General features: G+C 43.6%; 3 protein-coding genes across 6 annotated transcripts in view; 1 reads left to right on the top strand and 2 right to left on the bottom strand.

Annotated features, from left to right (window-relative positions):
• Nucleotides 1-37,622: 37,622 nt before the first annotated feature.
• On the bottom strand, nt 37,623-41,732 carry LOC306709213 (serine/threonine-protein kinase pim-3-like; the record flags this gene model as incomplete). Its single annotated transcript, XM_079177275.1, has 8 exons — nt 37,623-37,720; nt 37,838-38,011; nt 38,229-38,301; nt 38,729-38,947; nt 39,072-39,116; nt 39,229-39,323; nt 39,586-39,720; nt 41,720-41,732. 8 exons carry the CDS (start codon nt 41,730-41,732, stop codon nt 37,623-37,625), a joined length of 852 nt encoding a protein of 283 aa, XP_079033401.1.
• A 10,447-nt stretch (nt 41,733-52,179) lies between these two features.
• On the top strand, nt 52,180-59,566 carry csf2rb (colony stimulating factor 2 receptor subunit beta). Of its 4 annotated transcripts, XR_013767485.1 has the most exons (16): nt 52,180-52,303; nt 53,117-53,234; nt 53,349-53,530; nt 53,657-53,820; nt 54,685-54,826; nt 55,116-55,248; nt 55,342-55,496; nt 55,995-56,131; nt 56,212-56,386; nt 56,594-56,690; nt 56,895-56,961; nt 57,063-57,142; nt 57,292-57,463; nt 58,026-58,381; nt 58,579-58,699; nt 59,023-59,566. XR_013767485.1 is itself a non-coding variant. In XM_079178014.1 (15 exons), the coding sequence occupies exons 1-15, from the start codon at nt 52,198-52,200 to the stop codon at nt 58,592-58,594; spliced, it is 2,100 nt and encodes a 699-aa protein (XP_079034140.1). In that variant the 5' UTR covers nt 52,180-52,197; the 3' UTR covers nt 58,595-59,566. The 4 variants fall into 4 exon arrangements, 2 of the variants coding, with proteins under 2 accessions (XP_079034140.1, XP_079034139.1); XR_013767486.1 differs by having other exon boundaries at nt 58,026-58,699; XM_079178014.1 differs by having other exon boundaries at nt 58,579-59,566.
• A 4,712-nt stretch (nt 59,567-64,278) lies between these two features.
• Nucleotides 64,279-72,089, bottom strand: part of pdgfbb (platelet-derived growth factor beta polypeptide b) — a 10,973-nt gene continuing 3,162 nt past the window's right edge. Inside the window, exons 2-8 of the mRNA XM_079178085.1 lie at nt 70,275-70,371; nt 69,154-69,210; nt 67,515-67,708; nt 67,214-67,396; nt 66,013-66,862; nt 65,635-65,785; nt 64,279-65,493 (exon numbers count right to left, since the gene is read on the bottom strand). Coding sequence (XP_079034211.1) covers nt 65,652-65,785; nt 66,013-66,862; nt 67,214-67,396; nt 67,515-67,708; nt 69,154-69,210; nt 70,275-70,371 — 1,515 coding nt within the window. The 3' untranslated portion in view covers nt 64,279-65,493; nt 65,635-65,651. The remainder of the gene's footprint in view (nt 65,494-65,634; nt 65,786-66,012; nt 66,863-67,213; nt 67,397-67,514; nt 67,709-69,153; nt 69,211-70,274; nt 70,372-72,089) is intronic.

The following is a 72,089-nucleotide window of genomic DNA, read 5'->3' as shown; positions in this document are numbered from 1 at the left end:
TGAATAGGTTAAAGACAGAGCAACAGATGTGATGAGGCCTTAAAATGCAGTAATAATTGATAGTTCTCATTAAGGCTTGAGATTTCCACATTTGAAACCCTTCATTCTTGTGTTTGGAAAAGTTGTCCTTTACACATATTGTGGCAACCCGGGGGACGTGGAGGCAAGATTGAGAGCTAAAACAGGTGACTCAGAGACAGTAACCATTTAACAAAAAGTGTCCTTTAATAAACAGGCAGGGGTAAAGGGATATAGGGTCAAACTCAACAAAAAGGTTCCTCCCGGTCGGGGTCTTTGGCCTTTCGTCTACACCCCGTGGGAGACGATTCCTCCGGCCTGTTTGGGCAGAGCAGAGGAGAGAGGTGAGTCCGCTGAGTTTACCTCTTGTCTGCTGCAGCTCCTCTCCAGAGGTTCCTTCTTCTGCCCAGTCTGTTCTCTCCCGCTGCTGCTCAGCCCTGTGAACATATACTCCCTCTAATCAGCTCATGCGCTGCAGGTGTGACCACTGCCACGTGCCTAGTGGCTGCAGCACCTGCACTGGGTAGTACACTCCCTCGATCACCTCCCCCAACCTGAGGTTGGGGATCCGCCTCCTGGGCTGTGTCTGCTCAGCTTTTCCCCCTGGTTTGCCACACACCCCCTCTACCAGCTCCAGGTGGGGGCTAGGAGCGTCGACCAACCAGCACTCCTCTCTCCTGGACAGGGCATCCGCATTTCCATGGGCCTTTCCAGGCCTGTGCTCAACAGAAAAAGTAAAGTTTTGCAATTCCAAGAACCACCGTGTAACTCGTGCATTAGTGTCCTTGGCTGTTGACATCCATCTTAATGGTGCATGATCCGTTACCAGTGTGAATTTCCTGCCCAGGAGGTAATATCGTAGCTTGGTTAGCGCTCATTTAATTGCCAGACATTCTTTCTCTACAGTTGAATAGTTTCTTTCATGTTTCAGCAACTTACGGCTAATATAGGTCACTGGGTGTTCTTCCCCTCTCCTCACCTGGGACAGCACCGCTCCAACCCCCGATCCTGAGGCATCTGCATGGACGACGAACGTGTCCTCAAAGTTCGGGGTACTCAAGACCGGCTCGGTGCACAAGGCCTTCTGAAGGGTTGCAAATGCCTCTTCCGCTTCGGCACTCCAGAGGACATGGTGTGGGTGGCTGTTTTTTGTCATCTCGTGTAAGGGGGCTGCAATGGTCGCAAAGTGAGGGATAAAACACTGATAATAGCCCACCAGTCCCAGGAATGTTTTTACCTGCCGTTTCGTTGCTGGTTTAGGCCAGGTGGTGATGGCCTCCACTTTCCTAAGTTGGGGTCTCACACTGCCCCTCCCAATAGTGTAGCCGAGGTACTCCGCCTCTTCCAGACCCAGGTGACACTTTTTTGGATTGGCAGTCAGGCCAGCCTGCCGTAGGCTTCCCAGGACAGCTTTCAGATGGCCCATATGGGAGGTCCAGTCAGGACTGTGGATGATCACATCATCTATGTAGGCCGCTGCATACCCCCGATGAGGTCGGAGCACCTGGTCCATCATCCTTTGGAAGGTGGCTGGCGCTCCATGGACTCCGAAGGGCAGGACTTTATAGTGATATAGGCCCTCCGGGGTCGCAAAGGCCGTCTTTTCCTTGGCCTCTTCTGTAAGGGGAACCTGCCAGTAACCCTTGGTGAGGTCGAGAGTGGACACAAACCGGGCCGGGCCTAATCGCTCGATTAGCTCGTCAACTCTCGGCATGGGGTAGGCATCAAATTTTGAGATTTCATTCAATTTCCTAAAATCATTGCAGAACCTATCAGTGCCATCCGGTTTGGGAGTCAGAACAATTGGGCTGGACCAGGCACTATGTGACTCCTCAATAACCCCCATTTCCAACATCTTTCTCACCTCTTCCTTGATGGCCTTCCTCTTTGCCTCCGGGATGCGATAGGACCAGAGCCTCACCTTCTTTCCTGGCTCGGTGATTATATCATGTTGAATCACATCGGTGCGTCCAGGCAGGTCAGAAAACACATCCCTGAACTGACTGGTCAGTTCCACCACGTCTTGCCGGTGGGCCGGGCCCAACTGGGGGCCTAGAGGTACCTGTGACGGGACAGGGTCTGGGATTCCAACGGTTAATGTTTCCATTGGAACACCGTCTGGGGCATGCCATTTCTTTAAAAGATTGATGTGATAAACTTGACAGGCCTTCCTTCTCCCCGGTTGTCTCACCTTGTAGTTAACCTCGCTCACCCTCTCGATTACTTCATAGGGCCCATGCCACTTGGCCAGGAACTTACATTCAGCCGTTGGAACCAGGACCAGGACAAACTCACCGGGCTGGAACTCTCGCACTTGAGCCTTTCGGTTGTAAATTCGGGCTTGAGCGTGTTGGGCTTGCTGCATATGTTCTCGCACTAGGGGCCATATCTTACCCATCCGCCCTTGCATCTGGTCCACATACTCTATTACGGAGCGATGGGGTGATGGCTGTTGCTCCCATGCTTCTTTAGCCAGATCCAGCATGCCCCTGGGTCTCCGTCCATACAGCAACTCGAACGGCGAAAACCCTGTGGAAGCCTGGGGAACTTCTCGGATTGAAAACAAGACAAAGGGGATTAGTTGATCCCAATTTTTCCCATCCACATCAATAGTCTTTCTCAGCATTTGTTTTAGGGTCTTATTAAACCGTTCTACGAGGCCATCTGTCTGTGGGTGGTACACGGAGGTTCTTATTTGGCTCACCTTCAACAACTTGCACATCTCCTTCATGACCCGAGACATGAAGCAGCTTCCCTGGTCGGTTAGGACTTCTTTTACAATGCCGACTCGACTAAAGAGCAGGAATAATTCCCTGGCAACTGCCTTCGCATTTGCGGTGCGTAATGGGACTGCCTCTGGGTAGCGGGTGGCATAATCCATGATGACCAGGATGTACCGATGCCCCCTACTGGACTTCGGCAGGGGTCCCACTATATCCATGGCCACTCTCTGGAAGGGGACATCAATTAAGGGTAACGGGATCAAGGGATTCTGATAGTGTACCTTTGGAGCGGTCTTCTGGCACTCCTGGCAGCTTTTGCAATAATCCTGGACCGCCCTCTTCACCCCAGGCCAGTAGAAGCGACCCAGGACTCTGTCGTAGGTCTTCTCTACTCCCAGATGAGCTCCCAGCAGGTGTGAATGGGCTAGGTACAGCACTTTTGGAACATAGCATTTAGGGACTAATAACTGTTCAACAACAAGTTCCCCCAGCTTAGCTACCCTATACAAGAGGCCATTTTTCACCGAAAAATGTGGAAACGTGGTAACACTCACCCCTTCTACCGGTTTCCCCTCGACCACCCCCAGGTTCCGTCTGGCTTGTTCCAGGTTGGGGTCTTCCAACTGGGCGGTCCCAAACCGGCCTGGACGGACAGCATTTTCTTCTTCTGCCAGGGGGAACTCAGAAAAAACTTCGGCTGACGAAGCCTCGTCCGGCAGTGAATCCTCCCTCGCCAGGACCTCCCCTGGGGCCAGGGCATCCTCATCTGTCTCCACTTCAGATGAAACGGTTGGGCTAGATGGTGCTGCACAGGCATGTACCACCTTGGCTTTCCGGTTGCCCTGGGGCTTCTTGTTTGAACAGTTTCTCCTGTGGCCTGCCGTCCTGTGGGTCCACAACCTCCAAAATATGGGGCAGTCTCGCCCAATCAGCACTGGTACCGGCAAATTTTCTACCACCCCCGCCATGACTTCAAAAGTGCCCCTTGTGGTTTGAACCTTAATATGGGTGGTGGGGTAATTCCGTGAATCTCCATGGACACAGGAGACTGGGATGGGGGGCCCTCTGGACCCAGTTGTGAGTCCTGGCCGTAGGAGAGTGACAGCACTCCCAGAGTCCAGTAGGGCTTCTGCATCCTGGGCCCCTATTCTGACGGGAAGCTTTGGGGCCCTTGTTCCCTCATGGGCCCAGCAAGTGGTAAGATAGCTGCCGGCCTTCTGTTGTGCATCTGCTGAGCCCGCCGTAGGCATCGTTACATCACCCACCGGACAATTCCACGCTAAATGGCCCTCTTGGCCACAGGTGAAGCACCTCCGGCGGTCCTGGTTCACAAGAGGTCGACGGGGGAGGGGTGGCCTGGGCTGGCCCACCTGGGGGATCTGGCCGTGGGGTGGTGTCTCCAGGTCACCCTTCCTCAGCCTTGGCTTGTCTTCCCTGGGGTCAGAGCGGCTGGGTCGTAAGGCCTCTTGCCGACTGCTCCGCATCAGTTCCACTGTGACCTGGTGGTTTTCCAATAGCGCCACTAGGTCATCCACTGTCTCTGGGCTACTTTGGGAGGCATGTCGTTTGGCATCCCCTGGTAGGGCTCTAACACAACGGTCCATTACAACTCTGTCCATGGCTGAGGGTCCATCCCCCGTGGTTAACCAACTACGTGTCAGGCGCACAAGGGTTGCAACCTGCGGACGCACTGGGGCCGTGGCGTCGTAGGTCCAGGAGTGGAACTGTTGGGCCCTTGTCTGGAGGTTGTGACCGTAATGGGCTAAAATGGCTGCCTTCAATGCCTCATAATTATCCACTTCTCTAGGGGAGAGGTCCCGACAGGCTTTTTGCGCTTCACCCGTTAAAAAAGGGGCTAGGATCCCCGCCCACTCTGCTTTAGGCCACCGCTCCCTCCCAGCAGTTCTCTCGAAAACCTCTAGGTGGGCCTCAATGTCATCTTCACCAGTCTGTTTGGTGAGCACTTTACTGGGTTCCGTGGGCCTCTCAGGTTTCATCAGATGCTGGCCCAGAGTAGTCATTGTGTCCTGTAATGCGCAAAGACTCTGGGCCTGCTGGGTTTGGGTGTGTATGAGCTGTGCTAGTGCGTTCTCCATAGCACGGCGTGTCTCTCTCTCTGAGTACCTATTTTATTCTCAGTCTTTAGCGACGGATCGCGATGCCCACATTCTCCACCAAATGTGGCAACCCGGGGGACGTGGAGGCAAGATTGAGAGCTAAAACAGGTGACTCAGAGACAGTAACCATTTAACAAAAAGTGTCCTTTAATAAACAGGCAGGGGTAAAGGGATATAGTGTCAAACTCAACAAAAAGGTTCCTCCCGGTCGGGGTCTTTGGCCTTTCGTCTACACCCCGTGGGAGACGATTCCTCCGGCCTGTTTGGGCAGAGCAGAGGAGAGAGGTGAGTCCGCTGAGTTTACCTCTTGTCTGCTGCAGCTCCTCTCCAGAGGTTCCTTCTTCTGCCCAGTCTGTTCTCTCCCGCTGCTGCTCAGCCCTGTGAACATATACTCCCTCTAATCAGCTCATGCGCTGCAGGTGTGACCACTGCCACGTGCCTAGTGGCTGCAGCACCTGCACTGGGTAGTACACTCCCTCGATCACCTCCCCCAACCTGAGGTTGGGGATCCGCCTCCTGGGCTGTGTCTGCTCAGCTTTTCCCCCTGGTTTGCCACAACATATATATAGAAATCGTGTCTGCAGTACAAAGTCTGTCCATCAGAGAGCATCCAGTTGGTTTGTACACTGCAAAATGTCCCGCTCACTACGTACACCCAACACAACGCTCCAATAAACTCATTTACAGGATTATTGAAAAAAATATGCATTTTGTTCAGAAGATATTAGCGGAATTTTCGAATAAGATTTGTAACTTTTCAAATGTCGGTACCTGCCTCAAAAATTCAGTGATGGGTCGAGCTCTACTGGGTCCAAATAATGTCTAATCGGGTCAGACTGGGTCCAGTTGTGTTACTGCAGGTCTCAGGTCTGTGAGTCAGCGTGTCTAATATCCACATGGATCCATTCTGCTTTATCATTCTTACTAAATGTGAAGGACATGAACAGTGGCATCTATTGAATGCTCTTTTTCGTTTCTTTTTTTTGCATGTTTATTCTGAATCAGGCCTAATTATTTAGTCCATAACAACGGGTGTCTTTCAAAATGAGTCTATGCATGTTAGGTTAGGGTAGTTTTCTATGTGAAGACCTCTACTACGTAGACTCTCATACTCTATGTAGGTATGCAGATGCAAATGACAATGTCCAACATATGCAAAATAACATTGGCACGGTTGTGCATACTCAACCAGAGGTGTCGTATATCGGAGAAGGTGAATTCTTGTATCTGTCTGAGTTCTGATAGAAGAGGACCGCTTTAATCTGTTGGGTCTTCATTCCACCACTAGAAACCGATCGAACACCACGTGTGAAGTCGTAGCTCAAGGCTTCTGTGTTAGCTTATTTGTAGAGTACGTTTTGGGTTTTATGTCGTTTCCTTTTCGATATGACCAATCTTACAAGAACTCCTTAGTGCAAGAAGGATGTGGGTATTATTTGGGGGCTCTTATCTGTTTCCCCGTGGTGAGGAGGTACATACAGACGTGGTCAAATATTGCAGCACATCTATATCGTCATTAGAAGGAGCACATCAGTACTCCACCCGGGACATGACCGAGTGAGACGCCAGCATTCTGTCTTCCACGACAGTATGACAGGAGCACAGCACAGTGCTCCGTTACAAATTCTCATTGATTCTCATGGTTTTTAATCAGTTTAAACTGTATACGAATAAGTCTCTCATAATACAGAAAACATTTGTTTCATGTCCAGAATCCAGCGTCCCATCGTGAGCGATTTTTAGTTTACAAATGATGAAGGTTTTTGATTTCGGCGCCCCTTCCACGTGGTCGTGTAAAGAAGAGTTTTTAGAAGACGGATGTAAATAGCACATTTAGTTTGCATGGGGTTTCTTTTCTACAGAGCGACTAACATCTTTGTGTCTTTATCCTGTAGATTGTTTAGTTCAAGTGTAAATGGTTTATTAATGTGTGGTTTATATAATCTGGCTTACTATCGCATTGAAATAATGACTTTGATCCTGTTAAAGGAAGGAGGGTGGAGCTTTGTTTTGGGGGATATTTATGATTTTTGTGTACATGTGGAAGTATCAAGACTTTTGTGCTGTTTAATAAACCCTCTCCTAATTACTGACATGAGTCATGTGTAATTACTGATCCAGTGTTCTGTAGCTCTGAAGGTGGAGCGGGTCGACCACTCATCACAAGGTTGGAGCTTCAATCCCTGGCTCCTCCTGTCTGCATGTCGACGTGTCCTTGAGCAAGGCACTGAACCCCAGGTTGGCCCTGATGGGCAGGCCTGCGTCTGGCATGGCAGCTCTGTTACCATCAGTGTGTGTGAATGAGGAACAAACTGTGACGTGCTTTGTCCACTAAGCTAGAAAAGGGACATAAATGTCCATCTAACAGCATTCCAACAATAATATTGGTTTAAAGAATATTGGTTTAAAATATAATGATGTTTTAATCATGATTATTGTGTAAAGCTCCTTGTACCTTTGCTTTGAAAGATCTTTTTTTAGGCTTTTTTTTGCCTTTATTTGACCGTACAGCTGAAACACTTTTAATCAGGCCTAAAATGTTCAATGAAAAGTAAACAACACTCCTTTATCTACAAATCCTGATTCAATTAGAATTTATTTTTTCAAAATCATTGCTGCCAATATTATTCATTTATTATTATTTAAAACTCAAATTGTCATTATTATTATTATTATGTAATTGTCATTGTTCAGTTAAATATCACATTATGAACTGAATAATGTGGCCCAGCCCGAGCTCTCTAAGAAAACGAGGAAAAACTCCCCCAAATCCTGATGCCAGGAAAAATGGGAAGAAACCTCGGGAAAGGCAATTCAGAGAGAGATCCCCTCTCCTCGGACGGCTGGGTGTGATACAAGTACCTGCAGAATGACGATGAAGTTCCTCACGTTCTCCTTCCTGTCAAAGAGGCAGAGCAGCGTTAGTATGTGAATGACACTTATGCATGACATTAGATAATATTAATATAATAATTCCAATTACTAACTGGCTGTTCCTTTGCAACACAACCTCATCCTGCAGAATGACGATGAAGTTCCTCACGTTCTCCTTCCTGTCAAAGAGGCAGAGCAGCGTTAGTATGTGAATGACACTTATGCATGACATGAGATAATATTAAAATAATAATTCCAATTACTAACAGGCTGTTCCTTTGCAACACAACCTCATCCTGCAGAATGACGAAGGAGTTCCTCACGTTCTCCTTCCTGTCAAAGAGGCAGAGCAGCGTTAGTATGTGAATGACACTTATGTATGACATGAGATAATATTAAAATAATAATTCCAATTACTAACAGGCTGTTCCTTTGCAACACAACCTCGTCCTGCAGAATGACGATGAAGGAGTTCCTCACGTTCTCCTTCCTGTCAAAGAGGCAGAGCAGCGTTAGTATGTGAATGACACTTATGCATGACATGAGATAATATTAATATAATAATTCCAATTACTAACAGGCTGTTCCTTTGCAACACAACTTCATCCTGCAGAATGACGAAGGAGTTCCTCACGTTCTCCTTCCTGTCAAAGAGGCAGAGCAGCGTTAGTATGTGAATGACACTTATGCATGACATGAGATAATATTAATATAATAATTCCAATAACTGTGTGTGTGCCCGCTTGTAGTGTTAGTCCTCTGCGAGCCATGGGTGAACACTGAGCTGCTCCAGGGTAGGACGCTGTATGGGGTCGATGGTAAAACATCTTCTCAAGAAATCCTGGCAATCTGGAGAGAAAGAAGGAGAAGAAAGGTGAGGGCGACGGCTACAGTGATCCATCAGAATGTCAACTGAAATCAACAGATATGTTTCTGCTGACATGTTCGTGAGTATGTTTTTCTTACCTTTGGACAGCGTCTTGCCGATTCCCACAAGGTTTCTCAAGAACATCCTGGTGTCAAACTGTTCACCACTGTGGAGTGTTTGAAAGAGGACCGCTCCAATCTGCCACACTGTGGTGGGTCCGGCGCTGTAGCTATGACATGTCCACCACTCTGGGGGGAAGTATTCAGGGGTACCTAGAAGATACAGACATAATAAGGTGATGAGGATGAGGAGCTGTGTCTAATTGTAAAAGTCACAGATGGGTAAGTTAGTGAAGAGCAGGAGTAAAGCCAGACATCTTACCGCGGAAGATGCTATAAGACGATTTTCCCTTCATGAAGCAGCTCAGACCAAAGTCAATGAGGCGAACTCGCGGGACGTCCGAGCCGGTCTCAATCAAGATGTTTTCACACTTAATGTCCCGGTGGAAAATATCTTCCTTCTCAAGGTCAATCGCTGCATCTACCAGCTGTTTTATTATGATCTGACAGACAAAAAGAGAGAGAGATGAGGGATCACAGAGGAGGATGGTTTGACATGTTTTCATGGCTGTGACTCTGAGCTGACTACAACTACAAAACACAACGTTTCTAAAACCATCTTTAAGCCATAGAAACTGAAATGCACAAGAGATTTTCAGTAGATTGCGTAAAAACCACATCTGTTTATTTTTCTCCTCCAAATAAGTTTAGTTGACCTGGAGCTTTGTCTACCATCTGTTTGACTGCCTCCACTACTGTTTCTTAATCCATCAGAACAATTACTTTGGTGAGTACAATGTTACCATGATCAACAGACACAATGACCTAAAAACTAGGAAAATAAACCTTAAATTGCAAAGAAAATCCTTTAGGTAGTCTCCAAGTTCCTGTAAAAAGTTAAAGACACACAAGGATCCTCCAGCAGCTTACCTTGGCCTCCTGCTGTGGTAAGCAGCCTTCGTTTTCGTCGATGTAGTTAAATAGGTCCTCAGCGGGGATCGGTCTCTCCATTACCAGGATCAGGTCCCTGTTCAGATCGTACCAGTCCAATAGAGACACAGGTGCTGACATCCCCACTGATCCACTTGTTTTGTCCGCCAGTTTCAACATGATGGCAACCTCCACGGGCAGCCACTTCCCAGTTTCATCCTGAAACATCACAACAGAGAGAGGATGAGGATGAGAGAACCATGATTCATCCATAATACATTCAGAAACAGAGTGCAGTGTTGAATACAGAAGATTTTAACAGCAGCAGGTGTTGCTCACTCACCACGTGGTAGAGAATGTCCTTCTTGCGCAAGTGTTTGATGGCAACCTACGAGATACAAAAAAGACTTGTGTTAGCACTCCCTGACCATATCGTGTGTGTGTGTGTGTGTGTGTGTGTGTGTGTGTGTGTGTGTGTGTGTGTGTGTGTAACACTTACAGGTAGATTATCTGCTATGCGATAGCCAGCAAACACAGTTCCATATCCTCCTTTACCAAGCAGACCCTGCTTTTTGTATTTGGCCCTAAATTTAGCTGAACAGAACAACACATATTATGTCTTAATACAGTTGTACCACCAAATATATGCTACCTAAGCTCTAATATGAAACCTTCCTGTATTATACTTAATATAGATCCTAATTTTACACTAAGATGAGGTCAAACCTTACATTTACTACTAATAATAATAATAATAATAGCGTTGTTTATATAGGACCTTTAAAAAAAGAGTTTACAAAGTGCTTTGACAGACAAAGCAGCAAAAGCAAGGCAATAGTAACAACACTATACTGACCTTTTATGGCATCTATACAACGTTTGGTCTTCAGTTTTCTCCTCCTCTTCTTTTTGGTCTTCTTTGGTTCTTCCTCATCGGCGACGGCCTTCCTCTTATCGACTCCCACATCCTCCACAGATGTAGTGCAGCTTCCTACAGAGGATAAAAACAGCCAGAGGATCATCAACTGTATGGTATAGTTGTGTTAGCTTTTTGTAAAGACTTACACTGATATGTTAACACATGTGAGGCACATGCAAACCCACAGTTACACACCCAAATATTCTTTTAAGTGTGTTTATCCTGGATGTCATAGAGCTTTCCAGAACATTGTGTTTCTAAAGTTTTTATTTTGTTTGTTTTACAGTCACTCGTCATCAGAGATTGAGGATACCAGCCAGACTCTGCAGTCAAGTCCTCTTTCAAGGTGTTCTCTCTCCTTATTGTTTTCATTCATGTGTGAGTTCATGCAGTTCAAATTAACTATAAATGTGTATACGACTTGTTATCAAGCTAGACTGTGAAGCAGTTCAATTACACTGTTCTTGATACTACTTTAATTCAATGTTACACTGTTGATGCTAATAAGTTCAGTTAGGTCAGATGAGGTCAAACCTTACATTTAATAATAATAATAATGTTATTTATATAGCACCTTTCATAAAAGAGTTTACAAAGTGCTTTGACAGACAAAGCAGCAAAAGCAAGGCAATAGTAACACTATACTGACCTCTTAAGGCATCTACAGACTGTCTGGTCTTCAGTTCTGTCCTCTTCTTTTTTCTCTTTGGCCCTTCCTGATCATCATCGGCGGCGGCCTTCCTCTTACCGACACTCACATCCTCCACAGATGTACTGCAGCTTTCTACAAAGGAGAAAAACACCCAGAGGAACATCAACTGTATGGTAATGTTGTGTTAGCTTTTTGTAAAGAAATATCATTTCTGTTGATGCTAATGAGTTCAGTTAAGCTGGTCATTAATGATTTTATTGGTTTATTAGTTTTCTTCTAAACATGCAGTACATTGTGAGTTTTGTGATGTAATACAAATGTCCCTTTATTATTTGAGAACAAGTAATGAACTGCAACATTTGTGTATTGAATGTCTATTGTGATTATTTTATTTGTTGGGAATTAAATGCTAAAGTAGCCGGTTGTATTACCCTTTATAAATAAACGGTAACATTCTGGCACCGTAATATCACGGTAAAACCTAGTTATCCTTCTATCACCTACCGTAATCCAGTAAATTACCGTTAATTTACTAAGATGAGGTCAAACCTTACATTTAATAATAATAATAATAATGTTATTTATATAGCACCTTTCATAAAAGAGTTTACAAAGTGCTTTGACAGACAAAGCAGCAAAAGCAAGGCAATAGTAACACTATACTGACCTCTTAAGGCATCTACAGTCTGTCTGGTCTTCTTCAGTTCTGTCCTCTTCTTTTTTCTCTTTGGTCCTTCCTGATCATCATCGGCGGCGGCCTTCCTCTTACCGACTCTCACATCCTCCACAGATGTACTGCAGCTTTCTACAAAGGAGAAAAACACCCAGAGGAACATCAACTGTATGGTAATGTTGTGTTAGCTTTTTGTAAAGAAATATCATTTCTGTTGATGCTAATGAGTTCAGTTAAACTGGTCTGGGAGAAATTATCCAAACTATCTGCATAAATAGATACCATTAGACGGAAGGGATCATTTGTTTTCCTTGTAATTTAAGTGAAATGAAGTCTATTTAGATCAATCTACCAACACCCCAGTTGATGTACATTTCTGTAAGAGATCTGAGTACATCTTCCACCACTGTCTGAACCCCGTGTTTAGTAAACTGATGATTGGATACACTCCCAACAGCAGATTCACATGATCAGCTTACCTTTCTCAGAGTCCTTTGAGGAGGATGCCGACTCCTTGCCAAACAGGTTGAGGTCAAGTCTTCCCTCTTTCTCCTTCTTCTTCATTGGTGTTCCCTCTCCATCTTCTGTGGCTTTCCTCTTCACTCCTCTCGCACTGAAGCATTCCTTGGAGGTGGATGGGTAGTCACTTTCTGAAAGCCTTTTCCTTTTGTTTGGGGTTAAACTATCCGGACGGGTCTTTCTTTTAACCCCCCTAGTCGTGTCATCGTTTCCGTGAGCTGAACTTGTTGACGACATGCTGATATAGTTGTGAACTAATTATATGTAGAGATATATATATACGATAACTTCAGAGCAACCAGTGTGTCGAACCAATGCTTGAATCTAACTGAAAGAATGTGCCAATGTGTGTGTTCTTAATCCATGGTGAATAGAATGTGGAACATGATGAGTTGTTCTAGCATGAAGAAAGTCAAAGTTCTATATGCAAATGAGTGTTTCGTGCTTTTATTTGAATTGTGTGTATATTCTTATCCACTGAAACAATGCATACAATGCATAAAATACACAAGCGTACAATGCTTGATATTGACTCCCTCTCAGTCAACTGGATGACTTTACCTATTGAAATGCCCTTAGGTTGTTTTTATGAACCATTCATATTGATCTAAAGTCAAACATTTTAAGGAATAAATGCAAAACTATTCTTTGCTTTCTGGTTGGCAATGTTGTTCAGTCTGTCAAGCCACCATTTTGGTCCAGACTGAAATATCTCAACAACTGTTGGATGGATTGAACTTTGGTTCTATCTATCCTACTGACTTTAGGTGATCACCTCATTTTTATCGAGCAACGCCAAGCGGTTGACATCTGTGGTTTTTGCATGTGAAGAAATACATTCCTGCCAATGTTATAACATTGATCTCTGATCATTAGATAACATTAATATGCCAAAACAATTATAAAGCTGCACTTTATATGTGCCAGCAAAAGGCAGGGAACAACGCAGCTAGCAAGTGAAAATAAATAAAATTTAACAATGCATTTAAAAAAATATATATATAAAAGGGACATTTTTGTCCAGAGTGAGCTCTTGTCTGTAACTATTGCCAACTAGCTGGCCTTACTGTTTGCCCAAAACAACAAAGAAACATGAAATGCATCATTTCTGTGTGCCAAAAGGAAACATTTGAAATGAACACCAAAATGGAAAGTTTTCATTAAGTTTTTATTCATCTTTTTTCTTTTACATGAACTCAGCAACAGAGTGCATTTAAAATAAACGTTTGTTCCCCTAGTGGGGTCTGAGGATGGTCGTGTTAGCTGGTTGGTCAGTTTCTTTTTTAGCATATTCCTTATGGACATCAATTATCGTTGCAATAAAAACATTAAGCTAACAAAACGGACATTCAGACACACACACACTTTTGTCCTGTATCTACATTGGCGTTTGGGAACAACATGTACTCAGTACCAGCAGAGCGTGAATGTGTTCTCCGTCCTGCCCAGTCACAGATCATGCTGGTTGTCTGGGAGGAAAACAAAGCTTGAGACCCAAGATGAAGGCAGAGAAGGAGGCTCCTTCAAAAGCTAAAATAATTTCCAAGATGTTGATGCTCATGTGTCTCGGTTCCTTCAATTCAGGTCGGTCACATTTTCTGTTTCAGGATTTGCTAAAGGTTTGCCTGACAATGGTCACTTGCAGGTTTATGTAATTGGAAAAGCTTTAACTTTGTAAACGTTTACATTGTAGTAAATAAGGAACAGCATGAAGTCTGCTTTTTGTTTGTTGGTTTCAGAATGAGGGAATAAAAAAATGACAAGCTGCAGATATGTTAGTTATGCAATGTGAATAAACACCAACTTGCTGGATGAAACAATCCGAGGGTCCTTCCAGTAGCATATGCAACTAAACACTCACTCAGAGAACATGCTGTCAGCTTTTGTGGATGCATAAACCCAAAATATGTGTTGTTGTTGATGTGCAAATGAGTATATTTAATTAAGTGTGATCTTTGCTTTTCTTTTAAAATGTTTCCATGAGAGAAAACACCAAGAACGTGCCACTGCATTGCCTTAATATTGTATCCCCTGAAGTCTTTCAATTCTAGTATTTATTTGTGTTTCTTTCTAGGTCTTCTTGGTGCAGTTTGGGCATGGCTTGTTGCTTTATTTGACAAGATGATTTATGCTTTTGTGTTATTAATTTTTCTTGAATAGGTTAAAGACAGAGCAACAGATGTGATGAGGCCTTAAAATGCAGTAATAATTGATTGTTCTCATTAAGGCTTGAGATTTCCACATTTGAAACCCTTCGTTCTTGTGTTTGGAAAAGTTGTCATTTACACATATTGTGGCAACCCGGGGGACGTGGAGGCAAGATTGAGAGCTAAAACAGGTGACTCAGAGACAGTAACCATTTAACAAAAAGTGTCCTTTAATAAACAGGCAGGGGTAAAGGGATATAGGGTCAAACTCAACAAAAAGGTTCCTCCCGGTCGGGGTCTTTGGCCTTTCGTTTACACCCCGTGGGAGACGATTCCTCCGGCCTGTTTGGGCAGAGCAGAGGAGAGAGGTGAGTCCGCTGAGTTTACCTCTTGTCTGCTGCAGCTCCTCTCCAGAGGTTCCTTCTTCTGCCCAGTCTTTTCTCTCCCGCTGCTGCTCAGCCCTGTGAACATATACTCCCTCTAATCAGCTCATGCGCTGCAGGTGTGACCACTGCCACGTGCCTAGTGGCTGCAGCACCTGCACTGGGTAGTACACTCCCTCGATCACCTCCCCCAACCTGAGGTTGGGGATCCGCCTCCTGGGCTGTGTCTGCTCAGCTTTTCCCCCTGGTTTGCCACACACCCCCTCCACCAGCTCCAGGTGGGGGCTAGGAGCGTCGACCAACCAGCATTCTTCTCTCCTGGACAGGGCATCCGCATTTCCATGGGCCTTTCCAGGCCTGTGCTCAACAGAAAAAGTAAAGTTTTGCAATTCCAAGAACCACCGTGTAACTCGTGCATTAGTGTCCTTGGCTGTTGACATCCATCTTAATGGTGCATGATCCGTTACCAGTGTGAATTTCCTGCCCAGGAGGTAATATCGTAGCTTGGTTAGCGCCCATTTAATTGCCAGACATTCTTTCTCTACAGTTGAATAGTTTCTTTCATGTTTCAGCAACTTACGGCTAATATAGGTCACTGGGTGTTCTTCCCCTCTCCTCACCTGGGACAGCACCGCTCCCACCCCCGATCCTGAGGCATCTGCATGGACGACTAACGTGTCCTCAAAGTTCGGGGTACTCAAGACCGGCTCGGTGCACAAGGCCTTCTGAAGGGTTGCAAATGCCTCTTCCGCTTCGGCACTCCAGAGGACATGGTGTGGGTGGCTGTTTTTTGTCATCTCGTGTAAGGGGGCTGCAATGGTCGCAAAGTGAGGGATAAAACACTGATAATAGCCCACCAGTCCCAGGAATGTTTTTACCTGCCGTTTCGTTGCTGGTTTAGGCCAGGTGGTGATGGCCTCCACTTTCCTAAGTTGGGGTCTCACACTGCCCCTCCCAATAGTGTAGCCGAGGTACTCCGCCTCTTCCAGACCCAGGTGACACTTTTTTGGATTGGCAGTCAGGCCAGCCTGCCGTAGGCTTCCCAGGACAGCTTTCAGATGGCCCATATGGGAGGTCCAGTCAGGACTGTGGATGATCACATCATCTATGTAGGCCGCTGCATACCCCCGATGAGGTCGGAGCACCTGGTCCATCATCCTTTGGAAGGTGGCTGGCGCTCCATGGACTCCGAAGGGCAGGACTTTATAGTGATATAGGCCCTCCGGGGTCGCAAAGGCCGTCTTTTCCTTGGCCTCTTCTGTAAGGGGAACCTGCCAGGAACCCTTGGTGAGGTCGAGAGTGGACACAAACCGGGCCGGGCCTAATCGCTCGATTAGCTCGTCAACTCTCGGCATGGGGTAGGCATCAAATTTTGAGATTTCATTCAGTTTCCTAAAATCATTGCAGAACCTATCAGTGCCATCCGGTTTGGGAGTCAGAACAATTGGGCTGGACCAGGCACTATGTGACTCCTCAATAACCCCCATTTCCAACATCTTTCTCACCTCTTCCTTGATGGCCTTCCTCTTTGCCTCCGGGATGCGATAGGGCCGGAGCCTCACCTTCTTTCCTGGCTCGGTGATTATATCATGTTGAATCACATCGGTGCGTCCAGGCAGGTCAGAAAACACATCCCTGAACTGACTGGTCAGTTCCACCACGTCTTGCCGGTGGGCCTGGCCCAACTGGGGGCCTAGAGGTACCTGTGACGGGACAGGGTCTGGGATTTCAACGGTTAATGTTTCCATTGGAACACCGTCTGGGGCATGCCATTTCTTTAAAAGATTGATGTGATAAACTTGACAGGCCTTCCTTCTCCCCGGTTGTCTCACCTTGTAGTTAACCTCGCTCACCCTCTCGATTACTTCATAGGGCCCATGCCACTTGGCCAGGAACTTACATTCAGCCGTTGGAACCAGGACCAGGACAAACTCACCGGGCTGGAACTCTCGCACTTGAGCCTTTCGGTTGTAAATTCGGGCTTGAGCGTGTTGGGCTTGCTGCATATGTTCTCGCACTAGGGGCCATATCTTACCCATCCGCCCTTGCATCTGGTCCACATACTCTATTACGGAGCGATGGGGTGATGGCTGTTGCTCCCATGCTTCTTTAGCCAGATCCAGCATGCCCCTGGGTCTCCGTCCATACAGCAACTCGAACGGCGAAAACCCTGTGGAAGCCTGGGGAACTTCTCGGATTGAAAACAAGACAAAGGGGATTAGTTGATCCCAATTTTTCCCATCCACATCAATAGTCTTTCTCAGCATTTGTTTTAGGGTCTTATTAAACCGTTCTACGAGGCCATCTGTCTGTGGGTGGTACACGGAGGTTCTTATTTGGCTCACCTTCAACAACTTGCACATCTCCTTCATGACCCGAGACATGAAGCAGCTTCCCTGGTCGGTTAGGACTTCTTTTACAATGCCGACTCGACTAAAGAGCAGGAATAATTCCCTGGCAACTGCCTTCGCATTTGCGGTGCGTAATGGGACTGCCTCTGGGTAGCGGGTGGCATAATCCATGATGACCAGGATGTACCGATGCCCCCTACTGGACTTCGGCAGGGGTCCCACTATATCCATGGCCACTCTCTGGAAGGGGACATCAATTAAGGGTAACGGGATCAAGGGATTCTGATGGTGTACCTTTGGAGCGGTCTTCTGGCACTCCTGGCAGCTTTTGCAATAATCCTGGACCGCCCTCTTCACCCCAGGCCAGTAGAAGCGACCCAGGACTCTGTCGTAGGTCTTCTCTACTCCCAGATGAGCTCCCAGCAGGTGTGAATGGGCTAGGTACAGCACTTTTGGAACATAGCATTTAGGGACTAATAACTGTTCAACAACAAGTTCCCCCAGCTTAGCTACCCTATACAAGAGGCCATTTTTCACCGAAAAATGTGGAAACGTGGTAACACTCACCCCTTCTACCGGTTTCCCCTCGACCACCCCCAGGTTCCGTCTGGCTTGTTCCAGGTTGGGGTCTTCCAACTGGGCGGTCCCAAACCGGCCTGGACGGACAGCATTTTCCTCTTCTGCCAGGGGGAACTCAGAAAAAACTTCGGCTGACGAAGCCTCGTCCGGCAGTGAATCCTCCCTCGCCAGGACCTCCCCTGGGGCCAGGGCATCCTCATCTGTCTCCACTTCAGATGAAACGGTTGGGCTAGATGGTGCTGCACAGGCATGTACCACCTTGGCTTTCCGGTTGCCCTGGGGCTTCTTGTTTGAACAGTTTCTCCTGTGGCCTGCCGTCCTGTGGGTCCACAACCTCCAAAATATGGGGCAGTCTCGCCCAATCAGCACTGGTACCGGCACATTTTCTACCACCCCCGCCATGACTTCAAAAGTGCCCCTTGTGGTTTGAACCTTAATATGGGTGGTGGGGTAATTCCGTGAATCTCCATGGACACAGGAGACTGGGATGGGGGGCCCTCTGGACCCAGTTGTGAGTCCTGGCCGTAGGAGAGTGACAGCACTCCCAGAGTCCAGTAGGGCTTCTGCATCCTGGGCCCCTATTCTGACGGGAAGCTTTGGGGCCCTTGTTCCCTCATGGGCCCAGCAAGTGGTAAGATAGCTGCCGGCCTTCTGTTGTGCATCTGCTGAGCCCGCCGTAGGCATCGTTACATCACCCACCGGACAATTCCACGCTAAATGGCCCTCTTGGCCACAGGTGAAGCACCTCCGGCGGTCCTGGTTCACAAGAGGTCGACGGGGGAGGGGTGGCCTGGGCTGGCCCACCTGGGGGATCTGGCCGTGGGGTGGTGTCTCCAGGTCACCCTTCCTCAGCCTTGGCTTGTCTTCCCTGGGGTCAGAGCGGCTGGGTCGTAAGGCCTCTTGCCGACTGCTCCGCATCAGTTCCACTGTGACCTGGTGGTTTTCCAATAGCGCCACTAGGTCATCCACTGTCTCTGGGCTACTTTGGGAGGCATGTCGTTTGGCATCCCCTGGTAGGGCTCTAACACAACGGTCCATTACAACTCTGTCCATGGCTGAGGGTCCATCCCCCGTGGTTAACCAACTACGTGTCAGGCGCACAAGGGTTGCAACCTGCGGACGCACTGGGGCCGTGGCGTCGTAGGTCCAGGAGTGGAACTGTTGGGCCCTTGTCTGGAGGTTGTGACCGTAATGGGCTAAAATGGCTGCCTTCAATGCCTCATAATTATCCACTTCTCTAGGGGAGAGGTCCCGACAGGCTTTTTGCGCTTCACCCGTTAAAAAAGGGGCTAGGATCCCCGCCCACTCTGCTTTAGGCCACCGCTCCCTCCCAGCAGTTCTCTCGAAAACCTCTAGGTGGGCCTCAATGTCATCTTCACCAGTCTGTTTGGTGAGCACTTTACTGGGTTCCGTGGGCCTCTCAGGTTTCATCAGATGCTGGCCCAGAGTAGTCATTGCGTCCTGTAATGCGCAAAGACTCTGGGCCTGCTGGGTTTGGGTGTGTATGAGCTGTGCTAGTGCGTTCTCCATAGCACGGCGTGTCTCTCTCTCTGAGTACCTATTTTATTCTCAATCTTTAGCGACGGATCGCGATGCCCGCATTCTCCACCAAATGTGGCAACCCGGGGGACGTGGAGGCAGGTGACTCAGAGACAGTAACCATTTAACAAAAAGTGTCCTTTAATAAACAGGCAGGGGTAAAGGGATATAGTGTCAAACTCAACAAAAAGGTTCCTCCCGGTCGGGGTCTTTGGCCTTTCGTCTACACCCCGTGGGAGACGATTCCTCCGGCCTATTTGGGCAGAGCAGAGGAGAGAGGTGAGTCCGCTGAGTTTACCTCTTGTCTGCTGCAGCTCCTCTCCAGAGGTTCCTTCTTCTGCCCAGTCTGTTCTCTCCCGCTGCTGCTCAGCCCTGTGAACATATACTCCCTCTAATCAGCTCATGCGCTGCAGGTGTGACCACTGCCACGTGCCTAGTGGCTGCAGCACCTGCACTGGGTAGTACACTCCCTCGATCACCTCCCCCAACCTGAGGTTGGGGATCCGCCTCCTGGGCTGTGTCTGCTCAGCTTTTCCCCCTGGTTTGCCACAACATATATATAGAAATCGTGTCTGCAGTACAAAGTCTGTCCATCAGAGAGCATCCAGTTGGTTTGTACACTGCAAAATGTCCCGCTCACTACGTACACCCAACACAACGCTCCAATAAACTCATTTACAGGATTATTGAAAAAAATATGCATTTTGTTCAGAAGATATTAGCGGAATTTTCGAATAAGATTTGTAACTTTTCAAATGTCGGTACCTGCCTCAAAAATTCAGTGATGGGTCGAGCTCTACTGGGTCCAAATAATGTCTAATCGGGTCAGACTGGGTCCAGTTGTGTTACTGCAGGTCTCAGGTCTGTGAGTCAGCGTGTCTAATATCCACATGGATCCATTCTGCTTTATCATTCTTACTAAATGTGAAGGACATGAACAGTGGCATCTATTGAATGCTCTTTTTCGTTTCTTTTTTTTGCATGTTTATTCTGAATCAGGCCTAATTATTTAGTCCATAACAACGGGTGTCTTTCAAAATGAGTCTATGCATGTTAGGTTAGGGTAGTTTTCTATGTGAAGACCTCTACTACGTAGACTCTCATACCCTATGTAGGTATGCAGATGCAAATGACAATGTCCAACATATGCAAAATAACATTGGCACGGTTGTGCATACTCAACCAGAGGTGTCGTATATCGGAGAAGGTGAATTCTTGTATCTGTCTGAGTTCTGATAGAAGAGGACCGCTTTAATCTGTTGGGTCTTCATTCCACCACTAGAAACCGATCAAACACCACGTGTGAAGTCGTAGCTCAAGGCTTCTGTGTTAGCTTATTTGTAGAGTACGTTTTGGGTTTTATGTCGTTTCCTTTTCGATATGACCAATCTTACAACAACTCCTTAGTGCAAGAAGGATGTGGGTATTATTTGGGGGCTCTTATCTGTTCCCCGTGGTGAGGAGGTACATACAGACGTGGTCAAATATTGCAGCACATCTATATCGTCATTAGAAGGAGCACATCAGTACTCCACCCGGGACATGACCGAGTGAGACGCCAGCATTCTGTCTTCCACTACAGTATGACAGGAACACAGCACAGCACAGTGCTCCGTTACAAATTCTCATTGATTCTCATGGTTTTTAATCAGTTTAAACTGTATACGAATAAGTCTCTCATAATACAGAAAACATTTGTTTCATGTCCAGAATCCAGCGTCCCATCGTGAGAGATTTTTAGTTTACAAATGATGAAGGTTTTTTATTTCGGCGCCCCTTCCACGTGGTCGTGTAAAGAAGAGTTTTTAGTAGACGGATGTAAATAGCACATTTAGTTTGCATGGGGTTTCTTTTCTACAGAGCGACTAATATCTTTGTGTCTTTATCCTGTAGATTGTTTAGTTCAAGTGTAAATGGTTTATTAATGTGTGGTTTATATAATCTGGCTTACTATCGCATTGAAATAATGACTTTGATCCTGTTAAAGGAAGGAGGGTGGAGCTTTGTTTTGGGGGATATTTATGATTTTTGTGTACATGTGGAAGTATCAAGACTTTTGTGCTGTTTAATAAACCCTCTCCTAATTACTGACATGAGTCATCTGTAATTACTGATCCAGTGTTCTGTAGCTCTGAAGGTGGAGCGGGTCGACCACTCATCACAAGGTTGGAGCTTCAATCCCTGGCTCCTCCTGTCTGCATGTCGACGTGTCCTTGAGCAAGGCACTGAACCCCAGGTTGGCCCTGATGGGCAGGCCTGCGTCTGGCATGGCAGCTCTGTTACCATCAGTGTGTGTGAATGAGGAGCAAACTGTGACGTGCTTTGTCCACTAAGCTAGAAAAGGGACATAAATGTCCATCTAACAGCATTCCAACAATAATATTGGTTTAAAGAATATTGGTTTAAAATATAATGATGTTTTAATCATGATTATTGTGTAAAGCTCCTTGTACCTTTGCTTTGAAAGATCTTTTTTTAGGCTTTTTTTGCCTTTATTTGACCGTACAGCTGAAACACTTTTAATCAGGCCTAAAATGTTCAATGAAAAGTAAACAACACTCCTTTATCTACAAATCCTGATTCAATTAGAATTTATTTTTTCAAAATCATTGCTGCCAATATTATTCATTTATTATTATTTAAAACTCAAATTGTCATTATTATTATTATTATGTTATTGTCATTGTTCAGTTAAATATCACATTATGAACTGAATAATGTGGCCCAGCCCGAGCTCTCTAAGAAAACGAGGAAAAACTCCCCCAAATCCTGATGCCAGGAAAAATGGGAAGAAACCTCGGGAAAGGCAATTCAGAGAGAGATCCCCTCTCCTCGGACGGCTGGGTGTGATACAAGTACCTGCAGAATGACGATGAAGTTCCTCACGTTCTCCTTCCTGTCAAAGAGGCAGAGCAGCGTTAGTATGTGAATGACACTTATGCATGACATTAGATAATATTAATATAATAATTCCAATTACTAACTGGCTGTTCCTTTGCAACACAACCTCATCCTGCAGAATGACGATGAAGTTCCTCACGTTCTCCTTCCTGTCAAAGAGGCAGAGCAGCGTTAGTATGTGAATGACACTTATGCATGACATGAGATAATATTAATATAATAATTCCAATTACTAACAGGCTGTTCCTTTGCAACACAACCTCATCCTGCAGAATGACGAAGGAGTTCCTCACGTTCTCCTTCCTGTCAAAGAGGCAGAGCAGCGTTAGTATGTGAATGACACTTATGTATGACATGAGATAATATTAATATAATAATTCCAATTACTAACAGGCTGTTCCTTTGCAACACAACCTCGTCCTGCAGAATGACGATGAAGGAGTTCCTCACGTTCTCCTTCCTGTCAAAGAGGCAGAGCAGCGTTAGTATGTGAATGACACTTATGCATGACATGAGATAATATTAAAATAATAATTCCAATTACTAACAGGCTGTTCCTTTGCAACACAACCTCATCCTGCAGAATGACGAAGGAGTTCCTCACGTTCTCCTTCCTGTCAAAGAGGCAGAGCAGCGTTAGTATGTGAATGACACTTATGCATGACATGAGATAATATTAATATAATAATTCCAATTACTGTGTGTGTGCCCGCTTGTAGTGTTAGTCCTCTGCGAGCCATGGGTGAACACTGAGCTGCTCCAGGGTAGGACGCTGTATGGGGTCGATGGTAAAACATCTTCTCAAGAAATCCTGGCAATCTGGAGAGAAAGAAGGAGAAGAAAGGTGAGGGCGACGGCTACAGTGATCCATCAGAATGTCAACTGAAATCAACAGATATGTTTCTGCTGACATGTTCGTGAGTATGTTTTTCTTACCTTTGGACAGCGTCTTGCCGATTCCCACAAGGTTTCTCAAGAACATCCTGGTGTCAAACTGTTCACCACTGTGGAGTGTTTGAAAGAGGACCGCTCCAATCTGCCACACTGTGGTGGGTCCGGCGCTGTAGCTATGACATGTCCACCACTCTGGGGGGAAGTATTCAGGGGTACCTAGAAGATACAGACATAATAAGGTGATGAGGATGAGGAGCTGTGTCTAATTGTAAAAGTCACAGATGGGTAAGTTAGTGAAGAGCAGGAGTAAAGCCAGACATCTTACCGCGGAAGGTGCTATAAGAGGATTTTCCCTTCATGAAGCAGCTCAGACCAAAGTCAATGAGGCGAACTCGCGGGACGTCCGAGCCGGTCTCAATCAAGATGTTTTCACACTTAATGTCCCGGTGGAAAATATCTTCCTTCTCAATGTCAATCGCTGCATCTACCAGCTGTTTTATTATGATCTGACAGACAAAAAGAGAGAGAGATGAGGGATCACAGAGGAGGATGGTTTGACATGTTTTCATGGCTGTGACTCTGAGCTGACTACAACTACAAAACACAACGTTTCTAAAACCATCTTTAAGCCATAGAAACTGAAATGCACAAGAGATTTTCAGTAGATTGCGTAAAAACCACATCTGTTTATTTTTCTCCTCCAAATAAGTTTAGTTGACCTGGAGCTTTGTCTACCATCTGTTTGACTGCCTCCACTACTGTTTCTTAATCCATCAGAACAATTACTTTGGTGAGTACAATGTTACCATGATCAACAGACACAATGACCTAAAAACTAGGAAAATAAACCTTAAATTGCAAAGAAAATCCTTTAGGTAGTCTCCAAGTTCCTGTAAAAAGTTAAAGACACACAAGGATCCTCCAGCAGCTTACCTTGGCCTCCTGCTGTGGTAAGCAGCCTTCGTTTTCGTCGATGTAGTTAAATAGGTCCTCAGCGGGGATCGGTCTCTCCATTACCAGGATCAGGTCCCTGTTCAGATCGTACCAGTCCAATAGAGACACAGGTGCTGACATCCCCACTGATCCACTTGTTTTGTCCGCCAGTTTCAACATGATGGCAACCTCCACGGGCAGCCACTTCCCAGTTTCATCCTGAAACATCACAACAGAGAGAGGATGAGGATGAGAGAACCATGATTCATCCATAATACATTCAGAAACAGAGTGCAGTGTTGAATACAGAAGATTTTAACAGCAGCAGGTGTTGCTCACTCACCACGTGGTAGAGAATGTCCTTCTTGCGCAAGTGTTTGATGGCAACCTACGAGATACAAAAAAGACTTGTGTTAGCACTCCCTGACCATATCGTGTGTGTGTGTGTGTGTGTGTGTGTGTGTGTGTGTGTGTAACACTTACAGGTAGATTATCTGCTATGCGATAGCCAGCAAACACAGTTCCATATCCTCCTTTACCAAGCAGACCCTGCTTTTTGTATTTGGCCCTAAATTTAGCTGAACAGAACAACACATATTATGTCTTAATACAGTTGTAACACCAAATATATGCTACCTAAGCTCTAATATGAAACCTTCCTGTATTATACTTAATATAGATCCTAATTTTACACTAAGATGAGGTCAAACCTTACATTTACTACTAATAATAATAATAATAATAGCGTTGTTTATATAGGACCTTTAAAAAAAGAGTTTACAAAGTGCTTTGACAGACAAAGCAGCAAAAGCAAGGCAATAGTAACAACACTATACTGACCTTTTATGGCATCTATACAACGTTTGGTCTTCAGTTTTCTCCTCCTCTTCTTTTTGGTCTTCTTTGGTTCTTCCTCATCGGCGACGGCCTTCCTCTTATCGACTCCCACATCCTCCACAGATGTAGTGCAGCTTCCTACAGAGGATAAAAACAGCCAGAGGATCATCAACTGTATGGTATAGTTGTGTTAGCTTTTTGTAAAGACTTACACTGATATGTTAACACATGTGAGGCACATGCAAACCCACAGTTACACACCCAAATATTCTTTTAAGTGTGTTTATCCTGGATGTCATAGAGCTTTCCAGAACATTGTGTTTCTAAAGTTTTTATTTTGTTTGTTTTACAGTCACTCATCATCAGAGATTGAGGATACCAGCCAGACTCTGCAGTCAAGTCCTCTTTCAAGGTGTTCTCTCTCCTTATTGTTTTCATTCATGTGTGAGTTCATGCAGTTCAAATTAACTATAAATGTGTATACGACTTGTTATCAAGCTAGACTGTGAAGCAGTTCAATTACACTGTTCTTGATACTACTTTAATTCAATGTTACACTGTTGATGCTAATAAGTTCAGTTAGGTCAGATGAGGTCAAACCTTACATTTAATAATAATAATAATGTTATTTATATAGCACCTTTCATAAAAGAGTTTACAAAGTGCTTTGACAGACAAAGCAGCAAAAGCAAGGCAATAGTAACACTATACTGACCTCTTAAGGCATCTACAGACTGTCTGGTCTTCTTCAGTTCTGTCCTCTTCTTTTTTCTCTTTGGCCCTTCCTGATCATCATCGGCGGCGGCCTTCCTCTTACCGACACTCACATCCTCCACAGATGTACTGCAGCTTTCTACAAAGGAGAAAAACACCCAGAGGAACATCAACTGTATGGTAATGTTGTGTTAGCTTTTTGTAAAGAAATATCATTTCTGTTGATGCTAATGAGTTCAGTTAAGCTGGTCATTAATGATTTTATTGGTTTATTAGTTTTCTTCTAAACATGCAGTACATTGTGAGTTTTGTGATGTAATACAAATGTCCCTTTATTATTTGAGAACAAGTAATGAACTGCAACATTTGTGTATTGAATGTCTATTGTGATTATTTTATTTGTTGGGAATTAAATGCTAAAGTAGCCGGTTGTATTACCCTTTATAAATAAACGGTAACATTCTGGCACCGTAATATCACGGTAAAACCTAGTTATCCTTCTATCACCTACCGTAATCCAGTAAATTACCGTTAATTTACTAAGATGAGGTCAAACCTTACATTTAATAATAATAATAATAATGTTATTTATATAGCACCTTTCATAAAAGAGTTTACAAAGTGCTTTGACAGACAAAGCAGCAAAAGCAAGGCAATAGTAACACTATACTGACCTCTTAAGGCATCTACAGTCTGTCTGGTCTTCTTCAGTTCTGTCCTCTTCTTTTTTCTCTTTGGTCCTTCCTGATCATCATCGGCGGCGGCCTTCCTCTTACCGACTCTCACATCCTCCACAGATGTACTGCAGCTTTCTACAAAGGAGAAAAACACCCAGAGGAACATCAACTGTATGGTAATGTTGTGTTAGCTTTTTGTAAAGAAATATCATTTCTGTTGATGCTAATGAGTTCAGTTAAACTGGTCTGGGAGAAATTATCCAAACTATCTGCATAAATAGATACCATTAGACGGAAGGGATAATTTGTTTTCCTTGTAATTTAAGTGAAATGAAGTCTATTTAGATCAATCTACCAACACCCCAGTTGATGTACATTTCTGTAAGAGATCTGAGTACATCTTCCACCACTGTCTGAACCCCGTGTTTAGTAAACTGATGATTGGATACACTCCCAACAGCAGATTCACATGATCAGCTTACCTTTCTCAGAGTCCTTTGAGGAGGATGCCGACTCCTTGCCAAACAGGTTGAGGTCAAGTCTTCCCTCTTTCTCCTTCTTCTTCATTGGTGTTCCCTCTCCATCTTCTGTGGCTTTCCTCTTCACTCCTCTCGCACCGAAGCATTCCTTGGAGGTGGATGGGTAGTCACTTTCTGAAAGCCTTTTCCTTTTGTTTGGGGTTAAACTATCCGGACGGGTCTTTCTTTTAACCCCCCTAGTCGTGTCATCGTTTCCGTGAGCTGAACTTGTTGACGACATGCTGATATAGTTGTGAACTAATTATATGTAGAGATGTATATATACGATAACTTCAGAGCAACCAGTGTGTTGAACCAATGCTTGAATCTAACTGAAAGAATGTGCCAATGTGTGTGTTCTTAATCCGTGGTGAATAGAATGTGGAACATGATGAGTTGTTCTAGCATGAAGAAAGTCAAAGTTCTATATGCAAATGAGTGTTTCGTGCTTTTATTTGAATTGTGTGTATATTCGTATCCACTGAAACAATGCATACAATGCATAAAATACACAAGCGTACAATGCTTGATATTGACTCCCTCTCAGTCAACTGGATGACTTTACCTATTGAAATGCCCTTAGGTTGTTTTTATGAACCATTCATATTGATCTAAAGTCAAACATTTTAAGGAATAAATGCAAAACTATTCTTTGCTTTCTGGTTGGCAATGTTGTTCAGTCTGTCAAGCCACCATTTTGGTCCAGACTGAAATATCTCAACAACTGTTGGATGGATTGAACTTTGGTTCTATCTATCCTACTGACTTTAGGTGATCACCTCATTTTTATCGAGCAACGCCAAGCGGTTGACATCTGTGGTTTTTGCATGTGAAGAAATACATTCCTGCCAATGTTATAACATTGATCTCTGATCATTAGATAACATTAATATGCCAAAACAATTATAAAGCTGCACTTTATATGTGCCAGCAAAAGGCAGGGAACAACGCAGCTAGCAAGTGAAAATAAATAAAATTTAACAATGCATTTAAAAAAATATATATATATAAAAGGGACATTTTTGTCCAGAGTGAGCTCTTGTCTGTAACTATTGCCAACTAGCTGGCCTTACTGTTTGCCCAAAACAACAAAGAAACATGAAATGCATCATTTCTGTGTGCCAAAAGGAAACATTTGAAATGAACACCAAAATGGAAAGTTTTCATTAAGTTTTTATTCATCTTTTTTCTTTCACATGAACTCAGCAACAGAGTGCATTTAAAATAAACGTTTGTTCCCCTATTGGGGTCTGAGGATGGTCGTGTTAGCTGGTTGGTCAGTTTCTTTTTTAGCATATTCCTTATGGACATCAATTATCGTTGCAATAAAAACATTAAGCTAACAAAACGGACATTCAGACACACACACACTTTTGTCCTGTATCTACATTGGCGTTTGGGAACAACATGTACTCAGTCCCAGCAGAGCGTGAATGTGTTCTCCGTCCTGCCCAGTCACAGATCATGCTGGTTGTCTGGGAGGAAAACAAAGCTTGAGACCCAAGATGAAGGCAGAGAAGGAGGCTCCTTCAAAAGCTAAAATAATTTCCCAGATGTTGATGCTCATGTGTCTCGGTTCCTTCAATTCAGGTCGGTCACATTTTCTGTTTCAGGATTTGCTAAAGGTTTGCCTGACAATGGTCACTTGCAGGTTTATGTAATTGGAAAAGCTTTAACTTTGTAAACGTTTACATTGTAGTAAATAAGGAACAGCATGAAGTCTGCTTTTTGTTTGTTGGTTTCAGAATGAGGGAATAAAAAAATGACAAGCTGCAGATATGTTAGTTATGCAATGTGAATCAACACCAACTTGCTGGATGAAACAATCCGAGGGTCCTTCCAGTAGCATATGCAACTAAACACTCACTCAGAGAACATGCTGTCAGCTTTTGTGGATGCATAAACCCAAAATATGTGTTGTTGTTGATGTGCAAATGAGTATATTTAATTAAGTGTGATCTTTGCTTTTCTTTTAAAATGTTTCCATGAGAGAAAACACCAAGAACGTGCCACTGCATTGCCTTAATATTGTAACCCCTGAAGTCTTTCAATTCTAGTATTTATTTGTGTTTCTTTCTAGGTCTTCTTGGTGCAGTTTGGGCATGGCTTGTTGCTTTATTTGACAAGATGATTTATGCTTTTGTGTTATTAATTTTTCTTGAATAGGTTAAAGACAGAGCAACAGATGTGATGAGGCCTTAAAATGCAGTAATAATTGATAGTTCTCATTAAGGCTTGAGATTTCCACATTTGAAACCCTTCGTTCTTGTGTTTGGAAAAGTTGTCATTTACACATATTGTGGCAACCCGGGGGACGTGGAGGCAAGATTGAGAGCTAAAACAGGTGACTCAGAGACAGTAACCATTTAACAAAAAGTGTCCTTTAATAAACAGGCAGGGGTAAAGGGATATAGTGTCAAACTCAACAAAAAGGTTCCTCCCGGTCGGGGTCTTTGGCCTTTCGTTTACACCCCGTGGGAGACGATTCCTCCGGCCTGTTTGGGCAGAGCAGAGGAGAGAGGTGAGTCCGCTGAGTTTACCTCTTGTCTGCTGCAGCTCCTCTCCAGAGGTTCCTTCTTCTGCCCAGTCTTTTCTCTCCCGCTGCTGCTCAGCCCTGTGAACATATACTCCCTCTAATCAGCTCATGCGCTGCAGGTGTGACCACTGCCACGTGCCTAGTGGCTGCAGCACCTGCACTGGGTAGTACACTCCCTCGATCACCTCCCCCAACCTGAGGTTGGGGATCCGCCTCCTGGGCTGTGTCTGCTCAGCTTTTCCCCCTGGTTTGCCACACACCCCCTCCACCAGCTCCAGGTGGGGGCTAGGAGCGTCGACCAACCAGCATTCCTCTCTCCTGGACAGGGCATCCGCATTTCCATGGGCCTTTCCAGGCCTGTGCTCAACAGAAAAAGTAAAGTTTTGCAATTCCAAGAACCACCGTGTAACTCGTGCATTAGTGTCCTTGGCTGTTGACATCCATCTTAATGGTGCATGATCCGTTACCGGTGTGAATTTCCTGCCCAGGAGGTAATATCGTAGCTTGGTTAGCGCCCATTTAATTGCCAGACATTCTTTCTCTACAGTTGAATAGTTTCTTTCATGTTTCAGCAACTTACGGCTAATATAGGTCACTGGGTGTTCTTCCCCTCTCCTCACCTGGGACAGCACCGCTCCCACCCCCGATCCTGAGGCATCTGCATGGACGACGAACGTGTCCTCAAAGTTCGGGGTACTCAAGACCGGCTCGGTGCACAAGGCCTTCTGAAGGGTTGCAAATGCCTCTTCCGCTTCGGCACTCCAGAGGACATGGTGTGGGTGGCTGTTTTTTGTCATCTCGTGTAAGGGGGCTGCAATGGTCGCAAAGTGAGGGATAAAACACTGATAATAGCCCACCAGTCCCAGGAATGTTTTTACCTGCCGTTTCGTTGCTGGTTTAGGCCAGGTGGTGATGGCCTCCACTTTCCTAAGTTGGGGTCTCACACTGCCCCTCCCAATAGTGTAGCCGAGGTACTCCGCCTCTTCCAGACCCAGGTGACACTTTTTTGGATTGGCAGTCAGGCCAGCCTGCCGTAGGCTTCCCAGGACAGCTTTCAGATGGCCCATATGGGAGGTCCAGTCAGGACTGTGGATGATCACATCATCTATGTAGGCCGCTGCATACCCCCGATGAGGTCGGAGCACCTGGTCCATCATCCTTTGGAAGGTGGCTGGCGCTCCATGGACTCCGAAGGGCAGGACTTTATAGTGATATAGGCCCTCCGGGGTCGCAAAGGCCGTCTTTTCCTTGGCCTCTTCTGTAAGGGGAACCTGCCAGTAACCCTTGGTGAGGTCGAGAGTGGACACAAACCGGGCCGGGCCTAATCGCTCGATTAGCTCGTCAACTCTCGGCATGGGGTAGGCATCAAATTTTGAGATTTCATTCAGTTTCCTAAAATCATTGCAGAACCTATCAGTGCCATCCGGTTTGGGAGTCAGAACAATTGGGCTGGACCAGGCACTATGTGACTCCTCAATAACCCCCATTTCCAACATCTTTCTCACCTCTTCCTTGATGGCCTTCCTCTTTGCCTCCGGGATGCGATAGGGCCGGAGCCTCACCTTCTTTCCTGGCTCGGTGATTATATCATGTTGAATGACATCGGTGCGTCCAGGCAGGTCAGAAAACACATCCCTGAACTGACTGGTCAGTTCCACCACGTCTTGCCAGTGGGCCTGGCCCAACTGGGGGCCTAGAGGTACCTGTGACGGGACAGGGTCTGGGATTTCAACGGTTAATGTTTCCATTGGAACACCGTCTGGGGCATGCCATTTCTTTAAAAGATTGATGTGATAAACTTGACAGGCCTTCCTTCTCCCCGGTTGTCTCACCTTGTAGTTAACCTCGCTCACCCTCTCGATTACTTCATAGGGCCCATGCCACTTGGCCAGGAACTTACATTCAGCCGTTGGAACCAGGACCAGGACAAACTCACCGGGCTGGAACTCTCGCACTTGAGCCTTTCGGTTGTAAATTCGGGCTTGAGCGTGTTGGGCTTGCTGCATATGTTCTCGCACTAGGGGCCATATCTTACCCATCCGCCCTTGCATCTGGTCCACATACTCTATTACGGAGCGATGGGGTGATGGCTGTTGCTCCCATGCTTCTTTAGCCAGATCCAGCATGCCCCTGGGTCTCCGTCCATACAGCAACTCGAACGGCGAAAACCCTGTGGAAGCCTGGGGAACTTCTCGGATTGAAAACAAGACAAAGGGGATTAGTTGATCCCAATTTTTCCCATCCACATCAATAGTCTTTCTCAGCATTTGTTTTAGGGTCTTATTAAACCGTTCTACGAGGCCATCTGTCTGTGGGTGGTACACGGAGGTTCTTATTTGGCTCACCTTCAACAACTTGCACATCTCCTTCATGACCCGAGACATGAAGCAGCTTCCCTGGTCGGTTAGGACTTCTTTTACAATGCCGACTCGACTAAAGAGCAGGAATAATTCCCTGGCAACTGCCTTCACATTTGCGGTGCGTAATGGGACTGCCTCTGGGTAGCGGGTGGCATAATCCATGATGACCAGGATGTACCGATGCCCCCTACTGGACTTCGGCAGGGGTCCCACTATATCCATGGCCACTCTCTGGAAGGGGACATCAATTAAGGGTAACAGGATCAAGGGATTCTGATGGTGTACCTTTGGAGCGGTCTTCTGGCACTCCTGGCAGCTTTTGCAATAATCCTGGACCGCCCTCTTCACCCCAGGCCAGTAGAAGCGACCCAGGACTCTGTCGTAGGTCTTCTCTACTCCCAGATGAGCTCCCAGCAGGTGTGAATGGGCTAGGTACAGCACTTTTGGAACATAGCATTTAGGGACTAATAACTGTTCAACAACAAGTTCCCCCAGCTTAGCTACCCTATACAAGAGGCCATTTTTCACCGAAAAATGTGGAAACGTGGTAACACTCACCCCTTCTACCGGTTTCCCCTCGACCACCCCCAGGTTCCGTCTGGCTTGTTCCAGGTTGGGGTCTTCCAACTGGGCGGTCCCAAACCGGCCTGGACGGACAGCATTTTCCTCTTCTGCCAGGGGGAACTCAGAAAAAACTTCGGCTGACGAAGCCTCGTCCGGCAGTGAATCCTCCCTCGCCAGGACCTCCCCTGGGGCCAGGGCATCCTCATCTGTCTCCACTTCAGATGAAACGGTTGGGCTAGATGGTGCTGCACAGGCATGTACCACCTTGGCTTTCCGGTTGCCCTGGGGCTTCTTGTTTGAACAGTTTCTCCTGTGGCCTGCCGTCCTGTGGGTCCACAACCTCCAAAATATGGGGCAGTCTCGCCCAATCAGCACTGGTACCGGCAAATTTTCTACCACCCCCGCCATGACTTCAAAAGTGCCCCTTGTGGTTTGATCCTTAATATGGGTGGTGGGGTAATTCCGTGAATCTCCATGGACACAGGAGACTGGGATGGGGGGCCCTCTGGACCCAGTTGTGAGTCCTGGCCGTAGGAGAGTGACAGCACTCCCAGAGTCCAGTAGGGCTTCTGCATCCTGGGCCCCTATTCTGACGGGAAGCTTTGGGGCCCTTGTTCCCTCATGGGCCCAGCAAGTGGTAAGATAGCTGCCGGCCTTCTGTTGTGCATCTGCTGAGCCCGCCGTAGGCATCGTTACATCACCCACCGGACAATTCCACGCTAAATGGCCCTCTTGGCCACAGGTGAAGCACCTCCGGCGGTCCTGGTTCACAAGAGGTCGACGGGGGAGGGGTGGCCTGGGCTGGCCCACCTGGGGGATCTGGCCGTGGGGTGGTGTCTCCAGGTCACCCTTCCTCAGCCTTGGCTTGTCTTCCCTGGGGTCAGAGCGGCTGGGTCGTAAGGCCTCTTGCCGACTGCTCCGCATCAGTTCCACTGTGACCTGGTGGTTTTCCAATAGCGCCACTAGGTCATCCACTGTCTCTGGGCTACTTTGGGAGGCATGTCGTTTGGCATCCCCTGGTAGGGCTCTAACACAACGGTCCATTACAACTCTGTCCATGGCTGAGGGTCCATCCCCCGTGGTTAACCAACTACGTGTCAGGCGCACAAGGGTTGCAACCTGCGGACGCACTGGGGCCGTGGCGTCGTAGGTCCAGGAGTGGAACTGTTGGGCCCTTGTCTGGAGGTTGTGACCGTAATGGGCTAAAATGGCTGCCTTCAATGCCTCATAATTATCCACTTCTCTAGGGGAGAGGTCCCGACAGGCTTTTTGCGCTTCACCCGTTAAAAAAGGGGCTAGGATCCCCGCCCACTCTGCTTTAGGCCACCGCTCCCTCCCAGCAGTTCTCTCGAAAACCTCTAGGTGGGCCTCAATGTCATCTTCACCAGTCTGTTTGGTGAGCACTTTACTGGGTTCCGTGGGCCTCTCAGGTTTCATCAGATGCTGGCCCAGAGTAGTCATTGCGTCCTGTAATGCGCAAAGACTCTGGGCCTGCTGGGTTTGGGTGTGTATGAGCTGTGCTAGTGCGTTCTCCATAGCACGGCGTGTCTCTCTCTCTGAGTACCTATTTTATTCTCAATCTTTAGCGACGGATCGCGATGCCCACATTCTCCACCAAATGTGGCAACCCGGGGGACGTGGAGGCAAGATTGAGAGCTAAAACAGGTGACTCAGAGACAGTAACCATTTAACAAAAAGTGTCCTTTAATAAACAGGCAGGGGTAAAGGGATATAGTGTCAAACTCAACAAAAAGGTTCCTCCCGGTCGGGGTCTTTGGCCTTTCGTCTACACCCCGTGGGAGACGATTCCTCCGGCCTGTTTGGGCAGAGCAGAGGAGAGAGGTGAGTCCGCTGAGTTTACCTCTTGTCTGCTGCAGCTCCTCTCCAGAGGTTCCTTCTTCTGCCCAGTCTGTTCTCTCCCGCTGCTGCTCAGCCCTGTGAACATATACTCCCTCTAATCAGCTCATGCGCTGCAGGTGTGACCACTGCCACGTGCCTAGTGGCTGCAGCACCTGCACTGGGTAGTACACTCCCTCGATCACCTCCCCCAACCTGAGGTTGGGGATCCGCCTCCTGGGCTGTGTCTGCTCAGCTTTTCCCCCTGGTTTGCCACAACATATATATAGAAATCGTGTCTGCAGTACAAAGTCTGTCCATCAGAGAGCATCCAGTTGGTTTGTACACTGCAAAATGTCCCGCTCACTACGTACACCCAACACAACGCTCCAATAAACTCATTTACAGGATTATTGAAAAAAATATGCATTTTGTTCAGAAGATATTAGCGGAATTTTCGAATAAGATTTGTAACTTTTCAAATGTCGGTACCTGCCTCAAAAATTCAGTGATGGGTCGAGCTCTACTGGGTCCAAATAATGTCTAATCGGGTCAGACTGGGTCCAGTTGTGTTACTGCAGGTCTCAGGTCTGTGAGTCAGCGTGTCTAATATCCACATGGATCCATTCTGCTTTATCATTCTTACTAAATGTGAAGGACATGAACAGTGGCATCTATTGAATGCTCTTTTTCGTTTCTTTTTTTTGCATGTTTATTCTGAATCAGGCCTAATTATTTAGTCCATAACAACGGGTGTCTTTCAAAATGAGTCTATGCATGTTAGGTTAGGGTAGTTTTCTATGTGAAGACCTCTACTACGTAGACTCTCATACCCTATGTAGGTATGCAGATGCAAATGACAATGTCCAACATATGCAAAATAACATTGGCACGGTTGTGCATACTCAACCAGAGGTGTCGTATATCGGAGAAGGTGAATTCTTGTATCTGTCTGAGTTCTGATAGAAGAGGACCGCTTTAATCTGTTGGGTCTTCATTCCACCACTAGAAACCGATCAAACACCACGTGTGAAGTCGTAGCTCAAGGCTTCTGTGTTAGCTTATTTGTAGAGTACGTTTTGGGTTTTATGTCGTTTCCTTTTCGATATGACCAATCTTACAACAACTCCTTAGTGCAAGAAGGATGTGGGTATTATTTGGGGGCTCTTATCTGTTTCCCCGTGGTGAGGAGGTACATACAGACGTGGTCAAATATTGCAGCACATCTATATCGTCATTAGAAGGAGCACATCAGTACTCCACCCGGGACATGACCGAGTGAGACGCCAGCATTCTGTCTTCCACGACAGTATGACAGGAACACAGCACAGCACAGTGCTCCGTTACAAATTCTCATTGATTCTCATGGTTTTTAATCAGTTTAAACTGTATACGAATAAGTCTCTCATAATACAGAAAACATTTGTTTCATGTCCAGAATCCAGTGTCCCATCGTGAGCGATTTTTAGTTTACAAATGATGAAGGTTTTTGATTTCGGCGCCCCTTCCACGTGGTCGTGTAAAGAAGAGTTTTTAGTAGACGGATGTAAATAGCACATTTAGTTTGCATGGGGTTTCTTTTCTACAGAGCGACTAATATCTTTGTGTCTTTATCCTGTAGATTGTTTAGTTCAAGTGTAGATGGTTTATTAATGTGTGGTTTATATAATCTGGCTTACTATCGCATTGAAATAATGACTTTGATCCTGTTAAAGGAAGGAGGGTGGAGCTTTGTTTTGGGGGATATTTATGATTTTTGTGTACATGTGGAAGTATCAAGACTTTTGTGCTGTTTAATAAACCCTCTCCTAATTACTGACATGAGTCATCTGTAATTACTGATCCAGTGTTCTGTAGCTCTGAAGGTGGAGCGGGTCGACCACTCATCACAAGGTTGGAGCTTCAATCCCTGGCTCCTCCTGTCTGCATGTCGACGTGTCCTTGAGCAAGGCACTGAACCCCAGGTTGGCCCTGATGGGCAGGCCTGCGTCTGGCATGGCAGCTCTGTTACCATCAGTGTGTGTGAATGAGGAGCAAACTGTGACGTGCTTTGTCCACTAAGCTAGAAAAGGGACATAAATGTCCATCTAACAGCATTCCAACAATAATATTGGTTTAAAGAATATTGGTTTAAAATATAATGATGTTTTAATCATGATTATTGTGTAAAGCTCCTTGTACCTTTGCTTTGAAAGATCTTTTTTTAGGCTTTTTTTGCCTTTATTTGACCGTACAGCTGAAACACTTTTAATCAGGCCTAAAATGTTCAATGAAAAGTAAACAACACTCCTTTATCTACAAATCCTGATTCAATTAGAATTTATTTTTTCAAAATCATTGCTGCCAATATTATTCATTTATTATTATTTAAAACTCAAATTGTCATTATTATTATTATTATGTTATTGTCATTGTTCAGTTAAATATCACATTATGAACTGAATAATGTGGCCCAGCCCGAGCTCTCTAAGAAAACGAGGAAAAACTCCCCCAAATCCTGATGCCAGGAAAAATGGGAAGAAACCTCGGGAAAGGCAATTCAGAGAGAGATCCCCTCTCCTCGGACGGCTGGGTGTGATACAAGTACCTGCAGAATGACGATGAAGTTCCTCACGTTCTCCTTCCTGTCAAAGAGGCAGAGCAGCGTTAGTATGTGAATGACACTTATGCATGACATTAGATAATATTAATATAATAATTCCAATTACTAACTGGCTGTTCCTTTGCAACACAACCTCATCCTGCAGAATGACGATGAAGTTCCTCACGTTCTCCTTCCTGTCAAAGAGGCAGAGCAGCGTTAGTATGTGAATGACACTTATGCATGACATGAGATAATATTAATATAATAATTCCAATTACTAACAGGCTGTTCCTTTGCAACACAACCTCATCTTGCAGAATGACGAAGGAGTTCCTCACGTTCTCCTTCCTGTCAAAGAGGCAGAGCAGCGTTAGTATGTGAATGACACTTATGCATGACATGAGATAATATTAATATAATAATTCCAATTACTAACAGGCTGTTCCTTTGCAACACAACCTCATCTTGCAGAATGACGAAGGAGTTCCTCACGTTCTCCTTCCTGTCAAAGAGGCAGAGCAGCGTTAGTATGTGAATGACACTTATGCATGACATGAGATAATATTAAAATAATAATTCCAATTACTAACAGGCTGTTCCTTTGCAACACAACTTCATCCTGCAGAATGACGAAGGAGTTCCTCACGTTCTCCTTCCTGTCAAAGAGGCAGAGCAGCGTTAGTATGTGAATGACACTTATGCATGACATGAGATAATATTAATATAATAATTCCAATTACTAACAGGCTGTTCCTTTGCAACACAACCTCATCTTGCAGAATGACGAAGGAGTTCCTCACGTTCTCCTTCCTGTCAAAGAGGCAGAGCAGCGTTAGTATGTGAATGACACTTATGCATGACATGAGATAATATTAATATAATAATTCCAATTACTGTGTGTGTGCCCGCTTGTAGTGTTAGTCCTCTGCGAGCCATGGGTGAACACTGAGCTGCTCCAGGGTAGGACGCTGTATGGGGTCGATGGTAAAACATCTTCTCAAGAAATCCTGGCAATCTGGAGAGAAAGAAGGAGAAGAAAGGTGAGGGCGACGGCTACAGTGATCCATCAGAATGTCAACTGAAATCAACAGATATGTTTCTGCTGACATGTTCGTGAGTATGTTTTTCTTACCTTTGGACAGCGTCTTGCCGATTCCCACAAGGTTTCTCAAGAACATCCTGGTGTCAAACTGTTCACCACTGTGGAGTGTTTGAAAGAGGACCGCTCCAATCTGCCACACTGTGGTGGGTCCGGCGCTGTAGCTATGACATGTCCACCACTCTGGGGGGAAGTATTCAGGGGTACCTAGAAGATACAGACATAATAAGGTGATGAGGATGAGGAGCTGTGTCTAATTGTAAAAGTCACAGATGGGTAAGTTAGTGAAGAGCAGGAGTAAAGCCAGACATCTTACCGCGGAAGATGCTATAAGACGATTTTCCCTTCATGAAGCAGCTCAGACCAAAGTCAATGAGGCGAACTCGCGGGACGTCCGAGCCGGTCTCAATCAAGATGTTTTCACACTTAATGTCCCGGTGGAAAATATCTTCCTTCTCAAGGTCAATCGCTGCATCTACCAGCTGTTTTATTATGATCTGACAGACAAAAAGAGAGAGAGATGAGGGATCACAGAGGAGGATGGTTTGACATGTTTTCATGGCTGTGACTCTGAGCTGACTACAACTACAAAACACAACGTTTCTAAAACCATCTTTAAGCCATAGAAACTGAAATGCACAAGAGATTTTCAGTAGATTGCGTAAAAACCACATCTGTTTATTTTTCTCCTCCAAATAAGTTTAGTTGACCTGGAGCTTTGTCTACCATCTGTTTGACTGCCTCCACTACTGTTTCTTAATCCATCAGAACAATTACTTTGGTGAGTACAATGTTACCATGATCAACAGACACAATGACCTAAAAACTAGGAAAATAAACCTTAAATTGCAAAGAAAATCCTTTAGGTAGTCTCCAAGTTCCTGTAAAAAGTTAAAGACACACAAGGATCCTCCAGCAGCTTACCTTGGCCTCCTGCTGTGGTAAGCAGCCTTCGTTTTCGTCGATGTAGTTAAATAGGTCCTCAGCGGGGATCGGTCTCTCCATTACCAGGATCAGGTCCCTGTTCAGATCGTACCAGTCCAATAGAGACACAGGTGCTGACATCCCCACTGATCCACTTGTTTTGTCCGCCAGTTTCAACATGATGGCAACCTCCACGGGCAGCCACTTCCCAGTTTCATCCTGAAACATCACAACAGAGAGAGGATGAGGATGAGAGAACCATGATTCATCCATAATACATTCAGAAACAGAGTGCAGTGTTGAATACAGAAGATTTTAACAGCAGCAGGTGTTGCTCACTCACCACGTGGTAGAGAATGTCCTTCTTGCGCAAGTGTTTGATGGCAACCTACGAGATACAAAAAAGACTTGTGTTAGCACTCCCTGACCATATCGTGTGTGTGTGTGTGTGTGTGTGTGTGTGTGTGTGTGTGTGTGTGTGTGTGTGTGTTAACACTTACAGGTAGATTATCTGCTATGCGATAGCCAGCAAACACAGTTCCATATCCTCCTTTACCAAGCAGACCCTGCTTTTTGTATTTGGCCCTAAATTTAGCTGAACAGAACAACACATATTATGTCTTAATACAGTTGTAACACCAAATATATGCTACCTAAGCTCTAATATGAAACCTTCCTGTATTATACTTAATATAGATCCTAATTTTACACTAAGATGAGGTCAAACCTTACATTTACTACTACTAATAATAATAATAATAGCGTTGTTTATATAGGACCTTTAAAAAAAGAGTTTACAAAGTGCTTTGACAGACAAAGCAGCAAAAGCAAGGCAATAGTAACAACACTATACTGACCTTTTATGGCATCTATACAACGTTTGGTCTTCAGTTTTCTCCTCCTCTTCTTTTTGGTCTTCTTTGGTTCTTCCTCATCGGCGACGGCCTTCCTCTTATCGACTCCCACATCCTCCACAGATGTAGTGCAGCTTCCTACAGAGGATAAAAACAGCCAGAGGATCATCAACTGTATGGTATAGTTGTGTTAGCTTTTTGTAAAGACTTACACTGATATGTTAACACATGTGAGGCACATGCAAACCCACAGTTACACATCCAAATATTCTTTTAAGTGTGTTTATCCTGGATGTCATAGAGCTTTCCAGAACATTGTGTTTCTAAAGTTTTTATTTTGTTTGTTTTACAGTCACTCGTCATCAGAGATTGAGGATACCAGCCAGACTCTGCAGTCAAGTCCTCTTTCAAGGTGTTCTCTCTCCTTATTGTTTTCATTCATGTGTGAGTTCATGCAGTTCAAATTAACTATAAATGTGTATACGACTTGTTATCAAGCTAGACTGTGAAGCAGTTCAATTACACTGTTCTTGATACTACTTTAATTCAATGTTACACTGTTGATGCTAATAAGTTCAGTTAGGTCAGATGAGGTCAAACCTTACATTTAATAATAATAATAATGTTATTTATATAGCACCTTTCATAAAAGAGTTTACAAAGTGCTTTGACAGACAAAGCAGCAAAAGGAAGGCAATAGTAACACTATACTGACCTCTTAAGGCATCTACAGACTGTCTGGTCTTCTTCAGTTCTGTCCTCTTCTTTTTTCTCTTTGGCCCTTCCTGATCATCATCGGCGGCAGCCTTCCTCTTACCGACACTCACATCCTCCACAGATGTACTGCAGCTTTCTACAAAGGAGAAAAACACCCAGAGGAACATCAACTGTATTGTAATGTTGTGTTAGCTTTTTGTAAAGAAATATCATTTCTGTTGATGCTAATGACTTCAGTTAAGCTGGTCATTAATGATTTTATTGGTTTATTAGTTTTCTTCTAAACATGCAGTACATTGTGAGTTTTGTGATGTAATACAAATGTCCCTTTATTATTTGAGAACAAGTAATGAACTGCAACATTTGTGTATTGAATGTCTATTGTGATTATTTTATTTGTTGGGAATTAAATGCTAAAGTAGCCGGTTGTATTACCCTTTATAAATAAACGGTAACATTCTGGCACCGTAATATCACGGTAAAACCTAGTTATCCTTCTATCACCAACCGTAATCCAGTAAATTACCGTTAATTTACTAAGATGAGGTCAAACCTTACATTTAATAATAATAATAATAATGTTATTTATATAGCACCTTTCATAAAAGAGTTTACAAAGTGCTTTGACAGACAAAGCAGCAAAAGCAAGGCAATAGTAACACTATACTGACCTCTTAAGGCATCTACAGTCTGTCTGGTCTTCTTCAGTTCTGTCCTCTTCTTTTTTCTCTTTGGTCCTTCCTGATCATCATCGGCGGCGGCCTTCCTCTTACCGACTCTCACATCCTCCACAGATGTACTGCAGCTTTCTACAAAGGAGAAAAACACCCAGAGGAACATCAACTGTATGGTAATGTTGTGTTAGCTTTTTGTAAAGAAATATCATTTCTGTTGATGCTAATGAGTTCAGTTAAACTGGTCTGGGAGAAATTATCCAAACTATCTGCATAAATAGATACCATTAGACGGAAGGGATAATTTGTTTTCCTTGTAATTTAAGTGAAATGAAGTCTATTTAGATCAATCTACCAACACCCCAGTTGATGTACATTTCTGTAAGAGATCTGAGTACATCTTCCACCACTGTCTGAACCCCGTGTTTAGTAAACTGATGATTGGATACACTCCCAACAGCAGATTCACATGATCAGCTTACCTTTCTCAGAGTCCTTTGAGGAGGATGCCGACTCCTTGCCAAACAGGTTGAGGTCAAGTCTTCCCTCTTTCTCCTTCTTCTTCATTGGTGTTCCCTCTCCATCTTCTGTGGCTTTCCTCTTCACTCCTCTCGCACCGAAGCATTCCTTGGAGGTGGATGGGTAGTCACTTTCTGAAAGCCTTTTCCTTTTGTTTGGGGTTAAACTATCCGGACGGGTCTTTCTTTTAACCCCCCTAGTCGTGTCATCGTTTCCGTGAGCTGAACTTGTTGACGACATGCTGATATAGTTGTGAACTAATTATATGTAGAGATATATATATACGATAACTTCAGAGCAACCAGTGTGTCGAACCAATGCTTGAATCTAACTGAAAGAATGTGCCAATGTGTGTGTTCTTAATCCATGGTGAATAGAATGTGGAACATGATGAGTTGTTCTAGCATGAAGAAAGTCAAAGTTCTATATGCAAATGAGTGTTTCGTGCTTTTATTTGAATTGTGTGTATATTCTTATCCACTGAAACAATGCATACAATGCATAAAATACACAAGCGTACAATGCTTGATATTGACTCCCTCTCAGTCAACTGGATGACTTTACCTATTGAAATGCCCTTAGGTTGTTTTTATGAACCATTCATATTGATCTAAAGTCAAACATTTTAAGGAATAAATGCAAAACTATTCTTTGCTTTCTGGTTGGCAATGTTGTTCAGTCTGTCAAGCCACCATTTTGGTCCAGACTGAAATATCTCAACAACTGTTGGATGGATTGAACTTTGGTTCTATCTATCCTACTGACTTTAGGTGATCACCTCATTTTTATCGAGCAACGCCAAGCGGTTGACATCTGTGGTTTTTGCATGTGAAGAAATACATTCCTGCCAATGTTATAACATTGATCTCTGATCATTAGATAACATTAATATGCCAAAACAATTATAAAGCTGCACTTTATATGTGCCAGCAAAAGGCAGGGAACAACGCAGCTAGCAAGTGAAAATAAATAAAATTTAACAATGCATTTAAAAAAATATATATATAAAAGGGACATTTTTGTCCAGAGTGAGCTCTTGTCTGTAACTATTGCCAACTAGCTGGCCTTACTGTTTGCCCAAAACAACAAAGAAACATGAAATGCATCATTTCTGTGTGCCAAAAGGAAACATTTGAAATGAACACCAAAATGGAAAGTTTTCATTAAGTTTTTATTCATCTTTTTTCTTTCACATGAACTCAGCAACAGAGTGCATTTAAAATAAACGTTTGTTCCCCTAGTGGGGTCTGAGGATGGTCGTGTTAGCTGGTTGGTCAGTTTCTTTTTTAGCATATTCCTTATGGACATCAATTATCGTTGCAATAAAAACATTAAGCTAACAAAACGGACATTCAGACACACACACACTTTTGTCCTGTATCTACATTGGCGTTTGGGAACAACATGTACTCAGTCCCAGCAGAGCGTGAATGTGTTCTCCGTCCTGCCCAGTCACAGATCATGCTGGTTGTCTGGGAGGAAAACAAAGCTTGAGACCCAAGATGAAGGCAGAGAAGGAGGCTCCTTCAAAAGCTAAAATAATTTCCAAGATGTTGATGCTCATGTGTCTCGGTTCCTTCAATTCAGGTCGGTCACATTTTCTGTTTCAGGATTTGCTAAAGGTTTGCTTGACAATGGTCACTTGCAGGTTTATGTAATTGGAAAAGCTTTAACTTTGTAAACGTTTACATTGTAGTAAATAAGGAACAGCATGAAGTCTGCTTTTTGTTTGTTGGTTTCAGAATGAGGGAATAAAAAAATGACAAGCTGCAGATATGTTAGTTATGCAATGTGAATCAACACCAACTTGCTGGATGAAACAATCCGAGGGTCCTTCCAGTAGCATATGCAACTAAACACTCACTCAGAGAACATGCTGTCAGCTTTTGTGGATGCATAAACCCAAAATATGTGTTGTTGTTGATGTGCAAATGAGTATATTTAATTAAGTGTGATCTTTGCTTTTCTTTTAAAATGTTTCCATAAGAGAAAACACCAAGAACGTGCCACTGCATTGCCTTAATATTGTAACCCCTGAAGTCTTTCAATTCTAGTATTTATTTGTGTTTCTTTCTAGGTCTTCTTGGTGCAGTTTGGGCATGGCTTGTTGCTTTATTTGACAAGATGATTTATGCTTTTGTGTTATTAATTTTTTCTTGAATAGGTTAAAGACAGAGCAACAGATGTGATGAGGCCTTAAAATGCAGTAATAATTGATAGTTCTCATTAAGGCTTGAGATTTCCACATTTGAAACCCTTCGTTCTTGTGTTTGGAAAAGTTGTCATTTACACTTATATATATATTACTCTGAACCTAGATGAATCCACTTTTTGAGTTCCATTTTAACTGACCTTCATAATTCTGCCCCGTCAGTGGTGTTTTTACCTGGTAGTTAGAGATTTTAGACCATCATGAGACACGATTAGAAACCAAGCTAATGAAAGAGCTGAAGGTGAGTTAGTGGCGGGACAGTTTCATTACCTAAAAAGACTGAACCTGTAGAATAAATACAACATCTTGAGCTCCACTGTCAGTAGCTGGCTTTAGTTACATCACTCTAACACACACACACACAGACACACACACACACACACACACACACACACACACACACACACACACACACAGAGGCTCTGCCTGCTAATGCCCAATAGGCCCGGTCAGTAATGCATCCATGATTACAGTGAAAAGAAATCCAGTGAGGTGTTGAGTTGTGTTGAGCTTGAGTGTTTTCTCTGTGTGTGGCTGCGTATGTGACTGTTTTGCAGATGAGTGAATCCCTCGCTGGACCGTAGAATGGCTTCGGGACATGGCTTTGGGAAAAGGTACTGATTTACGAGTCAAGTCTTATTCAGCGTAGTAGGACCCGAGGGCCATAAAAGGACCTGTGATAATACAGGCGCGATGCATTTGAAAATCTCTACTTGTATCCCGTGTCAGAGGTCCCGGTCAGCTACAGTTCTCTGGGAGCTGACGAGGCGAGGATTCGTTTTTCTCAAGGTGAGGCTTCGTTTGCTCAAGGACACTTCAGCACGGTGGACGCCGGCCAACGCGCAGCTTAATCCTGGAACGGCCGGTCTCCCATTCAAAAATAGCTTCACTCAGCTGTTTAAACACATCACTGACAGTGGCAGTCCATTTCAACAAAAGCCTTCAAAACCAACCATACAGAGCTTATAAAAAAAAAAAATCCAGAATTACCCAAGGCTTGCCTGTAATGTGTTGTTTTCCACACACTAATGTGTTGCACTATGGCCCCCCTCCCCCCCCCCGGATTGTGTGCGCATGAATCTGAGCTGCAAACGAAGCCCATTTTTCCTCTTCTTTATTCTATTTTGTGTTTGTAACAAATGATGGACAGCAAGAGGTACAGGCCAGCTGTGAGGGATTTTGTCTTCTACGTTGTTACGTTTCTGCCGACTCCAGCAGCTTCAGCATCACAGCTCAGACTCTGCAGCTGTCAGTCCTGCACAAGCACCACCGGCCATACCGGAGGAAGAAAGTGAAACAACATATATCACACACACACACACACACACACACACACACACACACACACACACACACAACTTGGGCAGGTAATCAAAGTCTTATTTATGCTCACTACTTCCCAAACACATACATTTTGGCTAAAACCTTACTATTTAAAGCACGTATGCATAGTAATGTGTAGCGTGCCTGTACACGCGCAAGACTGTTTAAGCAGAAGTGTTTTAAAAAGTAATCAGACGGCAACCTCCGGTTCTGAAAAGGGAAGCGAATGTGTAAGTGCCTTAAACTTGCATTCTCTCGAATGGCCAGGTCCTCTGGTTGCAAAAATAATCATTATGGAGGTGAGGTATTCCTTCAAGTGAAGGCATTCACACCTGCAGAAGTTCCAATGTACTTTCTAGTCTTGCGTTCATTTGTTCTCAACTGATTTGAGTGTGTGTGTGTGTGTGTGTGTGTGTGTGTGTGTGTGTGTGTGTGTGTGTGTGTGTGTGTGTGTGTGTGTGTGTGTGTGTGTGTGTGTGTGCCCTGTGATAGAAAGAGAATGAACACAATTAATGAGACAGGAGGAAGAGAGCAGGACTTGTCTCCTTCAGCTGTTTATCCGCTCAGAGCACTCTGTTCCGATTAAACTACAACTACTTTATAATTACTATAATGTATTCTTATTGGGCAAGTATGGCTTTCTTAATAAAGACTCCGATAATTGACTCTCTGCCTTCTCTCTCCTGCTCCGGTCCTCCTCTCTCCCTCTGAAACACTCACTATTGAGCTCATTAATTTGCATTACATTCTCATTAGCCTCAAAGAGTATTTCATTTTACACCAGCTGGTTGATGGCTGTGCAATGGTGAAAGCGGCGCTATTGCTCAACAATAGCAGGCGGGTCTGATCATTTGGGTCACGCTGTGTATAAATACCATTAGCACTGATTTGGATGAATTCAAATTGTATTGTTCTTTTTCATGATTTTTTTTTTACATTTAACCTGTAAAATTTCCCCCCAAAACAATGGTTACAGATGCAGGACACAACCCTTTAATCTGATGTGTAGGTGTGGAAATCAAACTTCTGCCTGTTTTCAATTGCAATGCTGTGAGAGAGTTGTGTGTCTTCATAAATGAGATTCCTCTCTCTGAGAGGCTCTAAAACGGCATTTTGAAGATGATGCTATAAGTTCCCTGACTGTGCAAACCTAAATATAACTCTTTTGCATGCGAATGACTTTTACTTAACTGTTGCGTGGATGACCAAAACAACGACTGCATCTCTGTGAATGTGAGCCTAATTGAGACCATCAATTCATGCTCTGCACCGTTGAAGCGGCACAAGGCAAGATTTATACCACCGCATCGCTCTTATCGGTATCACAAAGCAGCAGAAGAGCACCGCCTCCGACGAAAATGGTTGTAATTTAAAAGCAGTGCACAATCTGTTCCCTCGTCCATAATGTTCCTTTAGAAAAAAAAGCTGTTTTATCGAACTAAAGCAAAATGTGCTAAATAATAAACCAAGTCGAATCAGATTTCTGTGATTTTTTTAGTTTCTGTACATTTGCCCACACGGCTGAACGGGATCCATAATGGTGAAGCTGTTAGTGTTGAAAAGGAAATCAAATGTTCCTGTTTGTTCTCACCATGTAAGCTTGTACTGTATTAGACAGCAGTTACCACTTTAACATCACAGCTAATAATGTTCCTTAAACTGAGATCAAGTTAAACTCTGCATATTGACTGATGTACCACACGATGTCTGGCCATTTCAGTTTGATTTAGTAGTGTGTGTTTCTTGCATGTATACGTATAGGAGCAGTAGCAATCTAATGTATTGTCTTCATGGAGTTCAAACTATACAAACAAAAAGGTGCACGTATGTGTTTTCCGTGTCCATGTTGTGGCGTGTGCATCTGTGGAATCACACTGTGGCTGTTGACTTTTCATTTGGAGATGATGGTCTCTGGGACGGATGTTATTCACAGCAGAGAGCAGTGGTAGTCTGCGATCACTAGGTGGCACAGTAGAGGTTTGTTAAGCAGTCTGATTAAGAGTTAACGACTGAATGACATGAAGATAATGCAGCGTGCATGTACTGTATATATAGAAAGAAGTGTGCCCAGTATCTTCTATTCATGGTGACCCATGTGCCCCACAAGACCTGCAACATGACCTGTAACATACTTTCACGTTGTTGAAACTGAAGTTACCGCTCACTATAAAATACCACGCTCTGATACATGTCGCCCCATCATTCCACCGTGCCCCGTTTCCACCATATGACATATCTTGGCACAAATAAACCTCAAGTAGCCGACGTGTATAGATCAGCAGGTTGATTGGCGAGTTCCTCGTCGTTTCCGAGAACCAGAGGAAGTTTTTTTTTTTTTTTTTGAAAAGGTCTCTAGAGACCTAAGCCAAGCCTACTGTGAAGTGCGAACACTGACAGCGCTAAATAGCAGCAGTCCCCCCCGGTTCTATGTCTGTATGAATATGAAAAAAGAATGACGACCTGTGCATGTTGAGAGAAACAGAGGATGTTTTATTGTTTGGGGCCCCTTGTGCACATACCATAATAACACCTTTTGCATATTGTGATTTAATGACTAGTTAATGACGGGATTGCAACACCGCCGTACGGCTGACACTGCTCGGCAGCGACCGTGAGGTTTAAAGTGAAAATGTAGAGCAAATGTGAATCACTTGAGTCACAGCAAAGCGGCAGCAGCTGAAATGAGGAATTGGTCGGGCTGCATCTTCACTCATGATCAACTTTTCTCAGGCTGTGGCCTTCAAGATGTTTGTTAGCAGGAAGTCAAAGGGCGAGAGAGAGAGAGAGAGAGAGAGAGAGAGAGAGAGAGAGAGAGAGAGAGAGAGAGAGAGAGAGAGAGAGGGTCAGCTATGAATGACATGTAGGGCGAGTAAAGAAGTTGACTTGACATGAACTGGCTTTTTGAACAGAAAGACTAAACATTAAACTGACGGGTTTCTTTCTTTTTCAGATTTCCAGATATATCTCTGGTCATTAACATCTGATGCAGTGCATGCATGTTTTTTTGGCTTTCCCAACGTGGCCTTAAAATGTCCTTTTACATTTTCCATCTTTGTCACTTTCATTTAGCTGTTTTCATCTTTTTTTATTTGTCTCCCTCGTGACTCAAAAGGCATCAAGCCAAGACTGCCGTCAGACTGCGATGTGGCTCATGATCCGAGACAAGTGAACTGCAGGATCTGTCGGATAACATGCAGACTTCTTGAAAGGACAAGAGTAGCCGTAGCATAAATGTGTGCATAGCGTGCTGCTATGTAACGGTCCGTGAGGCAGGGCCGTGTGGGGACCAGACACCGAGCCTCAAAGACCTTTCTTCAGATAAAGACGATCTGAAAGGCGCGTGTGAGTCAGAGTTCAGTTTCTAATTAGTTTTTGAGGAATTATTGCAATGACGAGAAAGTGAAAGGGGCTCCAAGTACTGATGCACACCGAGTAAAAGATAATTTTGTATTATGAAAAGGCAGTTTATGAGTCTTTTTGTTAATTATAAACTGATCGAAACAGGTGAAAAGAGAAAACTTTTCTCATTTAATTTATTCTCTTGGTGTGAAGATGTAGAGTGTGTTGTAAATGTGCGTATTGAGTGTGATGGTAAGTATTTCATGGTTTGGTGATTGTGTGACCAACATGGGCTTGTGGTTGAGATGTTCTGACTCAATATGACCTTTGTGGACTAGAAAGCGTCTAGAAAACCAAATGACTCAGTATCAAAGCAGGAGAGCAGAGAAACATTGAGAGAGCGCTCATTGAAAAAGTTATTACAATTACATAAAACATGTCTTATTAGCTATATATTTGAATTGAAACTCGTATGTTTTAAACAACATACTTAATATTTAACTGCTGCTGTAATATTACATTAGTGATTTAATATGTTAAGGAACAAGTCTTCAATGGGAGAGATTTTTTTCAGGACTTATCATTTAATACATTATTTAATATATAAATCAAATCTCAAGTCTTTGCTTCTCCCTCTCTGTATGCCGCGGTGGAAGAATTCAGATTCTTTACTTAGTAAAAATAGCAACAGAACTGTAAATGTACGTTATTGTTCAAAATGTCAAATGAAGGAAAAATACAGAAGTACTATCAGCAAAATATACTTCAATTATCAAAAGTACTTTTCGTGTAGAATAATGTAATCTAATCTAATCTAATCATCTAATCTAATCATATAATCTAACTTCATCTAATCATCTAATCTAATCTAATCTCACCACTTGTGCTTTGATTGCAAGTCAATTCTGAATTGAGGCACAATTGCACATTTGACTAACACAGAGTTGTGAAACTGCCCCCTCAGAAGAAGTGGGTGCACCACACGCCCTCAGCAGCAAATGATCACACTTTCTTCACTTCACTCACCTTTGACTGGCAGCAGCGAGGTCAGGGCAGGTCTGTGGGCGTTTAAAGTCACTTGTAGGAAAATGAAAAAGTCGCTGTTTCAGTGATGCAGTAGCTATAAACAATGATATATAACTGATCAAATTACAATGTAAAGAAATGTAAAGAAATATCCTGAGCGTGACAGCTGCATGTGGCCCGAGATACGTCAAGGAAATGTGCAACCTTATCTCAAGCATGCGGCCGATTAACCACTGATACTTGTATTTAGATAACAAACCTTCAGTAGGTTGTTATGAAACCAAAATCCTTTGTGACACCAGAGAGATAACTTGTTTTTGCTTTATTGCATTTCAACAGGAAGGGTAAATGTAAGAAAACAGGCACATTAGTGGCCTGAGTCCGTTAAAACGTGCTGTAGCAGGTTTCCTGATTCAGCAGACCATAACAATTAACCACTAGTACAACTTTTTAGTACTTGTAATTGATGTTTTTCTACCTTCTGTGTGTACATCACTGTACGTGTGTTTTTTGTGTTTTATAGGTTTCCAACATATGTCTTTAGCTGTATCTCCAGAAAACAGTAACAAAATGAAGCGCAGCAAAGTGAAGTTGACATTGAGTGTCTGAGTGGACAGAAAGGGGAAGCTGAATTCGTCACATAGGAAACTCCCACAGAGTTTTCGACAGTGTTGATGAGGAGTCGGCTGACAAGAAGGAAGCAGCGGTGACAGACGGACAAAGAGAAATGTTGAAAGTCTTCATTATGAGAGGTATGTGACGATTAGCTGGACATACAAGAGGTCTGAATGCCGTAAACATCACCTGATGTCTCAATAGAATAGATAGATCAATAGATCAATAGATGTCTGTGATATTTTAAAAAGGAAATATTCATACAAATATAATAATATGGAGTAAATAAACCAGCGCCTCTAAAATCATTGTATACACAAATGTGGTTACAAATTCTCTCGTTTTTCACATCACAATTAACAAAGTTAAAGATTCATTTGACTTGACGCATTACTATTTTTCAGTAGATATCGCAGTAATATTGCTTTCGTGAATTCTCAGTGAAAATGTGACATTGTGACGGCCCTGATGTGTCAAAGAGTTCATGTGTAGTGGTGCTCATGTACGCTCAGAGCTCATTTTCCATCATGTTCGTATATCTGAAGGGAGAAAGTCAACGGCAACATGGTCCTGCATTAGAACTGATGTGTTGAGTGACGACATGAAATCCCACTTGTTGACATCCTGTGACTCAGATATGACTTACTTACAGTGAATTTTCCTAATCAGACAATAACATTGTAACAGAGTGATGCAGGAGGAAATGTAGGTATTTAGTGTGCAAAGAGTAAAATCATTACATATCAACGTGATTCCTTCATATCTTCTCAGCTGCTTCATGCATGCTGCTATTTGTACATATGCAGGTTTTGTATCTGCTTGTTTTTGGGGTTGCCTTTGATCTCAACAGTCTGGTGGTTTTTCACGTGACAGACCTGCCGCTGTGCGACCTGCTGCACTACATTATTTGGTTTCAAAGTCAGCGTTGGTTGCACCTTCTCCAGAAGGGGCTTTCCCCCCAAACCTGCTACTGTAAACAGCAGCTACTGTAGAAAGGCAGAAGTGGAGTCTGTTAAGCCTGAGTGACCCTTAAATCCCCCCTTTAGGTTCATCATGACTCTAGTGCGCTGAGATTATCTCTTCTTTTTCTTTAATCTTGTTCTACGTTCACGTTATTTTTCTTAAATTGCTTATTTATCGCTTTATTTGATGGTATTATATCTTTAAAAAAAGGTTCTAAATACACTACGATGTTGCACAGGTTGAATTTAAATATGTCTTATTATTTGTGTGCCTGGGATCTACAATAGAATACAATAAATATATATATTAAAATCATTGTTAGAGAATGTTTTTATTAGAAAGCTATAGAATCAAATTAACTTAAATTCTCTTCATATTCAGTTCCTGTCGCCAAAAATTAACATTCAGAATTGTGGAGATTGTATTATTTGTTTTAAAAAAAAAGTGTTTTCATTGAATTATGATTATCAGAAGACAATTTTAGGGTGCAGGATGGATTTCAATTCAGAAACTACATGTACATAAAGGGTGCCTTTGGGTGCAGATAAGCACATTTGAAAGAAAATATTAACAGGACATAACCAAAAACCATTAATAGGACATTTATAAGTGGAAATACAACTTGCATCATGCTGGTGAATAATTAGATTTTAAAAAGAATATATTGGACAAAATACCTAATCCAACATCATGTAGTCCACGAAATTTGGACAAAACTAAGAGAATGTTTTCATAGTACTGTACCAGTAGTAACACTGGTGAGATTTCCATTAACTGCCGACGCTGCAGTTTGAACTTTGGAATCATTTTCTCCCCAGTGTGCCAGGCTGTATGTGTATATGTATAAAGCAGTGTGGTAAAAACGCTCATCTGTGTCACCAGTAATCGGTTCCATTTATTTATTGATGTGTTTGGACCCCAGTGACTGTGTGTTTGGTCTGTCACATGTGAGCGAGAGAGATAAGAAGCAGGCGGATGTGTGGTGACATCCCACAACAAGCAAACTCTCAAAGCGGAAGTGAGTGCTGGCACTGTGGTCATGACTCATTTCTTCATTATTTCTAGTAAATGCACTAATTCTCTCACTCTCCCCTCGCTCTGTCTGTACGCGCCCGACTTCTCCTCTCATCGACAGACTTCTGGATGATGTGAATACACACAGGAACGTTTCCCGAGACAGAGTCGGAGAAACAAGGCCCCCCCCCCCCGCCCTGTCTGACCCCTGGAATGAAGCCTCTTTTTTGGGTTGTGCTTTGGTCCATGCTCCCTCCTCTGGCTCTCTCCTGTGGTCCAGGCTGTTGTATCGTCCACGAGAGCAGCGAGTTGCAGAAAGGTAAGTCTCCACAGTATTCTCCGGGCACCATCAGGATGTTTTAGGAATCAAATCCTGGAACATTTCCCAGTTTGATCATATTTCAGATTCTAAATTGGATCATTGCTCAGTTAATTCTGTACATCCTGGGAAGTTTTTTGTTAGATACATCATATAAATATAATCAGTGATTGAATGTAACTATGTACATTTACTCAAGTACTATACTTGACTACTAGTTACTAGTTTCAATGCACGTCCTAAATCTCAATAAAAATTGGATCTCAAAAAGACATCGTACTTGATTCAATACTTGTATTTGGGTATTTCTATGTTCCGCTACTTCTTCTCCAATGTCTTAAGATACCGAAGCTCATTTCTCGAACATCATTAAATGTTGATTTAAATCATCATTATCATTATTATTATATTATTAAGTATTTTTACTGCACAAAGATTATTAGGACATAAATACCTTTATAATATTGAAGTTTTTTGATGATTTAATTGCCTAAAACTAAAGCAGTTACCTGCACCAAAAAAAGCTGTTCACTCATTACGACACATTAATCCTATAAAATATGTATATGTACTTACAATACTTACAATATGTATATGTACTTACAATACTTCTATATTTTGACTTGAGAAAGAGTTTGAATAAAGGACCTATTTTTATTCTAACGGAGTATTTTTACATTCATATATAAACTCAAGAATCTCAATACTTGTTGTTACGATGTCTATTCTACACAAAACAAAAGCCACAAAGAGGAATTTAACCCAGTTACTAAGCAATCATCTGAAAACAACTCGACTCTCTCCCTACACCAGAGTCTCCGTTGCTGAAATCCTTACAGTGCCACAACAACTACAAGTCTTATGTCCACTGCGAGTGGAGGGAACACAGAAACCAAACACTGCAGCTCTGGTTCAAGGAAGGAGACGGCAGGTAAGAACAAGAGCAGGGGGAACAGCGTTTGTTGAGGATGTGGGATTATGGGGGAACATGTCATTTCGGCACCAACGTCTTCCGTCCCACAGCTCTGTGTCCATGTCCTCGCAGGAAGCGGTGCACGCCTTACGGTGCTGGAGTACAGGATGCAAGTGAGCCCAGGACTGTCCAGTGTAGATATGAAACCCGTGGATTTTCCATTGGCATCATACACACCGTCTTCTTCCTCAAGAACAAGACACCGACCTTCTGCTCATCTGTCCCACGCAAGCTCCTGAATCTTTCTGAGCACTGTGAGTTTACCCGTCTGTCAAATCCTTTTACTGTGAGGATCACAGCAGAAAGTAGTGATTACGTTTCATGAGGAAATACTGACAGCGCTTCACTTGAACTGTTGTGTGTGTGTCTGTGCTGTACAGTGAGAGCCCGCCCACCGGTGAATCTGTCCACACACGGTGCAGGTGATGGAGGCAGACGGCTCAGTTGGTCCAGCCCCTACCCCTCCACCTCCTCCTCCTCCTCCCTGAACAAGCACATCACCTATCAGCTCAGCTACAGGACAGACAGACAGGACAACTGGACGGTTAGCATTTGTCTTCCTCGACACAATCTGCTGCCAGCCTTTGACTACCAGCCACATTAACTGAAGTGACAAACGTTTTTGAAAGCATGGAGTGGGTATTTAATAGAGTGAAATGTCAAAAATTCAAACTGAAATTAGGATTTGTCCATTTTTAACACAGTATGTGCTAACATGCTAATGTTCAGCGTGTGTAATAATTACCATATTACCATATTCACCAGCTTAGTTTTGCTAACTAAACTGTTTGGCTAAAAACAAAAGGCATTGTTGACTTTTAGCTCGCTGATAATGCTAATATATGAAGTGGTCCTAATTATATATTATCAACACAGAAACTAAAAAAGAAAGCACTGTTCCAAATAGTTTTTAAACGATGAAATTGAATATTATATTATAACAAATTTTTACCAACAAATCCACTTCAAGAGACGGGCCTTGATTTCTCGGCCTAACGACGACTTATTAGTTAGATGTACAAACGGGAACACATAATAAAGAGAAGAAGAAAAAAAACCCTTACGTTTCAGTTCCAATTTTACTTTGGGGTTAAATATCTATAAATAATCATTCTTAACACAGTACAAGCACGAACGGTTTTGATTGCTTTTTGGTTGGGAGAGTGTTGAATTGAGAGAATGTATTCTTCAAACTCATTGCTAAAGGCAATAAGCAATGTTGTTCTTCTTTCCTGTGAATGTACACTCATTGATATGGAGTTTGGCCGTTATAATATTCAGAGTAATTGTGTACACTTGAGTGTTTTTTCCGTGTAGCACATAGGCTTTGCAAGAAAATCTTCACACTGCCAAAATAAATGCAGAGCCGTTTCTGGAACTCTCACGCGTCTCTTTCCATTCTCTACAGACTGAGGACGTCACAAACACCAGTGTGAAACTAGAGGAGCGACGGTTGCTCCCGGGCTGCAGGTATGAGGCCAGGGTGAGGGCCCGGGTCAGCGTGGGTCAGTGGAGCGACTGGAGTCCGGTGGTGACCTGGCGCACCGAAGGTGAGTCAAAGAATGCGTTCAAAACCTAAATGCAACCCATTAACTGCGCATACTTCCCTGTGTGCAAATTAGTTTCGGCTCTGACATTTCCGAGTGAAACCATTTGGCTCGGATTCTTAATGTACTGGATCATTTTACTCCAGACGGGTCTTTTCCTCTGACCCGGCTCCTTATCTCCTTTCCTCACATTTCTAATCTTCTCCCTTCTGTCCATTTTTCATGGGAGTACTCAGATGCTTTGCAGCTGTTGTTATTTGCTCTCTCTCTCTCTTTCTGACTCTGGCTCCAGACACTGGGCAGTTTCCCAGTTTGCATTGCGTGCTGGACGGAGAGACGGCGGTGATGTGTAGCTGGGAGGTGAGCAGAGAGGTGGATCACTTCATCACCTACCAGCTGGAATGTCGACACAACCAGAGTGCGCCGTAAGTGGACAATACCACAAGATTGAGGCTGGAAGAAAATGCATCCCCGGTTATCATGCATTCATTCCCCCTCCTTTTGCTCCCTGCCTTCAGGTCGGAGAGATGCTGCGTGAACCCAACGGTCAGCTCTGACCTCGGCAGGGCTGTGCTGAGGTACAGCTGCCCGCTGACTGTCGCAGACCCCGCACATCTGCTCGTGGAGCTCATTCCAGCACGCACAGCCAAGAGCTTTGAGGTCGACAAACACAGTGAGTGGACAGCAGACGGACGCGTTATACGTTCTAAGAGAGATCGAGAGGTGGAGGGGAGTTGACGTCACGTTGTCCTGCTAAATTGACGACGCACAGTCACACTGCAGGGAGCTGTGCAGATAGATACACAGCGCTGGGTACGAGCTGTGATTGAGCGACCCCACCTAGTGTTTAAATGGCACCACTGCATCCATGTCTGCTTATCACAAGACAATAAGGCATGATCAGATTGTTTGGGTTTTATTGCAGATAACACACAAAATATTCACCCCCAAAACAAATGTTTTACGCCTGTTCAATAATAGGTTCGGAGAATCATCTGGTATGCTGTTCCCCACACACAGGATCTTGATCTAAAAGAGACACATGTTATTGTACCTATGCTGGTCTATGTTGTGCTCAAACACAGCAGTCTGGTGCCTCACCATTTAGGACTGCTAAACACTGAACCCTCTCTAAAAGACTGTATGCTACAAAAACGTTCTTGTCGCGCAGTTCGTCCCAGCCCACCGCAGCAGGTGAAGGTGAGGCAGAAAGACACCAACTGGATGGTGGAATGGACGAATCCAAGCACAGCTTCAGCACCCAGACTGTATTATCAGGTGTGCTATTACAGGAAACAGGATCAGGAGGTGAGTGTTTTCCCCTGTATTGCAGTCCCTTCATGCTAACTATGAACAGTTCATTTACTCTATACATATGTTTTTTTCAGAGTTCGTCCGTCCTGCTGAACATTTCAGAGGGGTCCACGTCCCTGAGCATCCTGGGAGCCTCTCTGGCCCCGTCCCAGCTCTACCAGGTCAAGGTCAGGTCGCTGGTCGGCCCCACCCACTACGAAGGAATCCCCTCTGAATGGACCGATCCTGAGGACTGGACCTCGCAAGAGGGTACTTTACAATACCAGCACAGGCAGCATCCCAAAATATTGCACATCTCACATATAAAGAAACAGATTTCACCTATTTCCTGCGGGACTTACATTATATTATTGTGTTTTATTCATGTCCAGTTTATTCAAAGGTAAACATCATAACACATACCATGAGAGATTATTATCAGTGTCATCGTTACTTCTGTTTTCTGTCCCCTGACAGCCATCTGGTCCCCAACAGCGCTGATCTATTTCACCATCGGTGTGTTTGTGGCCGCTGTCTTCCTCGCACTCTACTGCACTATTCCAGCTTGTCAACGGTACTTTATGTACTCTAATACAAGCAATGCCTCACATTACTTAGTTTGAACCTACAGATGTTTTCATTATGGAAATATATTGCCTTGTAAAAACATTAAAGTAGCACACAGGCTTTACTACATACCAAATAAAGTTTCATAAATGACAGGACGTGTGTTTTTTTTAATAAAACTCTTTTCACATGGTATATTTTGAACAAACAGAAGGGCAATTCTGTGGGTGGACTCAGTCCCTTCTCCAGGCAAAAGCAAAATCCTGTCCGAGATCAAGGTGAGACTTGATAATGCTACAGTTTGATATAATTATCTCCATTTCTGGTGCATCGAGGAATGTTGTAATGTGTAAAACATGATGTATTTTTTGTGATCCAGTCTTCCACCAACCGGACCCTCATGCAGAGTGAGAGCACGACCATCTGCAAAGTGATGCGCTTGGACAGCGTGTCGACATGGTGACGCATTTCACACTCGAGACAGATAATAACAATAACAAATGTTGCCATCATGGAGGAAAAGATGTGTGAAATACAGCTGGAACAATTCAGGAAAGGATGAATACATTTTCTCCCTCCCTCCCTCTCTCCCCCTCCCCTCCCTGCAGCTCCTCAGACGCTTTGCTGTGGCCAACCAAGGACACGGAACAAAAGCGTCTGGAGCGTTTGGAGCAGGACGAGGGCTGCTGGAAGTGTGATAACCGGCCCCCCCCTGCTGAGAAGGATAAACACTGTGACACATCCTCCATGAGCTTCAGCGGCCCCTACATCTTCTGTCAGGTTAGTTACTCACAACCAGTGTCTTTTGTCAGGTATCCAGGTGGTAAATCAACGATGCAATAACTGCTGAAATACTGTCCAATACTGGTGGGTTATATACTATTTATTGCAGTTGGAAGTCTACGTTCCAGGACAAGAAGTAGTGCGTCACATAACCCTCATAAAACTATAAGGTGTTGTTTTTACACATTGCACAAATTAAACAAACAAGATATATCTTGATCTTAATTAGTGAGGGTTTAGAGGGGCTGTTACATTCGGCTGTCACTCCCTGTAATTAAGTCGTTATGCTAAGCTAAGCTAACCGGCTGCTGGATGTGGTATCAACCCTCTCATCTAACTCTCGGAAACAAAGTGAAAATGATAAACTTTTCTTATAATTAAAATGATGTCACATAAAATGTTATATTATGACTTGAGTAGCTACTGAGGAAATGTAGTGAGAGCAAAAAGATCACCACTTATAGATTAGCAAATGTTTAAAGGTTGTCAAAGAAATGTTATTAATTTGTAAACTTTGCCGGCATTAAGTGAACTGAACAGCATTGTTTCTATCTGATAGTCGTCAGTGGCAAGCCGCAAGTCAGCGGATGTCAAGTGTGAAGAGAAGGAGAGGGAACAAGAAACCCCATCAGACGACTCTCCATCTCCTTCGCCGGTGAATTTCGCCCTTTACGGGGAAGGTTATGTAAGTCTGCCCGGCCCCAGCGTCTCCAGGTCCACACAGGACCTTGCATCTCACAGCGGCGCTGACGCGAACACACACAGGCTCGACAGCGCAGAGCGAGACCCACAGTGTCCAGACGAAACGGACGTGCAGCCGGGCCCCAGCGAGGCCGCTAGCAGCCACCAGCCTCCAGCCTACACCTCAGGACCTTTCACCCCCTGGCCTCAGGGGGGCACCGCACTGGCCTCAGGGTACTGCCACCTCCCCGCAGCTTTCATGAGAGCAGCAAATTGAACTGAAGGAGGACCTATGAGGCTTTCTCAGCAGATATAACAATTAATCAATCTGTGATTTCTTGTTGTTTTTTATAAGCTTTCCACTTTATTTTAAGCTACATATGCTTCCATGTGAAAAAATGCATTCACTGAATTTTGATTTTATACGTTAGAAATGAACCGTTTTGATGGTTATATCTGACCAAACATCGGGCTGGATGCCTGGACAACGGAGGGCAGTAGTGAGCTGAGCCTTATGAGTGGAATGCAAGTAAATCTACGGGATGGACTTCAGTAAGTCTTTTTTTTTTTTGGAAACTTCCTCACACATTCCAGGTCAGAATGAAATAACAGAAGCACCTTACACTCTGATATAGTACAATACAACCGCCCCCCCCTTAAAATAAATACCTTTGTGAAGTTCAGACTGTTTCATTTCCTGGTCAGAGAGATTCATCATAATCATCGCTTCCTTCCTTGTATATTTTCCCAGACATGTAAATATGTTACTCACAGAATGCATGGACATGTCTAACGCACACAGATTCTTAAGAGCTGCGTTGAAATGTGGCCCTTTTTTTATACCTTCCCTGAATTCCCCCGTCTCTCTCTCACAGCCGAGGTGGAAGACACAGAATTATATCAACTGCATTTCATGGGAAAAGTGTGGAAGTTTGCTGACAGCCATGTTCGCTGCGGTCATGCACGTTTGCACAAAGGTGTGTGAGTTAGGACCTTGTTGTCAATATTGTAGCCAATGTGTTGCTGAATGTATATATACAGTATGTTATCTACACGCCGATGTGCTGCCATGTTGTGTGGCACCAGCAATGTCGCTGTGTGCAAGTCTTTAGTTGTCGACTGGGGCCTACAGAGACATTAAATTAAATGAGAATGTACATAGAAAATGTTCAGTGCCTTGCCATCTTCTTCAGGTATGTTAGTACAGGCTTTATAATTGCTGATCTGCTGCACTTTTGTATTGTGCTCATAACTTAAACTATGTTTTAAGAATGCCTTCTCACCACAAACACCCATAAACAAGAGTTTAAAGTTTTCAGGCTGCTGGCAAACGGTGTTGGCCTCTTAGTTGCCAGTTTATAAGGTAAAGCAAGCCAAAACTAATGCAGTCTGATGGAACTGTCCTGCAATAAATCCTACCACCACCAAGGTTGTAATGTTCAATTTTTGTTGAAACCGTTTGAGAGAGAACTTGAATTGTGATCAGTGGTTTTCAAACTGTGTCCGTCATCCTCATCTTTTAAAATGTCCATCCCTCTTCTATTATAATAAAATGTCTCTTTGAAAAAGAAATGTGCATGAAAAGGGATTTCAATGAAAATATTCACAAAAATCCAAAATAATGCCTGCCGGCGTTATTGTTAAGCAAGTACCAACCCTTGCATGATTAGTACTATAAGATCTGCCCAGATTCAGGTAACCAAGCAGACAGTGGTTAGATTTCATAATCTTAAAAAAAACAACCAGAAAAAAAGAAAAGACAGCAGAAAAACTTAAAATGGGCCTAAAGACCAGAGTTTCTGGCTGAATGTGCTAAAATAAGGTCCACTTTAAGTTGAGAAAACTGCCAGAGTTTTCAGACATAAACTACTGTTCTCTTCTTGTCTCCAATCACATTCACTGTGAACCCAAGAGCAAGACCGTTACATTTTCTACATAATGACTGGACTTACCCACTAGTGTGTGTCTATATGTGAACAGGTGCAACATTTTCAGCTTAGACATAAATGTACACGGACACGGGTGTTTTTGTTAACAGCATATTTTTTCTCCTTCGTTCTCAAAAATCTCCAATGCCAAAAATTCTGTTTTCCCTGTCTAGTTTCGTAGTTTCTGAATAACTTCACCCTGGCCAGAGTTTAACAAAAGCTCAGTTTTCAGTGACATAAAACAGCATTTGGGTGTGGACTCCAGGCCAAAACGCATAGAAGAAACTAAAATGCCAGTGTACATGTGGCCTGGGCCTAATTTGGCAGCTGAAGTCTAGATTAAAGGCCTTTGCAGAACTGTGTATAGGCCCTCTCTTTCTCTAACATGCACACACATTGTAATCTAATGTATTGCTCTGTTTAACTGCACATCTGTCTAGCCTGACAGGGCTGTGCAGAGTATTCAGGGTCTGTCAGTGTATGGAAGCAAGTGTGTGTGGTGTACATGCACGTATGAGGTTGCAGTGATGTAACACATTTATATCATGTGCATAAGCGATGCACAAGTCTTTCTCGTCTCTGTAGAGAAAACACAATGCTGGAATTCCAGGCATGCCGATATCGACTTCCTGTGTTTTCAGCCCATCGCTAGGTACAACTTCCTGTCCGATGAAGCTGAGGAGCAGTTTGACACTCACCGACTGAGTCATGATGCCCGCGAAGGGCGCTCACCCGCTCCTCTATTTGGCCTTGACCGATTTGATGTGTTTTCCCAGCATTCCGGGCTTTTTCAGATGCTCAGCCCCCAAAAAACAATCACATTCCTCACAGTCTCCGTCAGTCCGCTATTGTTCCCTGTTAAGGAGAGGGTGAGTGTACAAGTGAGGGATTCATATTGATCTGAATCAGTGAAAAAAGAAAAGAAAGGACAATGGTGTGTGTTAATGGAAAGACCAAAGTAAGTGTGTATGTGCTTGATGACGGGGTAGTTGTGTGGTCATCTGTGTACAACATGTCCCTTTCCTTTGTCGTACATAAAAACAGGAAAATCAAAGTGCTGGAAGGTGTAGGGAGTGCGTGGCTCCACACGGATGCTTGTGTAACCTCCTGTTCAAAGGCCTCCTGTTTCCTAACTACTGTACATCAGGGAATCCAGGTCATACCAAAACACAGACAGTTATGTCTTTAAAGGAAGTCTGTCAGGGCACTATACTATGTTGTTGTTGTTGTTGATGTTAAAATACATTTCCCTTTTTTTCTGCTCTCTGTCTGAAATCAGTGTCAAATAAGCAGTCTTATAATATAAAGTTGCATGCACTGTAACACAAGTACAAACTACCACCATTCACAACATGGAGGTTTAAAGGAATTATGATTAATGACCTTTTCACTACTAACTCTGACTAAACAGCTCTTTTTTGATGGAGAAACCCTGGAACAGAGGTTTATAGAAATAATGATGCTTTCTTATTGATGTTTGAAAATGTGCAGTTTGACATTTAAAAAAAATGAAGGGAGTCCCCCATCCTCCGATCAACGAGATAGGAGAAAAAAACAAGAATAGAACCTAAACAGGCTTTTAGTTAAATAACAATTGAAGCTGCTCCTGTTCTGAATGGATGCACACTCCCAGAGGCCCACCACATGTTTCAATGCATGATTTCACACACTCACACACACACACACAAACTTGTTTCTATTACTTAGGAGGACCTTGTATTCATTAATTCTCTAGAAACTTACCCTGACTTTAACCATACCCCACTTTATGCTTCACACAACCCTTATTCTAACCTAAAGCAAACTTTAAACCAACTCTTTGGGGATATACCGTTTTTTCCTGACATTGGGATGAGTCCCCACAATGTGACTGTGAGACTTATGTCCCCACGACGTGAGTTAAACCACCAGCTGTGCTCCACTAATAAATCCCAACACAGATAACATTAAGCAACCGGCTTTGATTGGAACTAACTAATGGTCGGGTCATGGTTTGTAAGCTGGTTGGTCTTCCATAAATTGTTTGTAAGGTACTGGGCTAGATGGGTCATTATATTGTTCCAGTGGTTGTTTGCTGGTTAGGTAACGGTGTTGTTTAGACCCAACAAGCCATATCGTCCTTTAAGGTCAATCAGTGAGCTATGAACCATCTCGTGTCTTTAGTCACGGCCTCTGGTCCCTCAGAGAACCTCCCACTCTGTCATGGTGGTCGACCCCTGTGTGTGTTTGTCACAGCCAACAAGCCTCCACGCACTTCTCTTTTCTGCTCTTGTTTGAAGTCCGCAGGGGGTGGGGAGCTGCTGGGACACCTGCGGAAACACAGGCATCCCACCTCCATGCTGAATTTGGAGATAGTCTGCTGTTTAGAGGTAGTACGTCTGTGTGAGATTGACAGTGGGGTAACAGGAAGCAGTGCATGAATACCAGAACACACACTGAATTTGCGTACAAGGGGGGTTAAGGGTGAGACAGATGCTAACAGCTGTCTTCAAAATTGTCATTTGGTACAGACATCAAACTCAGTGATTAATGCACATAATATAAAGTGAAGACCAAGGATGCAGCTCTTTAAGTACTAAATGTGTGAAGATGTAAGTAAGTCCTCTTTACTCTAAAGATGGTTTAAATCTGAGGACATTTATTGTGAAAGCCATTCCATGTATGATTTCATTTAGACGGCGGAGCAGATGACTTCTTGACTAAATAATTAGCAGACAAACTGTGCAGCTGGCTGCTGAGTTAGGGAGTTTTTGCAGCCAAGAGTCAAGTGGGTAAATGTGAAAAACCACAAAGAGAGCGTGTGCCAGAGTTCACCTACAGTACATCAACCCCCACTCTTTCTTTTCTCCCTCTCTTTTGTCAGATTGAACAAACCTCATTGCACATCACTGGGACTAACGCTCAATACAAGCCAGTGCTGAACTCTGAATTTAGAGAGCCAATAACGTCTCTGGAGGCTGCAGATGCACTGTGTAGACACAACAGGCTTACTAAATAAATCCACCGGGGTTCACGAGGTGGTAGGAAAGTCAGAGAGTTCATGGTGTCATAAAAAGGTTTTATCCTTCCTTCAAGAGTTTAGAGTTTTCTGCTTTGGTTCAGACTAAAATACCAAAGTGATTGGATTAATTGCCATGAAATTTGATGCAGACATCCATAGTGTTTAGAGGGAGAATCCTACTGACATTGGTGATCCGCTGACTTTAGCTCTAGAAACACAATGAGCTTATCATTTTTGGACAATAATGAAATGCCTTGACAACTATTAGATGGATTTCCATGAATGTGCCACAAAAGGATGAATTTCAATCACTTTGGTGATACCTTCACGTCCTCTAGTACAATCATCAGGTCAACATTTTAATTTGTCAAAATCTTTTGTTTATGACTAAATACCAGCAAAACTAATGACATTCCCATCAGCCTCAGCTGTACATTGTGTTTGTGTAATGATAATTAGTTAACATGCTAAACTTAGATGCAAAACATGGTGAAAATGATACTTGCTTAACATCAGCATGTTAGCATGCTGACGTTAGCATTTAGCTCGAAGCATCGCTAAGCATAAGTACAACCTCGCAGAGCAGCTAGCTAACTTAATAAGTTTCGTTCTAATTTGTCTGTTGCTCATCACGTGTTGATATTCATGGCCCAGTGAGAGTGTCTCTGAATAGTTATACATTTCATGACAAAACATTTGGAAGCTAATTCGTGGATATAGAAGTGAAACTGGTGAAAATGGAATAAAAACACAAAACAAAGTAGATTTAAGCACATTAGCTTCTTATACCCATATGAAAATAGCATTAATTATTGCAAACATTTTGTTTTTTTGTCATAATAAAACAGACAAAAACAGTAACAGTTGTAAGTTGGCATAAAGAACGTGTGGATCATGTTTTCAATAACTTAAGATGTTTGGCCGATTATGGGTTATTGTACACAAATAGCATCACCAGCATGTTTCCACATTTTGTTACTCATGGAAATATAAAGGACACAAAAACAGTGTCTAAATTTGAAATGTTTAGCTTTTTGCTGTCCTTTTAGGTGACTCTTGATTGTCTCGTTTTGACCCTTCTCATTTCCTGTAATTGAAATGTCAAAAACAATGTGTTGTGGATTAATACAACAAATGCAGTGGGGGCACGTAAGGGTTTCTTTCCCCTCCTCCCAGAGTTTAAAGGAATATGATTGTTTCAGTGGAAGAGAGACATGTCTTTATCAAAGAGAGAAAGAGACAGAGACAAACAGATTAGTTCTTCTACATGAGTATTGAGATACATGACAGCAGTGTAGGTGTGGGCCCAAGCCCTTACACACACAACACCACACTCTTAGTCATACAAAACAAACGCTTTTTTGTACATAGAAGTTAAACACTGCATGATCCTGGGAGGACACAGAAGCATTTGATCTTTTTTTAATCTTGCTGTCTTATATTTCTGTTTGAACCACCCAGCCATCACGAACCACATCTTGTTTGTAGTATGTTGTATAAAAAAAAGTTAATCCAAAGAAAATGGCAGAGATAAATAAATAAGAAACATAGCGCGACGTCAAGTCACAGGTGTAACGCTATCACCTCGTATTCAGATAGCACCTTTTTCTTCACACCTGTGATGAGATTTTGAAATGCAACAATTTATGTTTTGGTTCTCTTATCACATCTGTGTAATTCCAGTGTTTGCAATGAGTTAAATATAATTAAATACGGTTAATGAGAGACCATTGCTGTTTTACGGAGCTAATAAATGATATCAGGCCTTGGTACGGTAAATCTACACAGCCTTATCTTCCCAACACTGAGCCCCTCAGTATGTGGAGACACTGCTCATTTTAGTCAACATCACTTTTTGTTGCAGACGATTGTTTCTAAGATTATCTGATTAAAATAAAACAGAATCTTCAATGACACAAAAGAGCAATGTCCATTTTTATGTCCATTTTTCCATCAAATGTCCTTTGTCGTCCATCTGATTGTGGCAATCAAAAAAAGTCTTTCAGCAACAGACTTTGTCATTTAAACCCCATATAGACTTGGTTCTGTCATTACCTAAGTGCAGTTTCTCTCTGTTGATATCAAAACAAGGTTTCAAAAAGAGTTTTGAAATTGCACTATTGTCCACAGTTCTACAGCGATGCCGTTTCAGTCCCCCACAGGTTCTGTGCTTGAACACAATTTGTAAGTGTTCATACCAGCAACTGTCGTTGTAGAGGCAAGCAAGTTTTCTTGACAAGGTCCACCTTTTATTTATATTCCATTTTCTTCTTACCCTCGTCTTACTCCACACCGGTGTAGTTACAGGTTCACCAGACAGTCATTAGTAGTGTTACGGAGTGAATAAGTACTTATATGAAGGGAGTCACTCTGCTTCACCTCTGGATCCACGAAATACACCAAGTTCACTTGGTGTCCTGAGGGGGAAACATGGGAAGACGTACTTTAAACTGCATAATCAGAAAATAGACATATTACACTCAGTCATTGCAATTTCAATGGTTCATAAATGATTTCAGTATGTTTTTCTTTATTATTTAAATATCCGGTAAACTCACTTGGCTTTATTTTAGCTCTACATTAGCATTGCTCTCATAGCTGCCTTGCTGATTCGTTTGCGATTCTTCCTCATCCTTTTCCTTGGACGGGCTGGGGGTCTGGGGCCAGCTGGAGCTGATGGCTGCCGTGTGGTAGTCGTAGATGTTGTCGCTGTTAAAATAGGATTTACATGTTATTAATATTACCAAAAATATATGACTTTTTTTCTTGCGGCTGTGTGTTATTGTGAAAATACTAGAGTTTAAAATGTACAATGGAACAACCGAGAAAACACTTATTTTTCTTTTAGCACATCATTTTACTGACATGTATCTAAATGCTATTATTCTTATTTGTGTTACTTCTATTAACCCAAAGTATTAAATAAGGTGTCGTACCTGGATACTGTGTTGTTGTTTGCAGATGATGATGATGTTTACCATGCAGGCGATGTTGGCTATCCGTTTCCTTTTCTTTCTGTCTTTCCTCCTCTTCTCGTTTCATCTGCTGCTGTCTCAGTATCTCCTTCTCTTGGTCCAGCCGCTCGTGGAGAAGTAGAAGCTCTTTTCTCTCCTGCTCCAGTTTTTCCTCCTCAATCTGTAATATCCTCACCTCCTCAGGAGTGTCATTGTCTCTCCGTCTCGCCTGTTCTCGAGGCTCCGGATTTGGCTCTTTAGTCGCTCTTAACCTGCTCCCAACTCTCTCACTGGGCGCCTCAGTAGGACTGAACTTGGCTTCAGGATTGTGATCACCAGGGTGAGAAGATCCACTCGTGTGGCTCTTTGAAAGTTTGGATTTGTCGTCTTGCCATAACGGATTGTGTGTTTGCGTGCCTTCGTCCCTGCTACTGTTTCCCTCGTTAACCTTCCCTTCAGTGCTGAGGAGCAGCAACCTCTCCCCACCTTCTACCAACACGTTCTTTACCTCCACGCCAACATTATCCACTGAGGAAACAGTCTTGTTGCCATCTGAGATCCTTCCATTTTTCTTCTCCTCATCCTCCAGATTTTCAGTTTGGTCTTTAGTCCCAAGGAGCCTGGTGGCATTATGCGCCCAATGTGGAGCAAAAAGAACAGCCTCTCCAGTGCGAGATGTGTCTTTCCCAGCCAGGCTGTACTCTTCTTCGGGCTGAGTGAAGGTGTCTCCTCTGGGGCTCCAGTGCTGCTCCAGGAGGTCCTCCAGGTTGGCCCTCTGGTTCTGCTTCAGATCATCCCACTGATGGAGTTCATCCTTGGAGTGCACCTTGACCTTTCCCAATAAAATAAAACAATTTACAATTCAGCTAAATCTCAGTTCAGTTCATTAATCCTGCAAATGCAATGGATCAGTCACACAGAGAGTAGATAGAAAATATAAAGTATGTGTTCTAGACATTTTTATGATTTTTCAATATAGTTATTATCCAACGGTATCCTTTGGATTATTACTACGACTGCAAAAAGTGTTGAGGTATCGTAACAGTGTGGACATGCTTAGAATAGTCCGGTTTTAGCTAAGGTTAGAGTTTGGTCTATATCGACATTTACATATACACAAATATTACTTCTAAAGCATTCACCCAGCAGCAGATTAGCATGCAAAATAGCATTCATAATGTACCTGTCCATGTCCTTGGCTGAGTGTGTGGTTTCGATGCTGGTGGTTATGCTGTCTGCGCAATGATTTTTTCTTGGGCACAGGAGGCCGTGGAGCCGGCTGACATCGGCACTCCACATGATCGACAACGGACACCACAGCTTTAGCGTAAGTGGGTCTTTTGTTGATGTACTCGATCTTCATTACCTGCAGAGGTTGGCAATAGCGGATAATTCTGAGTACAACACAAACATAGTTCAGCCTTACATGTGTGTGTTTTAGACTTTTGTGTGCTGTATGTTTCTGTGCATTTCTGGTTGTTTACCTGCAAGTATCTGGTGTGCGTGACGACAGGGACGCACTGCAGGCTCTTGGTGTTGCAGCAACCAGAGCAGCGCTGCACCTCGACGCAGGGCGGCCATAACAGGAAGTTGGCATTGCTGCGGTCCAACATCGCCCTGGTGACCTCAACCACCTCTGTACGAACTTTGCACAGAGCCTGCTGAGCCGGCTGGGCATCTGCGGGACGAGATATGGACTGAGTTTGAGCATGGAGGGATTAAGAAACAATGGGCTCCTGAGCACAGACACAAAATCATTTTGCATCTGTTTAAGGCATTTTGCTTCTCTTTATGGTAATTCTGCATCTCTTTGTGGCCGTTTTCCGTCTTTATGTGGTCACTAATGTGTCTCTTCATAGTTGTTTTGCTGGTCTTTTGGTCATCTTGCATCTCTTTGTAGTCGCTCTGTGTGTCTTTGTGGTTATTTGGCGTCCCTTTCTGTGACATTTTGCAGGCAAAACTCAGGGGGCCCCTGACCCCTTGGCCCCTGGGACTCTGCCCCGTGGGCCTGTTCAGTAATCCATCCATGAGTGTGAGTATGACTGTTTGAACTTGTGTTAGCATTATTATTCGCTCTTGTTAAAGTTATAATTTGAATCCGTTTGACTATTAAGACAACTAACCACTTACTTTAGCAAACCCCCTCCCTTTATGTAAGTGTTTGTTTAACCAATAAGTAAAACGTCTACATGCACATGGGACTCCTTATGATTTGCTCCAGAAATCTAAACCCTCCCAAGTTGCTAGGAGCTGAGCTTGTGGCAAATATGAGCGGCCTAATTACTTCCAATCCCTTTGTGCGGACTCATTCATCCGTAGTGACTCACCTAGCTTGTTTGCATGTGTATTTATGGGATGACTTATTTCTAGCTGTTGTTGAACAGAAACAAGCAGGTGAAAATGAAACTCATGCATTTCAAATGAGTAGATATGTCACAGCTTCTTCGAATCAGACTTATTGTAAATATTGCATTGTGTTGGTGAGTTACGGAGAAACATGAGGAAATTTCATTCCACAAAGGTTCACTGTTCAACGAGGCTGTTCTGTTGGAACATAGAAGGCCACATAAAGAAGATATTTGGCATAGTTTACGCGATGATTAATGTAAGGCCATTAGTATCTCCTCATGCTAGAGGGAATCCAACAAAGTCACCCAGACTGTTGTAAATTGGGGTCCAGTAATTCAGACATCTGCTTTATTATGATAGCGGGGAAAAAAAGGGTTAATGCGAGGAATTTTACCGTGTCACTAAAGCCATACTTGTCACATTAATCAACTCATAGGAAGGCGGACTGAAAACACCCGCAGCCCTCGACTAATGAGGATGAAGTACTTTTACATTCATGAGGAAAATCAGGAATCCTCCATGTCAGCACTACAACCCTCTATTAACCCATTAATAGATATGAATACACACAGATGTGTCCTCACAAAGTGTCAGCCGTACCATGAGAATTTTGAGAGCCGAAGAAGAGCAATAGCAGTGACGTCTCCATCTTTTGTGATGTACAAAAAATTGACACCTTGATTACAACCAGAAACCAGTTTTTTCAAATGACACTGTGAGGGAATAGAAAGGAAGGAGCGAGTGTGCGTGTGTGGGGGGGGGGGGTTAGCTCACCGAGGCTCCTTGGTAGTCTATGACCTCCATCGGCTGCAGAAGTCCCGTCCTCCTCATCTGAGACACAACAATAAACAAACACAGCATTTGACTTACGTAAACACGGCAACTGATTTATGAATGGTCTGTTTTCGCCATGTGGTGTATGTTTCATTCTAAGGCCCTCTAGCACCCTCTGCATGTATAGAGAGGAAACAGTCTTTGCATGTGGACAGGGGCGGGAGAGACAAAGAGGGTGTGGGGGTAGCTAGTGTGTGTGTGTGCTGATGACCATGCACATGCAGAGAGAGAGAGAGAGAGAGAGAGAGAGAGAGAGAGAGAGAGAGAGAGAGACTTAGACCTAAGTCATTGTTGCCATTGTTGTTATATAATTCTTACTCTGTCTATTTCCATGTGTGTTGCTGAGATCATGTATCCTCTCTGCTCCTTGCTATAACTCCATTTGTTTGTCCGAGCTGGTTTTATCACTCGTGATGTTTACTTATCACAATCAGGGTAGAAATGTAGCCACTTATTATTATGTCTTGTTAGTTTTCAGTTAATCACTGCATCGCATGTATTATTTACTCAAAATAATATATAATAAATATACGCAAACTACAAATGACAAAGTCTGCATTTATGAGAAAACATTGTTACATAAGTCAGAATATTGATTGCTGTTGTCTGTGCATCATTCATCATTATCTACATGTGTCTTATATCTAGAGTGCCACCTTTGCTGGATTTCAAAGCATTTTGCACTTTATTTTGAAAGGATACTCATAAGCACAAAGGCTGCGCAACGCTCTCATGCACTCATACAGAGACATATAATCTTATGTCATAATACATAACTCACTATGCACTGCATGAGTTTCTCATGAAATTGTTGTGGTATTGCTAGAAACAGTGTCAGTCATTAGTCTGCCAAACTGTACGGTTGGGTTTAGACATACGGTTAAAAATGGTTTAGGAAAGATTTAGTTAGCGCATGTTTTGAAAATGGTTACATGAAAATGAAAGATGTGGTTAAGGTTCAAATAAGATGTGAACAGAATGTAACAGTGTTAGGACCCTCAAATGTGAGATCTGGTTTGAGCGTATTATCAACAGTGATATCAGAATGCGCTGGTCTTTACCTACGGAGTCAGTGAGCAGCAGCAGCTGAAGGTCCTCTATGGAGGAGATGGGGCTGTTTCTAACCAGCTCCACCAGGGCTGCAGGCAGAGGCTCCCCCTGAAAACACACAAGTATTTACAGATTCACAGAACAGACCATAGAAACAACATACACGACTCTGGACTGTTTTAGAACAGGACTATGGGAAAAGACACGAAAGCATTTGGACATTCTTTCCAGCGGTGCACGTGACTATAAGAATAGCTACTTTCCCACCCTGTATTCATCCTGCATTAGACGTTACAGAGTTTCCCAAACAATTCTCTCTGAGGAAATGGAGTCACACTGCAGCACGTCTGCTACATCCACTTCACAAGTGTTTCAGTGTCTGCGTGTCTGCTTGGCTGAGGCACAATAGGTCTCAAATTGACAGGTCTTTAAACACAAAGACTAATATAGATTTAGTTTGTGATGCTTTCTGGGGCAGTGAGGTTTGTTTACATCAGTGAATTCTGACTGTTTTTGAGAAAGAAAAAGAAAAAATATTTGTATGCGATTACACTTCAAAATCGTAATTGTCCCAAATTACCGAGTGGGCCTTTAAAACATCGTCGACGCTGACTTGTTCTTTTTATAGAACACTCTGTGCAGCGGATGTCTCTTTAATGTGTTGTTAATAGTTTTTGGGAGACAATAGGGGTTTATAGCATGAAGGATATACAAAATATCAGGTTTCTGCTCCACAGGAATTCATTTCTGGTTTAGTTTTTCTTTGATGATAACAAAAGGATAAGATAACACGAGCCTTATACGTAAGCATCATGCATTTGATTACATATTTCCATACCACCACACCAGAAACCAAGCAACAGCTCTACATTGTGATTCTATGGACTGACTGTGGGTTTAACCCCCCCCCCCCCCCCCCCCGGTCATTACTGGGCAAGAGAGCTGAGAGGGTGAGGGGGTATTAACCAAAGCAGACACACAATGGTCACTAAGAGCAGGGTGAATGACTATTGGCGTTGTGTCTTCTCATCTGCTAACATTTAGGGGTCAAAGGAGCCAGGAAGGAGTCAGGAAGTGGGGGAAGGAGTGATATGGAGAGGAGGAGAGAAGGGAGGTGCATCTGAGGAAAAAAAAAGAAAGAGGGATAATAGATGAATAAAAGACGGGTTAACGTGGACAAGGATCAGACATGGGTCGGGACACTTCCTCACATTGGTTTAAATGCTGCGGACGTGCTTCATTTGCTTTGTCATCACACGGTGAGATGGAGGAAGATGATCTCAAAGGGAGCAAACGTGGTTAAAATACAGTTTGATGTTATAATGCAAGTCCAGCGCAGTAAACTGTGTGCGCACTGCCATTCAGGTTCTGGAGAGTAGAATGAATCCCTATGGGACGCAGGTCTTAGCCAAAGGAAGCAGCCATCCATGCATGGACATGTATTCCCATCCTGTCCGTACTATACGCCATTGACTTTCCTCCATTGTTGGTTGGCTTTTTCAGAGTTAAATCATACAGCGGGGGGGAAATGCCTGCTGTATTACACTTACATCTCTGCTGCAGAGCTGTCGATGCCCCTAAGGAGCCATAACGATGATGATTTCTTCCCTTTGCCAAACGTAGCGAACCCGCCTGCTCGGCTAATTGTGTGTGATGTTAATTATAGGATGTGTGCCTTTGTTAACAGTGGTGCCATGCTGTCATGACGATTTGTGTCTGAGCAGGAAATACTAAATAAACACTTTGGGTTCCGATAAAACAGAACAGATGTAAACAGATTGACAATCCACAGACAAGAGTGTGTAAACACACATCGATAATGTTCA

Source organism: Pholis gunnellus (assembly GCF_910591455.1).
Source record: "Pholis gunnellus genome assembly, chromosome: 17".
Lineage (NCBI taxonomy): Eukaryota > Metazoa > Chordata > Actinopteri > Perciformes > Pholidae > Pholis > Pholis gunnellus.
This window is presented reverse-complemented; position numbering and strand designations above follow the sequence as displayed.

Bases quoted from the DNA above. Each gene is read 5' to 3' on its own strand.
- csf2rb (XM_079178013.1), top strand. From the start codon at position 52,198: ATGAAGCCTCTTTTTTGGGTTGTGCTTTGGTCCATGCTCCCTCCTCTG. The intron at 53,821-54,684 runs GTTAGCATTTGT...CATTCTCTACAG, and splicing joins ACAGACAGGACAACTGGACG to ACTGAGGACGTCACAAACAC. The intron at 54,827-55,115 runs GTGAGTCAAAGA...CTCTGGCTCCAG, and splicing joins GGTGACCTGGCGCACCGAAG to ACACTGGGCAGTTTCCCAGT.